The sequence below is a fragment of the Papaver somniferum genome, chromosome 1, assembly GCF_003573695.1.
Source record: "Papaver somniferum cultivar HN1 chromosome 1, ASM357369v1, whole genome shotgun sequence".
Classification (NCBI taxonomy): Eukaryota; Viridiplantae; Streptophyta; class Magnoliopsida; order Ranunculales; family Papaveraceae; genus Papaver; species Papaver somniferum.
In genome coordinates, this window is record NC_039358.1 from 54,920,374 (window position 1) to 54,992,462 (window position 72,089).

Below are 72,089 nucleotides of genomic sequence, written 5' to 3' on the forward strand. Positions count from 1 at the left end.
GATTCACTGATTTATTTAATCACTTTCTTGATTTGAATATTCTCAATCAACAATCTTCAACTTTCGATCTTCAATCTCCTTGTTTCTAGCGCCATTATGTAGTTGCAGGAAATCCTACACTACACCCCTCATATGATTTCATTGTTGATCAACTCATTTTTAGGTTTTTATTCTTAATTTTATTGATTAACTTTTGAAAATGTTCTTACAAGAAAGATAAAGAAGTCAAGAATGATCTCTGCTCTGAACTTTCTCTCTCCTATTTACTTGTTTCTTACTCAAAAAGATCTCTCTCCTTTCTTTACAATTCGAATGACTATTTATAAGGAAATCCATAATGGATGACAGCTAATCTGTCCTTTATTTTCGGATATGGTTTGCGACATTCTCGCAACCTTACAAATGTTAATTTCGCAAGCTCTCTAATTTTCGTAGGACTATCATATCTTTCTCATGATCCTTGCTGACGTCGTTTCTGAAATTGTTCTTCGACACTATTGTGTTGTACCATTGATAATTTCGCTGAGACATAATTGTTGCGAGATTCTGATCCTACAAACATTAAATCCAAAGGTAGAAACAGAACCTGGATCATGAACTAACACTTTTCCACAAGAGGTATCCATGGAAAAAGTGTTCCGATTATTTTTATCTCCTAGTGAAGCGTCGGTTGAGACATTAAGGTCCATATAGTCAGATCGCTACAAACACAGACTGATGAGGTCTTTAACGTGCTTGCCTTCTCTGATACCAATTGAAAAAGCGGGGGTCTAACAACACCACCCAATATTTCGCTTAGCAATCTGTATGGACTAACTCCGAAATACTTTGCTAGAGAATCAACTAGACAATCAGACTCAATCTAGATAAAAAGTATCTCAAGGAGTTATTATCTCAATCTCTCGATTTGATTTCTACTCAAGCTAAAATCAATAGCGAGTCTTTATCAAAGAGAGGTAACTTGGACGGTACCAAAGACCAATGTCCAAGGATCAATCAACTACAATCAACAACTAAAAGTTGGATTACAGAAGTTGATGATCACGAACGCACAACCTATATTATTTCTATTATATAAAATATAATGCGGAAAAGAAATAACACAGACACCAGAAGTTTTGTTAGGGAGGAACCGCAAATGCAGAAAAACCCCGGGACCTTGTCCAGATTGAATACACACTGTATTAAGCCGCTACAGACACTAGACTACTCCAAGCTAACTTCGGACTGATCTATAGTTGAACCCCTACCAATATCCCACTGATACAAGGTATAGTTGTACTCCTACGCCTCTGATCCCAGCAGGACACTGCGTACTTGATTCCCTTTGTTGGTCTCACCCACAACAAAGAGTTGCTGCAACCCAAAATCACAGACTTGATAACAAACGAATCTGTCCCACACAGAAAAGTCTATCGAAAGGATAAATATGTCTCCCACAGATAAACCCTAGGTTTTGTTCCGTCTTTGGATATAAAATCAAGGTAACGGGAACCAATTGATAATCCGGACTTATATTCCCGAAGAACAGCCTAGATTAATTAATCACCTCTCTACAATCCTTCCTGACTACACAAGCGGATTGTCGAGGAATCACAAACAGTCAGACGAAGATGTTTGTGACTTCTTTATCTTTCCTATCGGAGAACTCTCACGATATCAAGCCAATCAATCGATTGTACTCGTACGATAGAAGATGCAAGATCAGATCACACAACTACGATAAAAGTAGTATCGGTCTGGCTTCACAATCCCAATGAAGTCTTTAAGTCGTTAACTCGAGTTTAGAGAAGAAACTCAAGAGTTAATGGAGATCGACTCTAGGGAGAGCACTAGTAGCACATAGACGTGTGGGGATTAGTTTTGCTCAGTGCTAGATGTCTCCTTTATATAGCCTTCAAATCAGGGTTTTGCCTTAGGCACAAAGCAAACTCTATTCACCGTTAGATGAAAACCTAATTTAGATTCAAGCCAATATCTCTCAACCGTTCGATCGAAATACATAGCTTGTCACACACACTTGGGTACACGTTTACTGGGTTTGAGAAAAACCATGCCCAAACGAGTACACGTATGTCGGTTCAACATGATAACCCAAAAGGTCAACAATATGAGCATCTCATATTAATCATGTTCTTCTTCACCATAACTAGTTCAATTGACTCAAATGAACTAGTTAAGAGTTGTTCAATTGCTATGAGATCTTATGTAACTACACAAGACACAATTGAAACAAAGATGATTCGATTCGATTAGAATCGGCTCATGAACATTATAGCCACGGTTTGCATAAAACATTCCTTAATAATTAATGTTTCATGTTCAGAGCACATCTTTAGATCATAACCTCTTAAGTTCACAAACAAGTTCGCGGACTTAAGCTAATTGGTTGAGTTTTCCAAACTCAGCAGAAATTCTCGGGTCGAGAACTTCCGCCAGTTCGCGGACTGAGTTCGCAAACGAGTTTTGGAAATCCCGGCAGAAATTCTCGGTCGAGAACTTCCGTCAGTTCGCGGACTGAGTCTGCGGACTGGGTTCGCGGACTTGGCAAGCCAATTCCATAATCCTACCGATTTCTCTTGATCAACAAAGTTCGAAAACTTCGGTTCAAGGAATACATGGTTATGTAATCTAAACTCTCATTTCAATCATTGAAATATTCTCAGAGGGCGATGTTCAGTCGTGAAGAACAACAGACCTTTCTCGTCAGAGCAATTTCCAAAGTGATTGAAACTTTCATGACTTTCGTCACTAGGTGAAGATAAACCTGATCAAAGCGAAACGCTTTACCAACACATAATTTCGAGTAAAAGATAAGCAATGAATACTCAGCTCGAAATATCAAGTGTATATGATCCAGTCTATATAGCATACGACTTTTGTCTCATAAGAAGTAAGAGAAGAATAGATAGACTTTCGAGTGATAGATAAGTTCAAGTCTTCACATACCTTTTTGTTGATGAAGTTCCACGGTTCCTTGGTGTAGATCTTCGTCGTTGTCGTTGAATCACCATGAAATACTTGAGCTCAACTACACTTTTCCTATCCTAGTCCGAGACTTAGGTAATAGGCTAGAAATCAAGACTTTATAGTTTTGATCACTAACATTGACAAACATGCTTGATATAGCAACGCATGAGAGGTTGACCGAGATATGCTCTAACAATATCCCATAGTAAGAAAATACTTAGCGCTCATAGGAGATTTAACATACATGTATCCCCTTTCAAATTCCACAACCACACACCCCACAAAGATATAGCAATTAAGCACAATTTCATTTAAGAACTCTCCCCCATTAGATGTGTTAGAGCACTGCTCGGTCGAACTCGCATGCGTTGCTATCTCAAGCATGTTTGTCGATATTAGTGATCAAAACTATAAGTCTTGATTTCTAGTCTACTATAGCTAAGTCTCAGACTAGTATATAAGTGTAGTTGAGCTCAAGAACTCCATGGCAATCATCATACAAGACGAAGAATTACTCAAGGAACTGGCGGAACTTCATCGACTAAAAGGTATGTGCATACTTGAACTTATCTATCACTCAAAAGTATATCTATTATATCTCCTATTTTGAGACAAAAATCGTTTTGCTATATAGACTTTGATTATACACATTTGCTATTCCGAGTTGAGTTTATCTCGCTTATCTATTTCTCGAAATACGTGTTGGTAAGCTTTCGCTTTGTCCAAGTTCATCTTTACCTAGTGACGAAAGTCATGTTATGTTTCAATCACTTTGAAAATGGCTTTGACGAAAAATGGTTTGTGAATAACAACTATATAACATCATCTAAGAATGTTTCAATGATTGAAATGAGAGTTTAAATTATATAACCAATGTTGGATATAAGCATTATGTGGCATCACATATATGTATAAGTCCTTACTCCTTGAACCAAAGTATGCGTACTTTGTTGATCAGGAAAACCGGAACAAGAGTTGTGAACTCAGTCCGCGAAACCAGTCCACGTATAGGCGGAGGTTCTCATCCCGAGAATATCTGCTGGAGTTTGTGAACTCCTTCCGGGAACTTAAGTTCGCGAAATAAGTCCGCGTACTTGAGTTGGTTATATCTAAAGACGATTGTTTGTGAACTTATATTTATATTAACTAGGGAATGCAATTTGCGAATCGTGGATATAAAGTTCATGAATCGATTCGAGTGAATCAAATCGTTTTTGTTCAATTATGTCTTGTATACTTCTATAAGATTTATACAATTGAACAACTCTATAAATTGTTTATTTGAGTCATTTGAACTAGTTATGGTGAAGAAGAAGTTTTCATCTAACGATGAATATTGAATGCTTTGTTACTAATCTAACGTTGACTGCAAACCCTGATTTGAAAGACTATATAAGGGAGAACTCTAGCAACTGGGAAACCTAACCCCATACCTCCTGCGTGATACTAGTTGTATAAGCTAGAGTCGATTCTCTTTTAACCGTAGGTTTCTTCTCGAGACCCTGTAGGTTAACGACTTGAAGACTTCATTGGGATTATGAAGCCAGACCGATACTACTTTCTTGTTGTTGTGTGATCTGATCTTGTTGAGTACAATCGTAACAATTGGCTTGAGATTAATATCTATGATAGGCAAGATATAAAAGTAGTCACAAACATCTTCGTCTCATCGTTTGTGATTCCACAATATCTTCTTTCGCCGCGTCGATTAAGATTATTGTGAAGTGATTGATAATACTATGCTGTTATTTGGGAATATAAGTATGGGTTATCAATTGGTTCCTGTTCACCTTGATTTATCAAAAGACGGAACAAAACTTGTAGATATTTCTGTGGGAGACATATTTATCTATTATCGTAGACTTTTCTGTGTGATACAGATTTATTTATTAAAGTCTTCGACTTTGGGTCGTAGTAACTCTTAGTTGTGGGTGGGATCATCTAAGGGAATCAAGTGCGTAGTATCCTGTTGGGATCAGAGACGTAAGGAGCGCAACTGTACCTTGGATCAATGTGTGATTGATTTAGGTTCAACTACAGTCCAGACCGAAGTTAGCTTGTAGTAGGCTAGTGTCTGTAGCGGCTTAATACAATATATTCAATCTGGACTAGGTCCCGGGGTTTTTCTGCATTTGCGGTTTCCTCGTTAACAAAATTATGGTGTCTGTGTTATTTCTATTCCGCATTATATTTTGTTATATAATTGAAATATCACAGGTTTTGCGTTTGAATCAATCAATTGGAAATCCAACCTTTGGTTGTTGATTGAAATTGATTGATACTTGAACATTGATCTTTGGTACCATTCAAGTGATTTCTCTTGTATTCAATTAGACTCGCAGATTTCTATTTGCTTGAGTAAGTATTGAATCAAGAAAGAGAGATATTATAACTCTTTTATATACTTTATTAAGATTGAGTCGTGTTGATTCTCTTAAAGTATATTGGAGTTTGTTCATACAGATTGCTAAGTGAAATATTGGGTGTGGTTGTTGTACCCACGCTTTTTCTAAATGGCATTCCAGGGAGAACAACATGAATGACCTTGCTTTATAAAAAGAAGGATTTTGTTGGACATTAGCAAATCACATGGATTTGTATCCGAAAATTGACTTAAAATAAACTCTACACCAATTAAGGACAAAAAATAATTTTGATTGATATGAAACATAAGAAAACCTTTCGGAGTGTGTCAAGCAGTAAAATCACAGAAGTGTGATCACGAATAGATCAATATTGCGAGAAAATTCTCAAAGAGATTGTTTTATTTTCCGTTTACAAAAAACAAAATAGATTTAACTTCTGAGCATACATGAAATATCAGCTCGATTCACGAAAACGTAAAGGCACGTATATTTCATAAGACTTTTGCAACATACTGCAAGTTCATCTTCCAACAACTCTAGAATTTAATAAAAAAATATAAAAAAATGAAAGATGAAAATCGTTGGAAATAACTTGTTTAATCACAGATTTTGCTATACCAAACCCTAGTTATCCTTCAAAAATAAGAATAAATTCTTACAAGAAGTTTCCTAGTACTTAAAATATTTGAAGGATTCTTTATCCTCTCCAAACTCTTTATCAACAACATGCACAGGAACATACGGTTCATGAATGAATATGTTAGTTCCAGCAAACCTGGTAGGTTGTTGATTAACAAGAGATTCTTATAGTTTGAGAAATTTCTATAGAATCTTCTTCAGTCCCTGCACCTATTTCTTGGTTTTCTTAAGTTCATCAAGAATATTTTCAAACCTTTTCTAATTGGAATGATCCTCTCTAGGTTTCTTCTGATTCTTCATTTTCCTCTTCAGAGATTAGACAAAAGGAAAAGGTGTCTCTTCTTCCTTTTTAGTTGGATAAGTATCAACAACCATTGGAGCATAGTATCCACGAGAATATGTTTTGCTTGGAGCCTCCATGATTCGTAAGAACAAAATGGATTTGGGAAACACAAATATATGGCTCAACAGGCAAAGCTTCTTGTGAAAGAGATACGAGTCTTAAAGTAGAAGATATTTACCATGCAAGATTCGGAACCATAAAAGTTCACGTACTAGAATACATAAAATCTAAAATGGAATAAAAAGTCATTTTTATCCTTCTTTAGATTTAGTAGATCGAAATTACAATACCATTACTTGAGACATACATTAAGACGCACATATAAGAGATGGAGATCCAAGTAATAATATTCAATTTTGATCCAAAGCCCTGATGTGCATAGTTCTTATCTCTTTTAAGGGCACATAAGATAAGATGCACCTTTCAACACAATTAGATTGTTTTGATGTGAGCATTATATTTCTCACCGCTAGATTCCTGCGCAGAATTAATATCTTTCAATACAGAATGTTTAGTTCAGATTCTCCTCTTTAACTGATATTTTACCTTTTCCTTAGAATCAATCAATATTTTAGAAGAAGAAGAGTTAACTTTGAATACCTCGGGATTGGACTTTTGAACAAGTTTAACCATATTTTCCTAACGACTAGCCCTCAATTGCAGTTTGTTGACATACCTTAGTTTATGTTTGTACTTGAAGCATTGTGTGAGTCTGTGACCTTCACTGGTATAATAGGGGCATCTCGGTTTGGAGATAGATTCAGGAACAACTTTAGCAGCTAAACATAGGGTACCTGAAACATTAATAAATTTTTCATTAATATACAAAAAATCCATTACATCCTCCAATGATTTCGATGAGGAATCATCAATTAAATTATCAGGATTGACAAGAGTATTGCTACATCCATCAAATTTGACAGTTTCTCCCAAAAGTGCTACATTTGAACCATCTTCCTTTTCGGAATCATAATGATCAAATATTTCATCAATTGTTGTAGCAAGACTTTTGTTGCCAGTGTATTTCTTACGATTTGGACACTCATTAGAAAAGTGACCGAACCTTTTACACTTGAAGCATTATGGCATATCCTCATCGTCAGTATTATTAAAATCTATGTTTCTGACAGAAATACGATTCTGTGGCTTAGCTGGCGTTTGAGGTTTATGTCTGCAGAATCGTTTATTTCTCTTCCTAAGAAGTTCTCTAAACTGTCTTGTGATCAATGATACTGAGTTATCAAGATCTTCATCTGAAAAATCAGGATCAACAAGATCGTCTCCAGAGTTGTCAACACTTTCACTTTTAGGAATTTTAGTGTTTTTCAGTGCCTTAACACAATATCCTTGTTGGATTTGGATTGCAGTTCATGATTAAAGTATTCAACCTTTCAACAAGATTATTCTTGGAAAGAGTTTCAAGGTTATTCCCTTCCATGATGGCATGTTTGTTATACTCGTATCTTGCTGGTAAAGATCGCAGAATTTTCATCACAATGTCCTTTTGGGGAATGGTCTTTCCTAACGCATAAGATGCATTAACAATTCCAGACACCTTTTGATTAAATTCATCAAACGAATCTTCATCAGACATACGAATATTTTCTCAGTAAGAATTTAGGTTTTGAAGCCTAGCTTCTTTCTCTGAGGTATCTCCTTCAAATACGGTTTCTAAGATATCCCGAGCATCTTAGACTTAGTACACGAAGTCACATAGTGATGAAGATCTGGGCTTATGGCATAGATAATAGCGTTTAACCCGTTAGAGTTATGTTTTGCAGAACTTATCTAGGATTCACTATATTGTCCTAATGGCTTCGCAACAGTGTTTCCGTCTCTACTAATTGTAGGTGCATCGTATCCAATAACTACAAGTTTCCATGTCTCAAAGTCACGGGCTTGTAAAAAGGAACGCGTAGAAATTTTCCACCATAAGTAATTTGAGCCATTAAATGCTGGCGGCATGTTTATCGAGATTTCACCCTTGTCCATCTAGTCATACTGCTTCAAACACAGACGTATTAGGTCTTAGCGTGTTTGCATGCTCTGATACCAATTGAAAATGTGGGGGGTACCAAAATACACCACTAATTTTTTCTTAGGAAATCTGTATGGAAAAATTTAATACAACTCCGAGAGTTAAACTCATTCAAGGAATAATATCTATAGTTATATATCTTTCTCTATCTTGCATTAGAACGTTTACAGAATCAAATCTGTGAACCTAATCACAAATAGATTACTTAGATGGTATCAAAGACCAATGCCCAAGAATCAATCATATCGTATCCAATAAGCTAGGTCGGATGTATCTATTATGATTGACCAACGCACAACCTGTGATATTTCAATTATAAAAATAAACAATATAATGCGGAAAAATAATTAACATAGACACCATAAGTTTTGATAACGAGGAAACCGCAAATGCACAAAAACCCCAGGACCTAGTCCAGATTGAACACAAAACTGTATTAAGCCGCTACAGACACTAGCCTACTACCAGTTAACTTCATACTGGAATGTAGATGAGCCCCAAAAGGTATCCCACCAATTAAGGTACAATCACGCTCCTTACGCCTCTTGAATCCCAATAGGACTCCGCGCAATTGATTCTCCTAGCTGACGTCACACCAACTAAGAGTTGCTTCAACTCAATTGAAGACTTTAAACCAAATCTTCCCCCCCACAAATTAAGCCTATATATCAAATAGTATGATCAAAGGTGTGAAATCGATAGCAACAGGCAAAGTCTAAATAACCTCAAAATCCAGACTTATGCAACCCGAAGTGCAACCTAGATTATTATTCACCTCACACAAATTAAGCCTATATATGGTTTCCGTTTATAATCAAATAGTATGATAAAAGGTGTGGAAATCGATGGCAATAGACGAAGTCTAGCTAACCTCAAAATCCGGACTTATGCAACCCGAAGTGCTGTCTAGATTATTATTCACCTCACAAGTATAAAACCTGTGGAATCAACAAAGTTTGAGACGAAGAGAACTTTGATGATTTCTATCAATATTGATCAAGTGATAAATCAATAATCGATTAAGATCAGGATACACGAGTTATCATGTCACGAATCCCTCTGAAGAGTTTGTAGTTGCTAAACCCTAAAAGGGTTAGGAAGAGGACGACTCTAGATACAACTAGGACACATTAAAAATTAGTGTCAAGCTTTAAAGACCCCAGTTGCTTGAAGTCCCTTTTTATGGACATTCAAAGCATATGTTGTTTTAGGTTTAAGCTAAGATAGCTATGGAACCAAGCAAACAATATCCACCGTCGGATGAATCTTTGAATCTGATTCACATACACAAGATATACACTCTGGTTAGGTAAAACCATAACCGAACCGTGTACAAAGACTATGTTCAACATGGTTAGTCGAAACTAGCCGGGTTAAACTTAAAAGCTTAATATTCGTTTTCATGAACACATAAGATACAAACTCTGAGTCACAAACATGTGATCAAAATAAGTCTAGTGTTTTTAGATAATTAATCAAATGCTGATTATCTCATAGAAATAATTTAAACGCACTTCAAAATATAATTGACATGGTTAGTAGGTGTAAAAAGTACACATATTATTGCAGATCGTGAATCGATTTCAGTCACAATACGTGTACCGGTTTGTAAACTTTTAACCAAACCGAATTCCGGAGTTAACAGAACCTTTTAAGTTTGTGTACTGGTTTGGAAACCTTAAGAATGTCACCGGTTCCGGAGTTCACATAACTAAATCAGTTCGCGTACCTATTTAGAAACACAGTCGAGTTCAAGAACGTAGAACTGTTTCAGTTTAATTAATCGCCCAATAGTAACAACTATCACCACTAGAAATGCATAAAACATATGATCTGTTTTTATCTCCTCTTCTTATTCGTGAAACTTGAAGATATTTTTGTCCATTACTAACTCTTATCTCACACAAGAGAAGCTTCTCATTCTCTTCTCGTTAATTTCTTATCTGTGGAAACATTACAACCACAAACCACTGAGCAGTCTCCATCAAATATGTATCCAAGATTTGAGACCCCCTATTTTTCGTTCCTCAATTCTTGTTACTTTTGTATTTCCAAGAATCTCCATCGATATAAAAGGTGTCCTCTCTAAATAGATTGGTATCAGAATGCATTCACTTTTGATCTCCATCTATCTCCTCAACTAAGCAAGTTATTATCGCAGTAAAATGTTTATTATCTAAGATTCAAATATGAGTGGTAAATTTCTTAATCTTTATTATATGATGATGTACACGCTCGAGAATTTTAAGTAGATTTGTTATCATCTAACATGAATTGGCCTGGGAGACTTAATAGTTAAATATGTATCTCCAAAATTTCACTAATGAATTGGTCGGGCAACTAAATAATTAACTGGCAAAATTTTCGATTTGTATTAGTTATTATCTTCTTTTTGTATTTTTTATTTGTCTGACAGGATACTGGTTACTGTTGTGCTTCCCCTTGTTTGAGGGTGAAAACGATTTCTGTTGATTTTGGTAATTTCGGGTGTGTGGGTGAGAAACGAGTTTACCCCCTAAACAATGTACTGCAAGGGAGTACTTTGGATTCGAGAGATCAATCTGTACAAATTCGTCCTAAACCAAGAAATGGCCGTTCCGGACTTGCTTTGGTCACAAAGTGAAGGAGAAGGGTTGGTTTTGGGGAGGGAAGCGAAGAGAGTGTTGAGACCAGAATAGTTGATTCTGGAAGAGTAGTTGTTTCACGACTTGTGTAGGATCAGAATCTCGCAGCAATAATGCCTCAGCGAAATTATTAACAACACAACACAACACAACAGTGTCGCAGAACAACTTCAGAAATGAAATAATAAACGACGTCAGCTAAATCATGAGAAAAATGTGATGGTCCTGCGAAAATTAGAGAGTTTGCGAGATTAACATTTGTAAGGTTGCGAGAATGTCGCAAACCATATCCGAAAATAAAGGACAAATTAGTTGTCATCCACTATGTATTTCCCTATAAATAGTCATTCAGTTGTAAAGAAGAGGGAGAGAGAGATCTTTTTTGAGTGAGAAGCAAGTAAATAGGAGAGAGAAAATTTAGAGCAGAGGTTATTTTTGATTCCTTTATCTTTTCTTGTAAGATTGTTTAAAGATTCATCAATAAAATTAAGATTGTTAATCCAAAAATGAGTTGAATGTTAATGAAATCTTATGAGGGGTGTAGTGTAGGATTTCCTGCAACTACATAATGGCGCTAGAAACAGGGAAAGATTGAAGATTGAAGATTAAAATTGAAGATTAATATTGAGATTTGTGAAGATTTGGAGTAATTGGTTAAGAATTTTACATAATCTCTTGCAATTCATTAACATTGAAGAAATGGCTAGAAGAATAAATACATCAGAACAACCAACTAATGTTAGAAGAAGCAAGAGACTTGTTGGAAGGGAAAGAAGTGAAATGAGAGAATCTGCTAGAATGAGAAATAATGGAGAAAATCAAATTCAACCACCAGTTCAACAAACACTAGTACAAGGAAGGAATATAGATTATGATAGGGTGATTATACACACTTGGCAATCAAATTCAGCAGAAGAAGTAGAAGAAGAGCAGCAAACCAGGAACCATAGACAGATAGAGAGAAATCAAGAAGCATATGAAGGAATAATTCATAGAGATGAGGAAATTGAAGCGTTAGAAGCGTTGAGACGAAGAATACATGAAGAAAGAAGAGCTGAGACAGAAGAACGTGCAAATCTAACAAGGCAAAATCACGAATTGAGGATGGAAATATGAGACTACAGATTAGAAGATCGAGAAGTGCTACAAGATCATATTCAAGATCGACTAGAAGAGAAATGAGGCGAAACTCACCCACAGTTAATGCTGCAAATAATATTCGAGAAGAAATACCAAATCCTAATGAAGAACATCGCGAAGATATAGAAATGACTGATGATCGTTATGTTCCACAAAATGAAACTTTTGATGATAGGAAAAATGATAGAAATCAAGAGAATAAACAACGTCAGGGACGAAATAATCAAGATGGCGAAGAGAATCGAGAGGAATGAAGGAGAATTTTACATGAGAGAGAAGCTCAAAGAAATCAATAAACGATAGAAGAATAAATTGAAAGACATTATGCTGAACAAGCACGTTTAACTCGCGAACGTGAAAGATTGAGAGCGGAAATGGAAGAACAAGAGTTGCAGGAGGCGATTCGCTAGAATAACCAAGACAATCGAGAAAGAAGGCGTACACAAAACAGGAATAACAGTAATCTCAATGAAGAGTATGATAGAGTACAGAAGAGTGCTGAAAGACAACGAATGGAATTGATAAGAAATGAACAAAATCATGGAGGGGAAAATGAGACACATCATCATATGAGAATTCAAGATAGAGATGAGGAAGATAATCGCAGGAGAAGACGAGATGAGGATGATGAAGAAGAAATGCATAATTTCGCAAGAGAAGAAAGACATGAACGTAGAAGAAGGGAAGCGAAATTAAAGAGACCAATGTATCAAAACTCAGACGTAAATGGACAAATCTTAAAAGAATTGGAAGAAATGAGAGGAATGCTGAACAATAGAGGAGAAGTAGGCAGAAGACAATTAGATGAAATTATAGAGGAAGATGCGAAAACTCCATTTACAAGAGAAGTACATCTAGGAGGAATACCCCCGAAATGCAATTTGCCTGCATTAATCAACATTTTTGATGGAACAACTTGTGCAATTCAACACATTAAAGCCTATGTGAGGTGCATGCTACAATGGGAAAATCATGATGCCGTATTGTGCAAGTATTTTGCATCCATCCTAACAGGGGAGGCGTTAAAATGGTTCGAAGGTTTACCAAAGAATACAATAACATCCTTCAATCATTTGCAGACTACATTCCTAGGGGCATATATAAGTAACAATTCTTCGCGACCTGGTATTGAAGACGTGTTTGGATTAAAACAAAGGATTGGCGAAAGTTTGAAGCACCTAACTAAAAGATGGAGGACTATGTGTAGCGAAATGGCTGGCCGTGTGGATGAGAGATATCTTATCTTATCATTTATCAATGCTATGTTCGCAACCAATCTATTATATATCCAAATTTTCAGAGTCAATAATACAATTACAATGACTGAACTGCGAGAACTTCAGGAAGAGTATATTGATCTAGAGGAAAGGCAAAATGAAATTGAATCACACCCAGTTGCGAACACCAATTCACAAGCAGCGAATGCAAGCTTATTACCTAAACTAATAAACACAGTGGCGAGCACTTCGCAAGTACCACAAGAAAAGGTTACGGGAAACAACAATCAACAGAAACTAGTGGCTATGGGAAACCGAGAGCAATAGGAGTATGAAAGAGAAATAAATTTCTACAATCATGGTGGAAATAATAAGATTCAAAGACTTGATCAGCCGCAAGAAACTTATGGAGGTCAAAGAAAAAATTATAATAGAGGACAAGGAGGTCACAAAGTAGTATGGGAAGAAATCAAAAGGCCGCCTCTGAACGCAAGTGTGGAGAAAATATGGGAAGCTATAATTTTGATGGAGAATATACCAACACCATGGAACATGGGAATGGAACCACCTCAAAGCCGCAGAAGTCATGAGTTCTGTTCTTATCATCATTTTCATGGACATACTACAAATGATTGCAGAAATATAAAGATAATTATTCTGAGAATGATAGATCAAGGAAAACTAAACCACTTTCTGGTAGGGCACCCACAATCTCAAACATTACTACCACCACCACCAGAGCATCACAGAGTAAACACTGTGAAAGAGAAGGAAACGTTCTTCGTAGAAGTTGGGGCAAAAACAAAAAATCTATTCTGTCACTCTATCGTACATTCATACAAGACAATTGAAGATTTTCATGACAATGTTTTGAGTAGAGTGTTCGCAAGAGACAGTGATGAAAAAGAAATTATGAACATTGCGAAAATCTCGCCACTAGAGGAGTGGCAGAAGCAGACTATTTCTTTTACCGCAGAAGAAGTCCCTGAAGGTGGAGAAGTACATGAACAATCCATTGGTGGTAAAATTAGAAATTAATCCAAAACCGAAAGAAGATGAAGCTGAAGACTCATGGGAAATTAATAGGATTCTAATCGATACCAGAAGCTCTGTGAACATCTTATTCTATCACACTTATAAAACTATGGGAGGAAGAGATGATGATCTTATACCATCTACATATAAGATATATGGTTTTAATGGTACTTCCAACAAGCCTAAAGGGGAGGTTACTTTGTGAATTCCATTGAAGGGAATATCTTCTGAAATCGTGTTCTGTGGTGTTGACGTAGAGTCACCCTACAATGCATTAATTGGCCGACCTTGGCTACATGGGATTCTACGTGTAGATTCAACTTTCCACCAATGCATCAAATTCCCTCACCCCAGCGGTGTAGGAATCATAAAAGGATATTGGGTTGAAGGAAAGAAATGTTACGAAACTGAGGTAGAATCCTGCGAAGGAAGAGCAAACAAGAAGGAATGTTGGCGACGCAAAATCAAAGAGACACAAAGAGGTGAGAGATTGATGGTGGATGCAATTGAACGAAAAGAAGAAGAAATGTTGCGAAACTAATGCTAGCTCAGAATAAGAAATGGTGAACATACCACTACCAAGGAAGCAGTGGCAGAAAATAACAAAGAAGCAGAGAATGGCAAAGGTAATAAAAATAAGAAGTGTATGAATGATTGATTTGTTGCGACACTCTCGCAACAAATAAAATTCTCAAAAGTACATTTTACTGGATGATAAAAAAGAGATTGCGAAATGCAAATACGATGTGATGATGTGCGAGAATCTCGCAGAGATAATGAATTCTACAAAAGACAATCAGAGAACAATGACAAAAGAGAAAGGGGCGAACCTTTATGGCGTACACCCTAGTTCGCGAATACAATTTCGCAAAAGGCAAATGTAAGACCTAAAGTATGTCATATAAGGGGGTACCTGTTGCATGGCTCAGGGAAAGGCTACACCGCCCCCAGAACCTGAGTCATGGAGATTTGGGGTCAATAAAGCCCATCCGGGAGAGGCACCTTGGATTCTCAACATATGGCTTAAGTTGGGAGACTAAGATACTAAGGACTCTCTCAAGGAGTGCAGAATCTGACCAAGGCGCCGAGGTACACAGTTGAGTCAAGACTGTCAGGGGCGTCTGGAGCGTACCTTTCCATTCTTGAAAAGTCTTGGATTATACTGCGCTCCGCCCGAAGAAAACCCCACTTAGGGTGCAGTCTCGTAACCATAAGCCCTATAGGTAAAAGGGATAAGAGGCTGCGAAAACAACTGGTTGTTGTTAAGACCGGATGGGAGGAGCCAACCTTGTATGGTAGAGGTACGCCTCCTTGAAGGGGCAACCAGGGGGAAGATAAGGGCGGCACCCTCCATTAGGGAGCTGATAAGTGTCTTAAGACGCAAATGTCATGAGGCTTTTTATTCGCAAGGGTATTAAGGCTTGTCATATTTGTGCGACAATCCTGAAGAGGCAATAATACAAAAGAAAAATATAAGACGAGATCAATGGGTTTTCGCATGAAAGTGCGAAGACGTCCCGCGATTTCGTCGTAAGACGGCAATGTAATGAGGCTTTATTTTCGCAAGAATATTTAGGCCTGTCATATTGTAGCAACATTCCTGAAGAGGCAATAATACAAAAGAAAAAGTTAAGGCAAGAGCAATGGGTTTTTGCATGAAAATGCAAGGACGTCCTGCGATTTTGTCGCAATGACAAGAGGTGGCATAATAAGACCTTTAACTAAGAAGGCAAAATAAGACCACACAGGAATGTGATTTTGAAAAGAATCAAAATTCACTTCGCATATGATTGCGAAATTATACATAAACAATTGCGAAGTTGAGGCACAAAATAAGAAAAATATGCAAAATCTCTCATTTGGATACAAATAACAGAGGCAAGTATGGGAATGAATGAAATTAGAAAATGTTATTTGTCTCCACATGATAGATTTACGAAAATCCAAAAATTAATGATTATGTTGATTAACCGTATTGCAAGGAAGAATTGTTTTAATAAATGCAGGTCGAAATGAAAGAAACTCATATATTAAGGAATATGGGGAACCAAAAGAATTCGCAAATATACAAAAATAAGGAATAAATGTACAAGTATTACAGAAGATCAAAGAAAGAAACAAAGAGTACTTCTTAGTTGTCCTTCATCATCTCCATCAGACTTGTTCTCTTCTTCGTCTGCATCAGAACCTTTATCTCCATCAGAACCTTCATCACCATCATATTCTTCATCATCAACTTCGCTATCAGAGATGTTCAGACTAGGAATGTTCTTTGGGATCTCCTCCAAGAGACAAGGATAATCAGAGTGCGGAATATTATGGTCATCACAAACCATTTGAATAGTTTGATTGCGAAAGTGCAGAGCATCGTTCTTAAAGTTCGCAACAGTGATCTTGATTTGATTCTTTAATCTAGAATATTTGTCGTTGCGAGAAGAAAGATTCTTTGCGAGTTCCTCTTTTTCAGCTTCAAGTTCCTCAACTATTTGGCGATATCTACTTTCAGATCCTGCGAAACATATAGCAATTAATCAGTAACTTGATAAAAACTCGTGAAAAACCAAAGATTAATAATGGAAAACAGTTAATGACCTTCTCTCTCAGAAATCATATCTCTAATCAAGGATGTATGTTCAACTTGGAGACTAACATTTACACCTAAATCTTTTCTGGCGTTATCCAAGATTGTCGCGGCCCAAGCGAACTCATCATCACTATGTATGAGAAGACGAGAACGAACTTGGTTTTGTCTTTCTCTAAGCACAGCATTTTGACGATTGGCTTCATCTCGTTCAAGTTGAACCTCAAGAAGAGTCTCTTGGAATTTCGCCAAAGCCTTAACACCTTGATCAGAGATACGATCTTTATCATCTATAAGTTTTCTAATCTTGGTTCTTAATTCATTGATCTTCTCTCTAGAATTGAGATAAAAACGTTTAAATTGGTTGGATAAACCTAAACTAGATCTATGATCAATCTCTAAGAGGTGAAATTTGGATTTAAGTTCATTCAAAGGCAGAGATGAAATTTTATCATTAGAGAAACTATTCAAAGATTTATTAGGATGTTCCAGAAGAGTTTCATTATCTAAGGCATCGGGAAATGAACGAAGAAGAATGACTTCATCAGAAAGACCATAAATGTCTACAAAAAGTATTAATCAAATAAGATAAGACAATAGGATGAATGAATGAAAAGAAAGGAGAAAAATTGCATACCATAGAGCTGATCATTAGCTTTTTGAAGAGTAGAGATTTTGTTCCTTTGCGAAGAAGTGTCGGTTTCCAGTTGTTTGTTCTTCTCGCGAAGACCTTTGACTTCAGCTTCTAATTGTTCGTTCTTCTCACGAAGACCCTTAGCTTCAATTTCCAGTTCCTCATTCTTTGTACGAAATTGAAGATTCTTCTTTTCAAGAATTTCGCGTCTCCTCTCCAGATCTGAGGCAACAGCGAAAGAAGCTTTTCCAGCCTACGAGAAAATACAATAAATGCTAAAATGAAAAGAAATTTTGAGTCACAATAATGAAGAAGTAAAAATACGAAGGCATACCAAACTATTGAGAGAATTTAGGAAGCTAGGAGTCACTGATCTGGAGACCCCACGAAGAGAACTATCACCATCCAACAAAGGAGTATCGCAAATAGTTGCGAGAGCTTTGCATATACTGGTGAGGCAATTATCTCCCATCCCTTGCCAAGAATCAGAGAAGATACCAGATAATTGTGCCATAGAGGATTCAGGTGGAGAATCTTTATTCGCAGCAGAGTCGTCATCATCATCTTTGTTGTCTTCATCATCTTCAGAACCATCAGGGAAATGAACATCTGAAGGAGGAGGAGAATTCCCTCTATTTCTTTTCTTTGAAGAGGATGCAGATGATTTTCCTTTGCGAAGAATATCTTTACCCTTATCACCAGCCGTCGCAGCTTTGGTGGGTTCTTCTACTTCAGCAATAATCTTCACACACAAATGAAGATAAGAAATAGAGGCAACAATATATTGTTTAAAATCATAAAAGAATATTTCTTACCTATCTGTGTATGAGCGAAGAGCTAACAAGGTACTGGCTTTCCCAGTCCTATGGTAGCCATCTCTCAGTTTCTGGATCTGTAGAATGTCGCAAGAATCAGCGAACAAAAGAATAAAGAAAAATAAAGAAATGTAAAGTGGGCGAAACTGGAAGAAACATACCTCTTTCTTCTTCTCGGGCCAAGAAAATACCCAAGGTTGATAAGTAGTGAGATTCTCAGGAAGAACATTTGAGCCAGCAATGTAAGGTCCTTTCAGCATCAAGGGAAAAACGCACCATTTATCATCTTTGTATTGGCGAGGGGTTGTGTTCTTACCAGAGTGTCAATCAATGTCATGCATGAGCATTTTATCTTTAGCAATAACATCCTTCCTTTTCAAGCGAATACCCCAGCGAGTATTCTCTTTCTTCATGGATATTAATTCATAATTTTTGAAGAAATTCGCTACTGTATACTTCTCAGTGACTATTTCTAGATCTACGAATTTAGGATCCCTAAATTCTTTGGAATAAAGAGATCCTTTACCAACACCACGATTAGCGAACTCCAGCATCAGACGGATGCAATACCCACTCAATTGGAAGATAGCTCGCGAAAACCCCGAGTGAGCAAGAATTTTATAAAACAGAGGAATATCTGGGTCATAAAGAGGAATGGGGAGACCTGCGAGAATTTGACCCAGCGAAACTATGATTGATTGATCATCACAATGTTGATCAGAGAAAAGTTTGATAGAAAGAATTGACTTGGCACTTTCACCAAGAATGGTAGAAAGTGTGAAACCCTTCTCAGCAAGATCTTTTTGAACATCCTTTAAGGTTTTCTCATGTTTTTGACCGCTTGGAGGCATATCTGAATATAAAGTATGGGAATGGATGAAAAGTAAGAAGATTGAAGAAGGAAGAATTACAGTAGCAGAACTTACGGAAGAACAATAAAGTTGCAGAGATGAGAGAGTAAAAAGAGAAGAGAAAGTAAAAAGAAAATGGAAAGAAGAGGAAGAAGAATATATAGAGAATATTTTTTTTACTCGAAGATATAAACACCATTAATGCGAAAAGACGTGAGCGGTTGAAAAGCAGTGGTTACAGATGAAGAATATGAAGAGATGGACAGCTGCGGCATTTCTCACATCATTCTCTACTTCGCAGAAAGATATGAGAAGAGGCAAGATGTAGGATCAGAATCTCGCAGCAATAATGCCTCAGCGAAATTATTAACAACACAACACAACATTGTCGCAGAACAACTTCAGAAATGACATAATAAACGACATCAGCTAAATCATGAGAAAAATGTGATGGTCCTGCAAAAATTAGGGAGTTTGTGAGATTAACATTTGTAAGGTTGCGAGAATGTTGCAAACTATATCTGAAAATAAAGGACAGATTAGCTGTCATCCACTATGTATTTCCCTATAAGTAGTCATTCAGTTGTAAAGAAGAGGGAGAGAGAGATATTTTTTGAGTGAGAAGCAAGTAAATAGAGAGAGAAAATTTAGAGCAGAGGTTATTTTTGATTCTTTTATCTTTTCTTGTAAGATTGTTTAAAGATTCATCAATAAAATTAAGATTGTTAATCCAAAAATGAGTTTAATGTTAATGAAATCTTATGAGGGGTGTAGTGTAGGATTTCCTGCAACTACAACTTGTATCAGAAAGTGGGAAGCTAACAGATGGAAAGCTAGCAAATATTTTCTGAGTGTTGTATGCTCCTGACCTGAACTTGTTGTTCAGTGGAAATAGGTAATGCCTATTTATACAAGTCGAAGTGTAACGTACTCTGGTCTCATTAAGAAATAGAAAACGGGTGAGTAAATGGGAGGAGGTGGTAACCGGTAACGCCTGGAATTGATGTTCCATAAAATAAAGAGTTTCACCATTAATCCCCGTATTTACTAACTTCCGCATCCTTATGACACTGTCTTATAACGGTCGTAGTGTACGCCGCACGCTGTAAACCGCCAAACCAATACCCAATGAGCATCCCCCAGTTTGTGACATGTGTTGATGTCTCGAGTGTTTTCGTGGAAAACATGTAGCATGTTGTTGTTGTCTGGAAAGTTGAGCTTGGGATACTTGCCGGCTCGGTGGTGACCTTCGACGGTCGAGATTTTGCATTTTAAGAGGAAAGGTAGCCGTTGATTATTGCAACCCTTCGTTTGGTATCCAGTGGCATGAAAGCATGATCAGTATGGCTTTAATATGGCCTAGTTTAGGCGCGGCCAAAAGTTAGGGTTTTGGATTTGTTTAGGCGCGACCAAACTAGGGCCAAAGGTTGTCATGCGTTAGCTGGTAACCTTGGACGGGTAAGATCTGCATCTTAGATGAAAAAGTGGCCGTTGATTGTTGCAGGCCTTCGTTTTGGTAGACGCATAGGGAAGGCCGGTATGGTATGGCGCAGCAAGGTGGCTGGCATGCCATTGGCACATGTGGAATGGCCGGCATGCCTTGGCGTGGCCAAAATTAGGGTTTGGGCCAAAGGTTACCATGCGTTGTTTGGCGACCTTGGACGGCTAAGATTTGCATATAAGATGGAAGGGTGGCAGTTGATTTTTGCACGCCTTCGTTTTAGCAGCCGTGAAGGGAAGGCCCGCATGGTATGGCGCGGCAAGGTGGTTGGCATGCCATTGACACATGTGGCATGGCATGCCATGGCGCGGTTTGGCGTGGCCAAAACTAGGGTTTTAGGCCAAAGGTTACCATGCGTTGTTTGGCGACCTTGGACGGCTAAGATTTGCATCTAAGATGGAAGGGTGGTCGTTGATCGTCGCACACTTTCATTTTGGTAGCAGCATAGGGAAGGCCGACATGGTATGGCGCGACAAGGTGGTTGGAATGCCATTGGCACATGTGGCATGGCATGCCTTGGCGCGGTTTGGCGTGGACAAAACTAGGGTTTTGGGGCAAAGGTTACCATGCGTTGTTTGGCGACCTTGGACGACTAAGATTTGCATCTAATATGGAAGGGTGGTTGTTGATCGTCGCACGCCTTCGTTTTGGTAGCCGCATACGGAAGGTCGACATGGTATGGCGCGGCAAGGTGGTTGGCATGCCATTGGCACATGTGGCATGGCATGCCTTGGCGCGGTTTGGCGTGGCCAAAACTAGGGTTTTGGGCCAAAGGTTACCATGTGTTTGTTTGGCGACCTTGGACGGCTAAGATTTTCATCTAAGATGGAAGGGTGGTCGTTGATCGTCGCACGCCTTCGTTTTGGTAGCCGCATAGGGAAGGCCGGCATGGTATGGCGCGACAAGGTGGTTGTCATGCCATTGGCACATGTGGCATGGCATGCCTTGGCGCGGTTTGGCGTGGTCAAAACTAGGGTTTTGGGCCAAAGGTTACCATGCGTTGTTTGGCGACCTTGGACGACTAAGATTTGCATCTAAGATGGAAGGGTGGTTGTTGATTGTTGCACGCCTTCGTTTTAGCAGCCGTGAAGGGAAGGTCGGCATGGTATGGCGCAGCAAGGTGGTTGGCATGCCATTGGCACATGTGGCATGGCATGCCTTGGCGCAGTTTGGCGTGGCCAAAACTAGGGTTTTGGGCCAAAGGTTACCATGCGTTGTTTGGAGACCTTGGACGACTAAGATTTGCATCTAAGATGGAAGGGTGGTCGTTGATCGTCGCACGCCTTCGTTTTGGTAGCCGCATAGGGAAGGCCAGCATGGTATGGCGCGACAAGGTGGTTGGCATGATATTGGCACATGTGGCATGGCATGCCTTGGCGCGGTTTGGCGTGGCCAAAAATAGGGTTTTGGGGAAAAGGTTACCATGCGTTGTTTGGCGACCTTGGACGGCTAAGATTTGCATCTAAGAAGGAAGGGTGGTCGTTGATCGTCGCACGCCTTCATTTTGGTAGTCGCATAGGGAAGGCCGGAATGGTATGGCGCGACAAGGTGGTTGGCATGCCATTGGCACATGTGGTATGACATGCCTTGGCGCGGTTTTGCGTGGCTAAAACTAGGGTTTTAGGCCAAAGGTTACCATGCGTTGTTTGGCTACCTTGGACGGCTAAGATTTGCATCTAAGATGGAAGGGTGGCCGTTGATTGTCGCACGCCTTCGTTTTGGTAGCCGCATAGGGAAGGCCGGCATGGTATGGCACGACAAGGTGGTTGTGGTTGGCATGCTATTGGCACATGTGGCATGGAATGCCTTGGCGCCGTTTGGCGTATCCAAAGCTAGGGTTTTGGGCCAAAGGTTACCATGCGTTTGTTTGGCGACCTTGGATGGCTAAGATTTTCATCTAAGATGGAAGGGTGGTCGTTGATCGTCGCACGCCTTCGTTTTGGTAGCCGCATACACTAGTGGAAAATGGATTTTTAACCACTTCCTAGTCTTTAAAGAAACAACTTCCTTGGGCTGGTAGTACTTATATGAGCTGTGAGACACAGTAGTTTTTTAGATAAAAATTAAACAAGTTTCAGTCACACTCGTTATATTGGTTGGTATTTTTGTAATAAAGTGGGCTCGCTTATCGAGTATAAGAACCACTGTGAGAGCAACTACTTTTTATATCCCCGGTTCTAGACGACAATACCCATACATACCTTTTCATTTTTATGTTTCTTAACTCCTTCACAGAGCACGAGATCCCCTTCTTCCTAAGATAATATCCCCTTCTTGTTCATCCACAGATATGTCCTCAAATCATAAACTCCCTTCTTGTTCATCGACAACTCGATCTTAACAAGTTTTTTTACAAGATTTATTATTATTTTCTTCCATTAATCAAATTCAACAAAAACTCCAAAAACCCTAGATTCAAAATACAATTTGTTTCTCAATAATTAGAAATCAAAGTTAGAAACTTTAAGACGAACCTCACTCTCACATCAAAGATCGAAACTCACTGTCCCAAATTCGTAACCCCTATCTCAAAATCAAAACGCATGTATCAATAGAAATCTAAAGAAAAATTTGTAACTGTAGATTAGTTTTCTGCTCCTGAAATCATCAGGTATTATCAATCATGTCCTTGTTTGCTAAATATGATAGACTTTTAATATCATTAATGATTTAATTTCTCTTTCATCTTCTCTCCATTTTGCAGAAAGGTGTTTCCTTATATATTTTTTGCCTGCAAAATCAAGTCTTCAAGTGGGTTGAAGATCTCTTCTCCTAGTGTAAGAAATAAAACCCCTAAATATGAAATTGAATCTTCTCTTATTGCTATTATTATTGTGAGATCCTGAGGTTTAAATGTGAATTATTGCCGAGATAAGGAGGCTTGTGTTAACTTAAATGAAATGTTCAATACTTATTGGACCATATAATGTGCAGCTCGAGTTATCACGGACAGAGAAACTGGGAGGTCAATGGGCTTTGGATTTGTCAGCTACAATTATGAAGAAAATGCTAGTCAAGCTCTTACTATGGACGATCAGGTATAAATGTGAATGAAATCATCTGCAATGATTCAATTAGATATGGTTCATCTCTAATGATGCTTAAAGGACATTGTTGTTTGTTCAGGATCTAGGTGGAAGACAAATCCGTGTAAGCTATGCTAATGAGAGACCTCCCCGGAACTTTTGTGGCGGTGGCTGATAGACACATTTTTGTGTCTACTTTGTCCTCAATGTCTGTATTGTTGGAACTCTATTTTTGTACTAATATTGTGTTTTTATGTATTTTTAGGAAATAAACATTTTTGGAAAATTCGGCTCGAAAAGTTGATTTTGGCACCCGGAGGACAAGTGTTATTCGGACTCTCACTTTTGGATAAGGGGTAAACTAATTACTAAGGCGCACCCCCAAGGCATCTGCTATTCGCACCCCAGTTCAGGATAGGGGGCATATCATCTTCAACCTTTTTGAATTTCAAATTTTGGAGGGAAAAATGGTAACAAAATTAGGGTTGAAGATTTGAAGGTGTTCCAGTGAGATTCTATCGCTGAAATTAAATGGTTTTGTTCCTAGGGCCTAGATAGAGCTGGTATGGGTGTTGGATTTGGTCAAAATTGGTTAGATAACCGGTGGGAATCAAATCAAGGAAAATATTCTAAAATAGGAAAATATTCTATTCTTGGAATTTTTTGATGGAAGAGACGTGCATGGGTTGATTCTACATGCTGGAAACAATCCCTACAGCTCATGGATGACGCGTGAGAAGAGATAAAACAGGGAACAATCCGTAACAAATCAGAGAATTAAAGAAAAAATATTTCGGAATATTTTCTTTAATGGCCGGATATTCTTGGAATTATTAAGAGGATTTTGAGTGACCTTTTGTGTATAAATAGGTCCCTAATGTCGAGAAGGAAGGGCTAGGAAGTTTGGGGAGAGTTTGGAAGAGAATAGAGACGTAAAATCGAAGAACTAGGCGCTGTGAAGAAGAAGTTCCTGCTGCTGCTGGAACTGAAGAACACGAAGAACATTGGACGAGGCAGGAAAGTCGTTAAAAACTATCGCTTTATTGCGACACTTTTCCACTCCTTTCCGCGACTGAGTCATTGTACCAACAGCACTATCTCTGTGTGGTTGATTCTGGACGCCTTCTGTGGGTCGCAAAATCCTGTTTTATACTATTTACTTCTCTTTCTCTTCATTGTAAAACACTTTTGAGCATCAATGAAATCTTTTGAGAGGTTTTTCATCATGAGTAGCTAAACCCAATCCCAGGGGTGACAAAGGAAGCCATTCTCACAATAATTATGTGGTAATCTCTATTTTATTAATTTATGCAATATTTTTATATGATTAATTGCATTGATAAAAATTGGTTTAAATGGTTTTTATTAATCAACTGTGTTTTCCCTTGATAATGCATGCTTAGTTTTAGACTCTTGATGCATTATACTTGTGATTAACAGTTGATATTTTGGAAAATATGCTTTTGGAAATATTTAGAATCAACCCAATTATTTAAATTGCATAATAAAAAATATTAGATCACATAAGTTTTGATTGAATGGTGGAATCTTAACCCCTATTTCTCCCTAAAATTTTACATCACTTTGCTATTTTCCTAAATTCTATTTAAATATAGAAATTTTGTTACCTTCACAAATCTGAAAAGAACCCACTTTTACCACTATCTCTACAACCATTTGAAAATACATCAAATTTTTGGCGCCGCCGACGCGGATTTGTGCTTAGGTAGAATTTTTAGGTTTTCATTATTTTTTTTTATTATTCTTTTTTGTTCCTCTTAACGTTTCTTTTTTTGTGTCTTTGAGTTGCAGGTTGGAAGATTGGACAATAAGGACTTGGAGAAAAGATCAAAGCTAAAAGAAAAGAAGAAAAAAAAAAGAAGACGAATAGAGTTTTTAGGATTTAGTTTTATTATTATTATTTTTTTTTTTAATTTTAAATATTTTTTGTAGATATTTTTTTTTTAGAATTGTATTAGGAAAAGTTGTGTAATATTTTTGCACTTTGGACTTGGACTGTGACATTGGACACTTTAATTTTTTTTTAAACCCTACGGAAGGGTAAGTTAAATATAAAAACTGTGTGCAGGGAAGGACGGCGATTACGATATCGTCTTGGCCCCTCGGGTTCGCACACTGACACCGGAGTCGTGGCCCGAGTCGACTTCAACGGTTAATCCCCCGTCTGGTACGGGAGGTAAGTCCATCGAAACACTAGCGAATCTCCTGTAAGCGAGTTACTGTATTCCTTAAGGTGATTCATTGATTGAGGACGAATTTGGACTGTTTTTAAATTCCTAGTAAAGGGCAAGGACTGGCCATACAAGATAAGGGTTCGGAAAACGAAACCAAACGCGAACCTAAGCCTAAAATTTTGAATAGAACGAGACCTATAGGGTAACGATCTTAATAGGACAGTCATTCGAAAAATATTGGTTACTCTTTTGAGCATACTTCGAAGTTCAGGATGGTTTCTGTGAGTTGAATGCGTGATTGCGCCGCCTTGTGATAGCGATGAGGCCTTGGGTATCAAAGCTCCACTGAGCTTCCCTCGCCTCTATTCAACTCACTTTGACTCGTACTGATTCCAGAATTTGCTCAGATTGTAACGAATTCCTTTTCGAAGGATTAGAAGCTGGTCTAGAAAAAATCTAAGTGGAGCCATCATGCTTTTTGTTCGCTAGAAATTTTTAGGTTTGATTTGGTGGAGTCGGCCTGCTGTGTGTTTGTTTAGAACCTCCCTTCCTTAGGATTTTCGTTTGTGTATGCCAAGAGCGCTCGATTCCTTTACAGAGAGTGCTTGGAAAAGAGATAATTTTGGCCGTTTGATTAGTAACGAGCCTAAAATATCTTCTTGTGGAAGCGGGGAGCTCGAAGACTCTTCTTTTGAGAGCCCCGTTTTTGGAAACTTCAGTTTTGAGAACCTATCTCTTCGTGACGAAAGTACCCCTAGTACTTCTGTTGTGCCACTGATGGCAACTTTGAAAGATTACATGTTCCCAACTAGGTCCAACCGAGCCTCTTGCATTAAATTGCCAGCCACTACGACTAATTTCGAGATAAAACCTAGTATTCTACAGATGATCCCTATATTCTTAGGAAAGGATGATGAGAACCCTTATTTTCATATTAAGGACTTTGAGGAAATTTGTGGAACAATTAGGATAAAGGACCTTACCGATGAAGTCTTGAAACTTAAGATGTTTCCCTTTTCTTTGAGAGACAAAGCCAAGACCTAGCTGAACAACCTACCGTCTGAATCCATAGAAACACGGCAGGAACTTATCGCTGCCTTCTATATGAAGTTCTACCCTAAGCATAAAACTGCAGCTGTTAGGCAGAACATTAGTACTAGTGTGCAACAAGAGGGAGAGTCTCTTTATAGATTTTTAGAGAGATTCAATGATCTTCTATCCCAGTGTCTTCACCATGGATTTGATAAGATGAAACTTGTAGAGAATATTTATAATGGTTTGGACTATTCGACCAAAGCTATGGTCGAATCTATGTGCGCTGGTGAGTTCACTAGTAAAAATGTTGAAGATGCTTTTACCTTCTTAGGAGCTATCGCTGAAAAATCCCAACAATGGGAGTCTTGTGTTGAACCCCCTAAAAGACTCTTGGTCAATAGAAGTAGCACCAATATGGTAGATACGAGTTTTGCGTCAGATGCTAAGTTTGTTGCTTTATCTAGAAGGTTAGAAGCATTGGAAATGGGTCAATCTAAAAATAAGTCCCTTGTTGAACCTAATAGAGCCTCTCAAGTCTCTAGTTGTGGAATAGAGCCCGATAACTCAGTAGAAGTCCCTAACTTGGGACTCAAGCCTAGTGCATCTGAGGTATCGCTCGAGTCTATTCAGACTCCACAACCTGATCCGCCTGATACTGTTCAGGAGGAAATCCATATATTAGAAACCCTTTTTTCGGATGAATCTATTTTTCAAGACACTCTTATGAAGCCCAACTGGAGGCTCTGGATAGATCCGGTTGTCTTTCAAGAAACCTTAGATGAGGATGTGCTCCTTCTGTTCATTTTTCTGAACCAGTGCAGTTGTCTCATATTGGTGTTAGCTCTATTTGGTATTATGGACCCACAACTTTTTCGGCTATTGGTATATGACTTTGGAAGGTGAAGATCCTTTTTGAGGTATTTGATGTTTGGATGAAGACTTTAAACTTAGCACTTCTTGGGAGGTAACCCAATCTCATGCAACACGGTAATATCTTTCCTCAACCCTTTTTGCTTCAAGTGGTAACAATTTCTCCTCGTTCATGCTGTTAATTTTATCATTGGAAACATTGAGGACAATGTTAGATTTAAGTTTGGGGGTATGGGAAAATCTTTTAGTTGCAATAAATAAATACGCTCCAGAGCCTAGAGATTTATGCGTATTCAGGATAGCACTAACTAATCTAAGTGGATGGAAGCATCTTGGTTGTAGGAGTTGAGGAACCAATCTGATTAGATGGAAACATCTATAGTCTATTCATAAAAACACAGAGCTCAGGTGTTAGAAATAACATGATAGTTGCACCATATCTCGTTGAGTCCTTTTCATATCTGTTTTTATTTTATTTTTTCATTTTAAACTATGTTTCTCTAAGTGATTAGGTGGGGCACACGATTCAAGTTGTTACCACTTCTAGGGTGAATTAGAGTGACTGAGTTACTAAAAAAAAAAGACTGGACCAGTTAGACCAATCGGAATAAGTATTAACACTTGGATAGCAATATGCTTGTGTTCTCCCTGTTTCCGTTGCCTAAGCAAGCGTGGAATGCAGGACCCGTGGGAACTATCGTGTAATCTGCTGACAAGAAGCATGCGCTTGGATCAAAAAGATTTATTCATGCCGTTAAGTTAGAAAAAAAAATGGTTATTGTTCTGTGTAGTCAACTGTTGGTTCCCTTGTATTTGCCAGTTTGTTGATCTAGATTTAAGTTATTGACCACTGGTTCCCTTGTATATTCCAGTTGTGTCTATATTAGTCAGACCGGTATCTCAGTCCATTAGGATAGGTTCATTCTGGCAGTGGCCTTCAGACAGATATGTGAAACATCGATCATTTGGTTAACATCAAAACCATCTACATTTTTCTATTTCCATCTCTTTTTTATATTCATATGATTAGTTTGACTCCGAATATGATGTCCATAGTGCAACTATCTGAGTAGATCTCTGTCACTTTATATGAATTTTAGTATGCTTTAGTGTAAACTCGTGTACAACAATTGGAATTTCGCATCAGGGTACTTCCTCTTGTAGTCAGTGATTGTAAGCCAACCAAGGAGATTCTTTAGTGCCTTCCAAAGTTCGACATAGATAGCTAGGGTCTGGAGTAATGTTTTTGTGGGTACAACTCTGTTACTAGTGTGCAACAAGAGGGAGAGTCTCTTTATAGATTTTTAGAGAGATTCAATGATCTTCTATCCCAGTGTCCTCACCATGGATTTGATAAGATGAAACTTGTAGAGATTATTTATAATGGTTTGGACTATTTGACCAAAGCTATGGTCGAATCTATGTGCGTTGGTGAGTTCACTAGTAAAAATGCTGAAGATGCTTTTACCTTCTTAGGAGCTATCGCTGAAAAATCCCAACAGTGGGAGTCTTGTGTTGAACCCCCTAAAAGACTCTTGGTCAATAGAAGTAGCACCAATATGGTAGATACGAGTTTTGCGTCAGATGCTAAGTTTGCTGCTTTATCTAGAAGGTTAGAAGCATTGGAAATGGGTCAATCTAAAAATAAGTCCCTTGTTGAACCTAATAAAGCCTCTCAAGTCTCTAGTTGTGGAATAGAGCACGATAACTCATTCTGGGAAGGTCAGGTTAGTGAAGAGCAAGCTCATGCTGTCTATAACAATGCTAGGTTTGAAAACCGTCAGAAGTTTGACCCCTACTCAGAGACCTACAACCCTGGTTGGAGAAACCATCCTAATTTCTCTTGGTTTAAGGGCCAGAATCAAGGCCAGTCTAGTAATTCTCAGCCTCCCCCAGGTTTTGGTTATACTAAGAACTCTTCAGGTCAGACCCAGAACCCATCTGAGAATAGAATAACTAGCTTAGAGGAAACCCTTAGTATATTAAGGAAGAGCCAGGAGATGCTATCACAAAGCCAGGAAATGTTAGTAAAAAGCCAGGGTAATTTTCAAGAGGAAACCAAACAGAATTTTAAGAATAGTGCCCAGTCTTTTGCTAAATTAGAGCTTAAATTCGGCCAAATAGATAAGTTTATCAATGAGAGAGAAGAAGGAAGGTTCCCTAGTCACACTGATCCTAACCCTAGAGGAGAGAAATCGTACAATCATGTGAACTCTGTTACAACCCTTAGGAGTGGAAAGAAAGTTGATAATAAGGTCGACATACCTGAAAGTGAACATGCTGTAGTTCACCCTTATGAGCCAGAAAATGAGGAGACTGATAGAGTCTCCAAAGAGACCAATGAGGGTCCTGATGATCCCGGCTTTGTTCCCAGAGCCCCGTTCCCCCAGCTGCTAGTTCCGACTAAGAGGGAGTCCAACTTTAATGATATATTGGAGGTTTTTAAGCAGGTTAATATCAACCTTTTATTATTAGATGCAATTAGGCAGATTACCTCTTATGCCAAGTTCCTTAAGGACTTGTGTACGCGAAAGCGTAAGCTCAGTGTCCAGAAGAAAGCCTTCATAGTTAGTCATGTGAGTTCTATTATTCATAATACCACTACTCCTAAGTATAAAGACCCAGGGTCCCCTACCATTGCTTGTACAATAGGTAAGTACCGTGTTGAGAAAGCGTTGCTTGACTTAGGAGCCAGTGTAAACTTACTGCCATACTATGTGTACCTTAAGCTAGGACTTGGTGAGATGAAACCTACACAGATGACACTTCAGTTAGCTGATAGGTCCGTTAAAATTCCTCGTGGTGTGATCGAAGATGTTCTCATAGAGGTCGACAAGTTTATATATCCGGTGGATTTTGTTATCCTAGACACCCAACCTGTCCCTGACCCAGAGAACCAAATACCAGTGATTTTAGGTCGCCCGTTTTTAGCTACATCCAATGCGATCATTAACTGTCAAAATGGTATTATGAATTTTTCTTTTGGTAATATGACTATTGAGCTGAACATTTTTAATATTAGTAAGCTACCCTCTGAACTAGATGACTCGAATATAGAAGAGGTGAACATGATAGGAACATTAGTCGAGGAGTCATTACCAAACACTTTGTCGGAAGATCCATTAGAGAGTTGTCTTGCCCGTTTTAGCATGGATTTCGACGATGATAGCAACATTGAACAAGTAAATGCTCTGTTGGATTCCATTCCTATGTTAGATATCGATAGATGGAAATCTAGTTTTGAACCATTACTAGCTACCGAATCTACCTTAATCCCTTATTTCGAAGAGCCTAAAGATCCTCCTAAGTTGGACCCCAATTATGCATTTGTATGCGCATCTGAGATTTTGCCTATAACTTCCGATTTGGATAGTGATCATGAGATTAGGCCCGTAACCGTGCTTCAACACAATAAGGAAACTCTAGGGATGACCATAGAGGATATGAAACATATAAGTCCTATAGCTAGTATACCTCAAAAGAATTTAGAGGATGAACCACCTGATTTTAACTCAGAGAAAGCAATTGACCTTTTTCAGGAACCGGATGGTCTAGAAATTAGGAATATTGTGACTAGTTTATCTAGAGACACCCAAAACTCTAAGTTTGGGGGTAGTGAACTAGAAGAAGCTCTAGAGTATTTTAAATACTCTCCGGATCCGGAAATTAAATCCATAGTTAAAGGTCTTACGGAGAATAGTGATTACCTTAAATTTGGGGGTAGAGATTGTCAATTATCCCCAGTAGAAGTCCCTAACTTGGGACTCAAGCCTAGTGCATCTGAGGTATCCCTTGAGTCTATTCAGACTCCACAACCTGATCCGCCTGATACTGTTCAGGAGGAAATCCATATATTAGAAACCCGTTTTTTGGATGAATCTATTTTTCAAGACACTCTTATGAAGCCCAACTGGAGGCTCTGGATAGATCCGGTTGTCTTTCAAGAAACCTTAGATGAGGATGTGCTCCTTCTGTTCATTTTTCTGAACCAGTGCAGTTGTCTCATATTGGTGTTAGCTCTATTTGGTATTATGGACCCACAACTTTTTCGGCTATTGGTATATGACTTTGGAAGGTGAAGATCCTTTTTGAGGTATTTGATGTTTGGATGAAGACTTTAAACTTAGCACTTCTTGGGAGGTAACCCAATCTCATGCAACACGGTAATATCTTTCCTCAACCCTTTTTGCTTCAAGTGGTAACAATTTCTCCTCGTTCATGCTGTTAATTTTATCATTGGAAACATTGAGGACAATGTTAGATTTAAGTTTGGGGGTATGGGAAAATCTTTTAGTTGCAATAAATAAATACGCTCCATAGCCTAGAGATTTATTTGTATTCAGGATGGCACTAACTAATCTAAGTGGATGGAAGCATCTTGGTTGTAGGAGTTGAGGAACCAATCTGATTAGATGGAAACATCTATAGAGTCTATTCATAAAAACACAGAGCTCAGGTGTTAGAAATAACATGATAGTTGCACCATATCTCGTTGAGTCCTTTTCATTTCTTTTTTTTTATTTTATTTTTTCATTTTAAACTATGTTTCTCTAAGTGATTAGGTGGGGAACACGATTCAAGTTGTTACCACTGCTAGGGTGAATTAGAGTGACTGAGTTACTAAAAAAAAAAAGACTGGACCAGTTAGACCAATTGGAATAAGTATTAAAAATTGGATAGCAATATGCGTGTGTTCTCCCTGTTTCCGTCGCCTAAGCAAGCGTGGAATGCAGGACCCGTGGGAACTATCGTGTAATCTGCTGACAAGAAGCATGCGCTTGGATCAAAAGGATCTATTCATGCCGTTAAGTTAGAAAAAAAAATGGTTATTGTTCTGTGTAGTCAACTGTTGGTTCCCTTGTATTTGACAGTTTGTTGATCTAGATTTAAGTTATTGACCACTGGTTCCCTTGTATATGCTAGTTGTGTTGATATTAGTCAGACCGGTATCTCAGTCCATTAGGATAGGTTCATTCTGGAAGTGGCCTTCAGACAGATATGTGAAACATCGATCATTTGGTTAACATCAAAACCATCTACAATTTTCTATTTCCATCTCTTTTTTCTATCCATATGATTAGTTTGACTCCGAATATGATGTCCATAGTGCAACTATCTGAGTAGAGCTCTGTCACTTTATATGAATTTTAGTATGCTTGAGTGTAAACTCGTGTACAACAATTGGAATTTCGCTTCAGGGTACTTCCTCCTGTATTCAGTGATTGTAAGCCAACCAAGGAGATTCTTTAGTGCCTTCCAAGGTTCGACATAGATAGCTAGGGTATGGAGTAATGGTTTTGTGGGTACAAGAAGGAAACTTTATTCTGTGCAAACTCTCGAAACTCCGTCCATATGAAAAGAGGTATTGACCTTCTTCTTTTTTCTGTCGCTCGCCCGGATCTGTGCTTTCGTCTGCAGTGTCTCTCCAGTGGATTCCAAAATTTACCAAACTCCATTGCATTCTCGGGACGGATGGATGTGGTTGCGTTGTCGGTCCATCCTTGATTTTAGGTTGTTCAGTCCTGGACCTTCTGATCGCGATGACAGTATGTTGTGGATTCTTGTATGGTCGAAATCTTCCGGAGCCACTGGATGAAATAAATGAGTTGTGAGACGTTTCGTTGCCGACGTGCTGCTATCAGGTCTTCAAGGATTTTGTTTCAAGAGACATCCTTCGAACCATCTTCTGAATCTTGGACTATCGTATGGAATGAGATGCGGTGAGCAGTCCCTGATTATATTTCTTTTAGATCCGATGGCACGGCCGAACATGTGAATGTATCTCTGTGGCGTGCTTTTGGAGTCTTCGATGCACATGTACGGCTTTGTGTTGAGAAATTCCTGTGGCTCGTAAAACTTCGACAGTGATGATGTTGAAATCAGAAATAACCTGGTTGAGGGGAGTGAAAGCGTCTCATGCTAGTAGTCCCCATGTGTAGCCTACTTTCATTGCATCATCTTGACTCCACGTCCACGGGGTTTGATACAAGCTTATTGTATTCTTTTGGATGCGACGGTGGGATGCTCAGAATATTACATGGACGAAATATTCATGATAGCGAAGAGGTAGAAATGAGAGAGTTATGTTGTTTATCGTAGCTTCCTCTATTTTTTCAAGAAAATATTTCGGCCGCGTCTCTGGAGTTATCTCATGAGTTTTTTATGGTCGCCGAGTGCGATGAGCAGTCCCCAGTCGCATTTTTCTTTAGTTTCTGAAGTTGTGTTCCTCCAAGCAGGCTTGGGATCCTCCGCGGACTCACGAAGTGTTGAAGGCGTCTTATAGACAGAGAGGTGATGATATTCTTGAGCTACACCCTTGAAGAGTAGATGGCCTTGTTGTAGCTATGGTCTTTTGGTTGACGGTGTGATAGTGAATGGATTTCGTGTATATCCTCAGTCCCCAAGTATGGTTTACATGTTTTCATCTTTGTAGCGATTGCTGTTGTGGTGAAGCTCTGGCTGGTATCAACAAATGAGTGGTAACAGTTCTTGGTAGCAGATGTAATCAGAAGAGACTACATTGTCGTGGTAACAAAGTAGGTTGGCTGGAACTGTATGGGCATCCATGGAAGTAAAAGGATTGACTGGATGCGTAAGCGAGCAAACTGTCCATGATCATGAGTTTTGGCGGGATGGATCAAAAGGCGGTCATGACTACAAAGATTGGCTGGCTGCGATCATGATCCTTGACATGGGGAGCGTGGATGTACGACCCTTTGCAGGAAGGAGTGGCGGCCCCGGTACGATCCTTGGCAGGAGGAAGCGGCGTTGAGGCGGCTTCGGCTCTTGGAGAGGATGTAGAAACTTAAGAAGACAAACGCTGAAGCTTCGGCTTCGATCCTGGAGCATCTTATGGAGAGAATGCTGAAGCGGAGCGGCTGCTGAAGTGAACGTTGAAGCGGAGCCGCTGCTGGAGGACGTTGAAGCGGAGAGGCTGCGTCAATCAGTGTGTTGTCAAACTGGACACCCTTCAAGAGAACAGTGGTTAGGAGTCCCCACTTCCATCTATCGTGCTTTCCAAGAGAGTTAGGGGTTTGGGAACAGCTTCTTGGCTGGAAATAGATGTTTTTTTGAACGACTTCTTGGCTGGAAATAGATGTTTTCCTGACACAGCGCGGTTGAGGGCTGCAAATATGTCTTGACGTTGCGCCTTGGTAAAATATAAAATCTCTCATAAATGTTCCACCATAGACTGCACAATTTTGTGGGCGAAGTCCCCCGAAATCATGCATCTCCTGACGGGAAGAGAGTATTTGTGAACTCAGGGGGTTGTTGATCTCCTTGCCTCGATTTTGGAGAATTCGTTCCTGATCTCTACGTGTGATAAAATTGGATTGCTGATTCCCTTCTACTGAGCGTTCAAGAGCAACGCTGGAAGGATGCAAGCTGCTGGCGCTGGGAAGATTCAAGTTGTTAGCGCTGGAAGGATGCAAGCTTTCAGCGCTGGAAGAGATGCAAACTGCTGGCGCTAGAAAGATGAAAGTTGTTAGCGCTGGATGGATGTAAGCTGTTAGCGCTAGATCGGCTTGGAATATGCGCTGGATTGGCGTGGGCGCTGGCTTGGCGTAGACACTGGCTTGGCAAGGCGCTAACTTGGCATGGCGCTGGCTTGGCGTGGCGCGGTAGCAATAAAGTGGGAAAGCATATTCCAGGTATGTACTCCAGCGTTTCTCTTTCAATTTGTTTTCTTGTTTTTCTTGTGTTGGTGCAAACCTTAGCCATAGGTATGCCTTCCATAAATCTGTAGAAATATTGTTCTTCTGAACTGGTGTAAACCCTATCCGTAGGGATGCCTTTCATAAACTTGTAGAAATAATTCATCGTAAATAATTCCTCTTCGAATATCACCGTAGTAGCGTCAGCTACCTCATGAATAGTGACGGGTAATCATTATTATGCATAGTGGGTACGTAAGGGTATGTGGCTGATTCCACGAAGAACCAGGCGTTAGGGTTTTCCTCTTTCTTTCGTTTTTTAAGTCAAACAAAGCGCCTGGTTTATGGTTTGATTTTCTGGATTTTTGGGTTGATAGACAAGTGTTACCTATGAGGGTTTTGGATTATTATTCGGGATGAACTGTTTTAGGATGATGTCATTTTTGGTTATGATTGTAACTGACTCAAACATCTCAGGGAAGATATGGAACCGTGAACGTTGTGTGTCGGTAGATGACATGGGATGAAACATAACATGTCTATCGGTTTTATCATTCTCGTGAAAACTTGAAACAGTAAACCATGTATTTTGTCTAGGCAAGACTTACTCGGTTTTTTGGATCTGCTAACGAAAAATGAGTCAGGTGCAAGTCCGAGTTTTGTGCGAAGCACCGCAATTGTGGAAAGTCCCCAGTCGTCCCTGAGTCACTTGATAATCGAGTTGTCGATCCCTGGGCGGATCGTTTGCTTTTAACCTCTGGGAAGTCCCCAGTCGCCCTTTGCAGTGTCATGATTGGTAATCGGGTCGTCCGGTAACTGAGTCGTCGATCCCTGAGCGGATCATATCGGGCCGTCTGGTAGCTGAGTCGTCGATCCCTGAGCGGATCGTTTGCCTCTACCGTCCTGACGTCTGGGTCGAAGTATGATATCGAGGATTGAAAATTGACATTGTAACCGAAAGATCAATCTCCCACTGTGGTCGCTAATTGTTTGAGGGTGAAAACGATTTCTGTTGATTTTGGTAATTTCGGGTGTGTGGGTGAGGAATGAGTTTACACCCCTAAACAATGTACTGCAAGGGAGTACTTTAGATTCGAGAGATCAATCTGTACAAATTCGTCCTAAACCAAGAAATGGACGTTCCATACTTGCTTCGATCACAAAGTGAAGGAGAAGGGTTGGTTTTGGGGAGGGAAGCGAAGAGAGTGTTGAGACCAGAATAGTTGATTCTGGAAGAGTAGTTGTTTCACGTGTTTCAGAAAGTGGGAAGCTAACATATGGAAAGCTAGCAAATATTTTCTGAGTGTTGTATGCTCCTGACCTGAACCTGTTGTTCGGTGGAAATAGGTAATGCCTATTTATATAAGTCGAAGTGAAATGTACTCTGGTCCCATTAAGAAATGGAAAACGGGTGAGTAAATGGGAGGAGGTGGTAACCGGTAACGCCTGGAATTGATGTTCCATAAAAGAAAGCGTTTCACCATTACTTCCTGTATTTACTAACCGCCTCATCCTTATGACACTGTCTTATAACGGGCGTAGTGTACGCCGCACATTGTAAACCGCCAAACCAATACCCAATGAGCATCCCCCAGTTTGTGACATGTGTTGATGTCTCGAGTGTTTTCGTGGAAAACATGCAGCATGTTGTTGTTGTCTGGCAAGTTGAGCTTGAGAGACTTGCCGGCTCGGTGGTGACCTTCGACGGTCGAGATTTTGTATCTTAAGAGGAAAGGTAGCCGTTGATTATTGCGACCCTTCGTTTGGTAGCCAGTGGCATGAAAGCATGATCAGTATGACTTCAATATGGCCTAGTTTAGGCGCGACCAAAAGTTAGGGTTTTGGCTTTGTTTAGGCGCGACCAAACTAGGGCCAAAGGTTGCCATGCGTTAGCTGGTAACCTTGGACGGATAAGATTTGCATCTTAGATGAAAAAGTGGTCGTTGATTGTTGCAGACCTTCGTTTTGGTAGCCGCATAAGGAAGGTCGGCATGGTATGGCGCGGCAAGGTGGCTGGCATGCAATTGGCACATGTGGCATGGACGGCTTGCCTTGGCGTGGTTTGGCGTGGCCAAAAATAGGGTTTGGGACAAAGGTTACCATGCGTTGTTTGGCGACCTTGGACAGCTAAGATTTGCATCTAAGATGGAAGGGTGGTCGTTGATTGTTGCACGCCTTCGTTTTAGCAGCCGTGAAGGGAAGGCCGGCATGGTATGGCGCGGCAAGGTGGTGGCATGCCTTGGCACGGTTTGGCGTGGCCAAAACTAGGATTTTGGGCCAAAGTTTACCATGCGTTGTTTGGCGACCTTGGAGGGCTAAGATTTGCATCTAAGATGGTAGAGTGGTCGTTGATCGTCGCACGCCTTCGTTTTGGTAGCCGCATAGGGAAGGTCGGCATGGTATGGCGCGGCAAGGTGGTTGGCATGCCATTGGCACATGTGGTATGGCATGCCTTGGCGCGGTTTGGCGTGGCCAAAACTAGGATTTTGGGCCAAAGGTTACCATGCTTTGTTTGGCGACCTTGGACGGCTAAGATTTGCATCTAAGATGGAAGGGTGGCCGTTGATCGTCGCACGCCTTCATTTTGGTAGCCACATAGGGAAGGCTGACATGGTATGGCACGGCAAGGTGGTTTTGGTTGGCATTCCATTGGCACATGTGGCATGGCATGCCTTGGCGCCGTTTGGCGTGGCCAAAACTAGGGTTTTGGGGCAAAGGTTACCATGCGTTTGTTTGGCGACCTTGGACGGCCAAGATTTGCATCTAAGATAGAAGGGTGGTCGTTGATCGCCGCACGCCTTCGTTTTGGTAGCTGCATAGGGAAGGCCGGCATGGTATGGCGCGACAAGGTGGTTGGCATGCCATTGGCACATGTGGCATGGCATGCCTTGTCGCGGTTTGGCGTGGTCAAAACTAGGGTTTTGGACCAAAGGTTACCATGCTTTGTTTGGCGACTTTGGACGACTAAGATTTGCATTTAAGATGGAAGGGTGGTCATTGATTATTGCACGCCTTCGTTTTAGCAGTCGTGAAGGGAAGGCCGGCATGGCATGGAAAGGTAGCTGGCTAGGCATGGTTGGCATACCTTGGCGCGAAGACGTGGCTGGCATGGTTGGCATGCCTTGGCGCATAGACGCGGCTGGCATGGTTGGCATGCCTTGGCGCGAAGACGTGGCTGGTATGGCATGCCATTGGCACAGTGGTGCGGCTAGCATGGTTGGCATGCCTTGACGCGGAGACGTGGCTGGCATGGCATGCCATTGGCACAGTGGTGCGGCTGGCATGGTTGGCATGCGTTAGCGCGGAGACGTGGCTGGCATGGCTTGCCATTGGCACGGTGGTGTGGCTGGCACGGTTGGCATGGCTTGGCACGGAGACGTGGCTGGCATGGTTTGCCATTGGCACGGTGGCGTGAGAATTAGGGTTTGGTATGTACAAAGATGATATCGGTCAATACTAAGGGTTATGCCGTGGAACATGACACATGTATAAAAAAAAGGTACCCTGGTAATTCTTACGTAAGCATGCTGATTGATTCAATAAACGCGCTAGTGGTCATAGTGACGTCATGTCAAATGTATGGTTTTACGATTTTAACCCTAAACTAAAAACCACCAGCACACCCCTATAAAACTCAAGTGTGTAACAGCATGCCTGCATTTGTCTTAATTTTTGTGTTTACAAGTGTTTGTCTCACTAAATCACTTCTTTAGTTTAATCAATTTTTGATTATACAATCTCGAGCATATGATTATGAAATTCTAATGTCAGAAGATTATATACATTGCAAAGTAAAGATCTCAGATTTTTTCTTAAATTTCTTTACGAACATATATTCATTTATCTAGATCATAAATGTTACAGATAAATGAGATCACTCTAAATAATTTTGAGAAAAATTTCCATAAGCGAGTTATTTTCCATTTCGAAAGACATAACAAAATGAAGAACAACTAATCAGAATAATTTGATCTTCATGTCACCTAAATAAATAAAAAAACAGAAGAAAGAAAAAAATTGAAATGGAAAAAAGAGGAGCAATCGTCATGGAAATCCTAAAATTTCTACTTTCCTTGACAGAAAGACAAGGTTTCAGTCAACGTATATTGACGGACAGAGTCAAATGGGTGGAAGAGAATCGGGTGGAAATCACGTTCTAGCCCCTTAAATGGTTAACCTAACCAAACCAGTCAAGGGTTAGGTAAATAAGCCATACCCATTAATCTGAATCCATACTCAACTTCCCTGAATACATTTTGTACTATTCCCTCTCCGGTTTCCCTCATTTTCGTCTTCTTTTTCGGTGAAAAACCTAGCAGAGACTATGGCGTTTGATGGATGGGTGAAGTAAACTCGGTGATAAAGTAGATGTATTGCTGCAGTTTATCTATTTCAACACCAACATTCTACGTGGTTTTTGTAGGATTCAATTTGATTTTAACTTCTGTGGGAATCGATGAGAGTAACGAAGTTTAATTCAAAGGTATCTACTGGTTTATAACTATGGTATTATTGGAAATCTTTTTTGTATCTTAACCACGGGAATATTCAATTTAGAACACACAGGTTATGGATTAACTCTTCTTTGGATTCTAATGTTTCTGATATGGGAACTAATAGTAAGTTTGTTTTATCTTCTTTTAGTTTTTTGATTTTTCCTTATAGATTTATCCCAAATTTGAAGATTTTTTTTTTCTTTTTTTTATGTTTTAGACGATTTGGTAGATAACATTTTTTCCATAGATAAAATTGTCCAAAAATTAGTTGAATTGAAGCACTAGACTGGAATTTATCCTGAATTAACGATTAACTAAATTGTGCACCGCTGTATTGAGTATGCTTTAGGCGTTTAGGATTGTCCAATAAATTTGTCATGTTTGATCTATTTGGTATCTGCATTTCAGTCCTTCAGTGGGATTATGGTTTCTAATCACAAAATTTATCTCTTTGGATTAATTTTTCATATGAAGATCACAATTGTTTGTCAGGGATTAACATGCATAACCATGAAACTGCAAAGTGTTTGTTGAATCGCATGCACAATTATTTTTTTGCTTGGATTTTTTTTGGGTTTCAGGTCTTTGATATGAATTGCACTTCATGTGTTTGTTCAGTTCCTTCAGCAAAACTAATGTTTTGCCTGTTTGTCCATGGTTTTGCATAAGAGTAGTAAATTGTATAGGAGCTCTATGTCAGACCACTTTGGTATTCATATTATATTTACTATGATCTGTATCATGTTTAAGTGTTGCATGAATTATATGAGTTCAGAAACCATCTTAAAATTAGAAATGGCCTCGAAAGCCAGAGAGGGAAAGAAATCTTGAGTGTTAAGAGAATCAGAAAATTCGTACTCCGGAAAAAAAAATAGACAACTAAAGAATGATAACATGACTTATATGATTGATTCAGTTTCGGGAAAATTGGGAAAGTGCCCCAATATGAGGTTCAATGTTGGAAATCTGCCCCAACGTTAAAAAAAAGTTGGAAAAATGCCCCATTCCGTTAACTTTGACATCCAACCCAGTTAAGTCACATGTGTAACGCCACGATCACCACCAGAACCACTACAAAAACCACCGTCGCCACCACTTGAATCTTAAACCCTAAACCCTCAACCTGAATCCTGAATTTCAAACCCTGAAACTTGAATTCTGAAGGGTTTTTTTTCGCGTGTGAGAGCTTACACATGTGACTTAACTGAGTTTTTGACGGAATGGGGCATTTTTCCAAATTTTTAAACGTTGGGGCAGATTTCCAACATCGCACCCCGTATTGGGCCATTTTCCCAATTTTCCCTTCAGTTTCTTGGAACTATTGATATTTTTCTTTTTCTTAGGTACGGTTTTAGGGTCACTTTTTCTAATTTGTTTTTGTTTGCTTAATGTAGGCTTTTGTTAAAATAATGCAGGTCAAAGTGGACGATGGCGAGAAGATGATAGGTGCACTCACTAAAGACTAATAGCAAGACATCCATCGAGAGTAGTCCCTACATTCATGTTCAGTTTCTTTATAGACGATGGTAATCACTGACTTAGGGTAACTTTTTCGTACTACGTTATTGTTTGCTTAATGCGGCTTTTGTAGAATTAGATACTAATTTTCCACTTGCAGACCCTGAACACTTTCATGGGTTCCTACCATGAACTTCAGGTATGTGTGTGTTATCTATGCCTCATATACATGCTTCAAAGGTTTCAACTGAGAGATTCTTACTATTGGTTTGATCTCATTAATCATTTTGTAAAACATATAAAGTTGAGGAAGGATTTGATTATGGTCAGTTGAAGTACGGTACCTTCATTGGTTCTTTTATATATTTTTTTTCTTAAAATCATCATGTCCCTCTCCTCTTGGATCCTCCATTCCAAAGAGGAGTTGTTCTTAGCATTCTGTGTGATTTAAGGATCAGTTTGGGGAACTCCACAAACAAGGATTTTTACAGCCCTTATGAAGTATTTTTTGACAGTAGGTTAGGATTGTATTTCTTTTTAGGATCAGAAAAGACATATTGGAGTGAATTATACATATATTGCCTCAAGGGTTTCCAGGGACAATTCATCACCGCGTCTTATATGTTTCCATCGACAAATATGTTAAAGTAAGTTTCCAACTTCGCTATCTAATCCGTTGGCATCTTCAAGTGGTAGAATACGGCTTCAGAGTGCCCCAGGTCGTTACTAGTAACTGTTAGTCCCCCTGTTTGTATATGTACTGGATGTTTGTGGGTTAATTGTTTGAGTTTTAATCATCGCTTACAGGGACTGAACTTTATCGAGAAAGATTAGTTAAGGCGCTTGCACGAGAATTACAAGCGCCCTTATTGGTGCTTGATAGTAGTGTTCTTTCCCCTTTTGTAAGCCTTCTCAGTTTTCAATTACAGTGTACCTTTTTAAGATAAATTATGTTCTTTCTTGTCGTCGTAGTCTAGCCTAAATAAATGAATGAAAATGTTGGTCACAGGATTTTAGCAAAGACGAGAGTGAGTTAGATGAGCCCACGGAAGAGTGTTCTTCACAGTCTGCTGTTGAGGAGGATAATGATGCAAGTAACGAATATGAAGTGGCAAGAAATGAGGGGAAGCAGAAAATCCTTAGGGCATTCATCCCATTCAGTTCTGAGGAATTTGCAAAAGTAAGAAAGTTTAAAGAAAAGATAAGATTAAAGGAAACTGCCAAGAGGTTAAAGATCAGAAAAATAATGTTGAAACCAATTAAATTCTTAGAAATCTTGTGGTGTTAAATCAGCATGTTATGTTGGATAGTCCAACTGAGATTCATATAATCACCAAGGAGTTGGTGAATATATGAGATAACGTTGACTTGCAAAGCTAAGACAGTATGATGTTGGATACTCCAACTAAGATATATATATATATATATATATAACACCAAGGAGTTGTATAAAGATAATATTGACTTACATGCATATTTGAGCTAAGTATGTTGCATCTGAGTCGTATTCACTTGTTAAATGCTCAATCTTTTGTAGATAGTCTGGAGAAAGTATATTAGGATCTGTGACTGTGCAGTTACCAAAGGATGCTAAAAGGCCATTTGGAAAAGTTATTCTCTATCCTCGTGGTGCTTGTGCTTCCATATTTGAGGAGGGACATCTAGAATGACGTGCGGAAAAGCAAGTTAGTATGTAATTGCAAATATGTTGCTAATCTGGATCTTTATGTTATTCTATCAGTCTTAGTATTTGTATGCCAGCTTATAAATCCGTGACAATTGCTAACTCATTGTCAAACCAATCCTACGGGAGCACTGATGTGATTTTCAATTGAGTTGTAACAAAAAGGTTCGTTGAGACTTGTGAAAGCAAAAGAATTTAGACTTAAAAATTAAAGAAAACTTAACTCAAAATTTGATTTCAAGATATGAGAAAATAACGAAGACACTGATTCCACTATTACACATGAATGAATGATGGTAAATAACCCAAAACTCTAATTATCTTCAAGTCCCTTATTTTCTTAACTCACAAATAATCAGGCAAATTCTGAAAAATTAATTGTATCCCCTAAGTATAGATTATCTAATCAAAGCATAACCTATCTAATTGAATCACAACTAATGAAGAAAATTATGCAAACAATTAAAACTCTGCAAAAGCAGTGATTGAGTGAATTATAATTAAATATTAGAGAAAATATAATGTTACCAAATTATTCATGCGTAAATAGCTTCCTCATTGCCTTGGTTGTGAGAGAATTAGCACATCATCATGTTGGAAACACGCTCGAAATTCATTATTATTGCTCAAAAATGGTTTACAAATGATAAAAAGAGAGAAATATAATGAAAACCGGGTTTGTAACAGTTATATGTGTTACAAACCAGAACGACACAGAGTATGTGTCACTGATACTGTAGCAAATAAGTCTGCCTCTGATGTACGACCCTCGTGTGAGTCGTTACCACTGTAGAAAAACGACTGTCTTTGTTGGTCTGTTCTTCGTGTTCTTCAGCTATGCAGCAGCAGAAATGGTGACTCTCTGCAACTTTCAATTTCTCGCCTCTGAGATGTTCTAAATCCTCCCAATTCTCTCTGTAATTCAGTGATACCCTAATAGGCTATTTATACTCAACAGGGACAAGAATCTTCGCTCATTACTCCGGAAAATCCTTCCAATATTCGGCAGTAAAAGAAAACATTTTGGAGATATTTTCTTTCCTTTCTTTCACAATCACGCATCTGCAGTTGTCCGACATTCCTTGTTAATCTCAGTCATGCTCCAAACACGCTTAGAATGAGTCCCTGGTGAAGGAAAACTCATGCAAGAACATTATCTTCACGTTATTTCCCGTGAATGTCTTCTCGGCCAAACAAACCTCCCTGTTTTCTTCTATCCACAATTACAACAAAGTTTCACCGGTTCTGATGGACTTATCAGTCCTGTTTAGATGTAACATGCCCATATCAATCCATTTGAGTGATTGAATCACTCCATAAGTCTCCAAGATCAAAAACAACAACTCTCGGGTTTTCTCATGCAAAACTCATAACTCCCTGATTTCTTCTAACTCGAGTTTTAGCCAAACTCCATCGAACCAAAGACCCAAAACAATCCTGTTAGGCTCAAAGGAAGACACCAAAACTGTTCCAGCTCTTTAGTCTCACTGAAACAAGCTCAAATTCGCAACCCTAGTTCTGACATTGAAACCAAAAATTTCCCGCCAAAACATAACTTTTGAAATGAAGAAGATGGTTAGCCCTTATCCAACGTCCTGGGTGCCGAATAACAAATGGGTGTTGTGGACAAATGGGTTACACATAATCGTGGGTGACACATAGCAACAGTGGGGGTCCGTATAGCAAATGTCCTTCGGGGTGCTCCTATCAACTTTTCGAGCCGAATTTTCCAACAATATTTATTTCCAAAAGATATCTACAAACACACAAAACACCATAATAAGGACGAAAATGAGTACTAATAATACGAAACATTGAGGAAAAATTAGACACATAAATGCGTCTATCAAACCCCCTACCTTAAGCAAGAGCAAAAGATCAAATATTTATGGGAAGTGAACTGCAAAAAGAGAGTGGTGTTCTCATGGAAGCTTTAGAACTGTAACGACTAACACAATTTAATTTATACGACTATAAAGCATCGTGCCCAATCTATTTTATGCTACCGTGTTGGTATGATACCAATTTATTTTGTATGATCATTTGAAACATGTTATCTATTTATTTTTATCGTGTCATTTGTTGTTTGGACAGTATTTATAGTTTTAGCTTGGTTGGATTGGATTCTATTAAGACCCATCTCCGGTCTTCGACTATACATTTGGAGGCCATGAACATTACAATTGCTGATGATACAGAACTTTGAGTTTTTATTTATAGATAGGATCGTATTTTGGGCTGCACAACCGGTAGGGTGGGTAGGATATGGTCTATACTCGCCACCCTACCCGTTTATTGGCGGTTAAGAAAATCTTTACCCGTCACTCCGCCAAATAGTGGATAGGGTAGGATACGGTTAAAAACTGGCGGGTAGGATAGGGTTGGCGGGTATGGGTAGGGTATGTGCACCCCTAATAGGAATTGCTCGAAGACCAGTAGGGTGGGATAATTTCGAGCTTTACCCGCCACCATACCCGTTTATTGGCGGTTAAGAAAATCTTCACCCGCCACCCTACCCGCCAAATAGTGGATAGGGTAGGATACGGTTAAAAAACTGGCTGATAGGATAGGATTGGCGGGTACGAGTAGGTATGTGCACCTCTAATCATATCAACTATAGAGTTTTCATTTATAGATGAGATCGGTATGTTGTTCTGGTGGGTGGAGTAGAGAAGCTTATGTTAGAGACGGAATAGATCTCTTCATGATTAATTACCCATATACAATCTGGGTCCTCATAAAAAAACCAATTTCAAAACCCATATTTGAAGGCTAATTATGGTTGGACTATTAACTATGATTAAAGGGTAAAGAAGACAAAAAGAAAAAAGAAAAAAAACTTAATAAACACAGACGGATAAGATAGGTTTGTCCGTCAATACAGGTTGACTGTAAACTAGTGAGGGTTGACTGAAATGTAGGGATTTCAACGAGGATCGCTCAAAAAGGAGGGTATAGACCACGTGATTCTCACGTGGATGTTCTTCACTTATCCTAAAAAACAAGGAAAAAAAAGTTGTACTCAAAGGACTAGATATTGTCCACAATTTTATTCTCAAATGTCAGCATCTCAAACTCAAACGCATCCGTGGATTAAATTTGGTCCACAACAATCTCCCAAAACAAAACACTCACTCACCTCGACAAAGCTCGTCGGAGAACAGTTACAAGTAATGCCGGAGCACTAAGATGAGGCAAATGCCCCTCTGTATGTAAAATCTCGACAGTATTCCGACCACCTAAATGTGTTTGCAAATACATGGCAACCTCAACTGGGACTGATACATCTTTAGCACTTTGAATAATACAACACGGAACTTTAACAAACCCTAACAGACTTCTCAAATCACTGTTAAAAACAGTGCGACATACGAATAATGATATATCCGGTCTCATGTTGAACAGTGTTCGACTAAATTCTCGTACTGCTGCTGGAACATCAGCTCCAACTGCTAATGGCGCAAACCCGCTGACCCATGCCGCATAATTGGACTCCATAGCTGCAAAAACTGTCTCGATTTCTCCTCGTTCGAATCCTCCGTGATAATCCACATCATTCAAAAACCTGTTTATCACCAATTTTATCAAAATCTGGTATTCGTAATTTGCAATTTGAAATGAAAAGTTTGAGTATGGGGGTTTAGTATTTATTTACCTCGGTGAGGCGCCAATAAGGACGAGCTTAGTGAATAGCTCAGGCCGACGAATGGACGCGATGATTCCGATCATTGCGGAGACAGAATGACCAACATAAGCACATTTCTCGATCCCAAGTGCATCGAGAATTTGAAGAACATCATCCACATACGCGTCTAAATTTGTGTATCGCCGGAAATCGAAATAATCCGGGTTAACACTTCCAGCACATACAAGATCATAGAGAACTATCCGATAATTAGGAAGAAAGTAAGGTAGAATCCGTTGCCAAGCCGATTGATCGGTACCGAACCCATGTGCGAAAACTACAACTTTTTCTCCGTTTCCGACTACTCTAACATTAAGAGCTTCTAGCAAGTTGATTCCCATGGTGTTTGGTGAGGATTTTGAGATGGAATTGAAGGATTGAGAAGAGGAAGAAGAGAAGTACTATTTATCTTCTCTTGTTTGTTTTCTCTGTGTTTGCTTTTTGTTTGGTGTACTTAATTTTGGAGTATAAAGATAGAAAAAAGTTGGATAGAAGAAGAGGTTTTATGACTTATAGGTGGGGTGTGATTTGCTCTGTTTGTGCGAGTGAAGGAAAAACATGAGATGTGTATTTATATTTTTGTTGGTGGTAATTAGTACAGTAAAATAAACTTTTGAGAAAGATCTTTAGTGTGTTTTTGATATTTGGCTTTTTTTTCTTTTTTCATTATCCACTACAACACCAGTAATAATCTCGGTGATTGTGTTCACCTATCAGCCCCACAATCACAAAATCATTTCATGTATATGCCACTAAATGGCTCGTGGTTTTAATTACGATTACAATCTTGAATTTATGATGTTAATGAGATTTGAACATTAATGCAAATTTATAACAATATTCTAGTGGGTTTGAACCATAAAATGCACTCACTTTTGAATATCCAAGAACACCAATACTCCCAACTCTCTTGAGGAAAGTTGGCTGAGTAAAGAGTTTGGTGTGTATAACCTGAGAATCTATTTAATATTAGTGCGACCTGATATCAATGACCTGAGTTCGAAATATATCGACACCAATTTCTTTATCGACACTATTAAAAAGAAAAATTAAGAATCTAAATCAATTGTAGTATGTGGCTAAACTTGTATGTAAAGGTCGGAAAGAATCTGGTTCATTTTCTCTTCTCTTTATGAATGGTAGGCCTCATCATGTGGTACAAGTAAAACTACTGTACTGGGTCCATCTTCTTCTAGTAGCCGCATCTATTAAAACTATTTTCCCCTTACAATATTGTCAACTACACAATGCCAACATGATAACGTTATTCACTTACACTTCCCAACTTGCATTAATTCTTAAGGTGTTGATGCAACGTTAATCTTTCCCTTGAAGATTTTGCAACCCTACTAAATATGCGATGTTTTGGATAAGGAATCGAGGATGAGAACTATGGCCACGATGAAATAGAGGAAATTGATGATCTGGCTAAAGATTTTTAGCTTGCCAAACTAAATGTTGGCCATTATTAACAAACTGACTAAATATTATTAGGCTACTGGTGGTTATCACCAAAACATGGCATTGTACGAAGTCAATGGTTAAGAACAAAATGTCAACCACATGAGTTAGTGTAAAAAGATGGTGATCACTTAAAAGATTGAGTTTTTTTAGTTGTCAGGGTACTTATATCTCAAATCCTGGTGCTTACATGAAAATGTCACTCTTTTTTATGTCATGTCAAAATTCTCATCCAGTCTCATCCTTCATTACAACAACAAAAATAAAAAAGTAAAAAAAATGACATACTCCTTTAAGGTCTCTTTTTTTTTTAATAAAAAAATCAGGAATTAAACCCGGAAGTTACAAAACATAACATGAAAAGGCAAATTACAAAAAACTGACTGCAGACTAATCTCGAACAGGACCAAGCGACGAATCTCTAGTAATAGAATCCCAGTTGACAGAATCACAGGTAACAGTATCACATATAACCAGTAGTCGTAACAGTAACGCCCGCTTTCATCCGGGTGAGCTTGGATCGATGAAGCATGATCCACAACTCGAGATATTTTTTTTAAACCCTTTTGAAGAACACAATTAAAAGATGGTTGAACTGAAACTATCCCCGTCAGAAAACAATGAACTCGCCGGATAAATCGTCGGAACTCCTGTATCTGCCAGAAAATTTCATCCCCGTACTTGGAACTGATGTCAAACAGATCGTGATCCAAACATAAGAAACCCATTACACAGAAGATCTCAAGATCCATAACAGAAAGTAGCACATCACACCATCTAAAACTAATCATAATAGCCGAATAAAAACTTGTAGAATAGATGGTCGGAGACCATCTACCCACAGATGTCGGAGAAGGTTCTGTTGTCGCGATTTGATTGTAGGTGAGAGCTGAAAACGGAGGTAAGTCTTGGTCTCCTTTCTTCATCAGATTACAAACCATACTTACATTCACAACCAAAGATCTCAACAAACAAATCCAAAATATCACAGAACAAACCCTAGTAAAAACATAACTGAAAGCTAATACAACAAGAACAGAAAAAATTACATCAATTAAACGAAACCTGGAGCTATAAATCGAGAAACAACCAAGCTGCAGATCATCACAGAAACAAGGCTGCTCAAATCTGCTCCAAAAGAGCCGATCTGAGTAGAGAACAGTAAAGGTGAAAGAAGTTTTCGTTTAGAGAAAAAAGTTAGGGGGGAGAGAGAGAAAAAAGTGGTAACAAGTGGTAATTACACTTATTTTGCCATGCCTTGTTGCAATTACATACAGTTGTTTTGATTTATCACAAGATACAGTACAAGTAGCAAGCAAGGATTATCCGTTTGGTGACTTGTTATCAATAGGGTTTAAGATTTGGGACCAATGGATTAGACTAGAAAACAAAACAGAGGTTGCATCAATCACAGTCACTTGTTACCACTTGTCATATCTATATTGGTTCTATGTGTTTGGTTCCCATCAATAAGATAAGACCTGCTTTCTTTTGCTAGGCGGACCTATATCATTCATGACTTACGTTTGTGGTTTGACATTTCGGCCTCATGGGAGGATCGCTAATGCCGGGAACATATATCCAAATAAAACCTCATATCAATCGGTTCGGTAGGGCAAGGTCACCCACCCTAACTCCACGTTGTGGAAAGCAAATACGATTTTTGTTAGAGGAAAGCAAATACAGGTTGTGGAAAAATAATTTTTTTGTTAAGACACGGTTAAGAGTGTGAAATTGTTAATACGATTTGGTGAGAGCGTAACTGTAGACATTTCGAAACTCACAAAATATATATATATATTTATATATAAATTTTGATTTTAAGTTGAATTTTTCAAGTTATTTGATTAATATTTGGGATTCTATCTTCATGTCTTTTTTTTTTTTGATGAGAAAAGTAAATATATTAATCAACCAATAAAGTACATCGGATTTACAATATCTTTCTTTTCAAAAATATTGGACATCACACTAGATTGAGATATCCTTAGCTGAATTTGGATAGAAATATGCTGACGATTCTTTACACGAGCTTCTTTTGCTATGTAATCCACTCCTGAGTTAAATCTTCTGTTAATATATTGCACCTTAGCTTGTGGGAGTTTTTGCAAAATATTTTGAGTCTTCATTATTGTGTTATCCGCGTTCCAATCTGGGATCTTGTCCTCCTTTCTGATTGTTTCCGCTAACATCTTGCAATCTGTAACTAAAGTGACACTAGATAAAATATTCTCACTTAACCAAGAAGACGCTTTTAATAAAGCTTTTGACTTTGCATGGAAAGTTGATAAAGCTCTATCTGCTCCAGCTGCAATGTGCATAATAGTCTCGTTGTCCGCTGAGTATAGGATAAAAGCATATCCCATAGTTGAATTTTCCTTTTTGAAAGCCGTATCTATGAACAATATCCAGTCTGAAGATAAACATGACCATTTATCCTTATAATCCATATTTGGTTGAATTCTTTTGGGCTTCTTGATATTCTCTTGTGGATATTGTCGCATGAATTTGTTTATTTGCTCAATCAGAGTATTTGGGTTTGGGTTTATTTTGTCGAACACTACTGAGTATCGGTACTTCCAGATGAACCAGGATATTGTTGCAATCTTTCCTGAATAGTTAGCGAATTCAGGTTCCGAAATCCATTTTTTAATCCAATCCACCATAGAGTCTGTATTAATTCTTGTATTAACTGCATCTAAAGAGAGACCAAACCAAACCGCTCTAGCAAAAGGAAAAGCTCGTATCAGGTGTTGTTCTGTTTCTGTCGATTGTGTATTACACATTGGGCAATCTGTGATAAAATCCTTATTATGAGCTCCTAATCTCGCATTGGTTGGAAGAGCTTCCTGAGCTAATTTCCAAATGAATAACTTTATCCTCGGAATCACATTGATTTTTCAGATTTTTTGCCAGGGGATTTCACCAGAGTTGGTATTTTCCGGATCTTGATTTATGAGGAAGGTGTAAACATTTTTCGCTGAGAATATTCCAGAGGGGTGGTGTTGCCATCTAATTTTATCTTGTTCTTGTATATTTGGCGATATGAGTAGGATTTTCTCTTTAATATTATGGGTGAATAGGATATCGAGTTTCTCTATATCCCAATATTCATCTTGTGTAATCAGTTCACTTACCTTTTGTGGGACTGGATCTGTTAAACCCGTTGGTTTCTGAAGGTTGTTTTCCGATGGTAACCAGTTATCTTCCCAAATATTTACCGAAGCTCCATTTTTAACTTGCCAAACAAAATTTCCTTTGATAAGGTTTAGACCTTTTTGTATGCTTGTCCATATCCAAGATAGGTTCGAAGTCCTAGAAGCTTCTAATGGGTGATTGTTAGGAAAATATGTGGCTTTCAATAATCTTTCCTACAATTGATCATGTTCTGATATCAGTCAGCTGGCCAGTTTCTTTAGGAGGGAAATGTTGAAAATATGTGGGTTTTTTATCCCAAGACCTCCTTGTGAGATAGTTTTGTAGATGTTTACCCAAGCTTTAAAATAACCTCCTCTTTTTTTTCGTCTTATCCTTGTTCCACCAGAAATCTCTTTGAATTTTATCTATTTAATCTAAGTTTTCCTTAGGGAGGTTAAGGATTTGCATTTGATAAGTAGGGTAACCTTGTAGAACCGATTTTATTAGCACCGTTCTTCCATCTTGTGAGAGAAGTTTAGATTTCCAACCTTGCAGAGTGTCATAGTATTTTTGGAGAAGAGGCTCAAAATTATCCTTTCTTTTTTTATCAAAAAAAAGAGGTGTACCTAAACATCGATCATTTTTTGTCATCAGAGGGACTTTTAGAATTTTGGCGATGATTTTCCCATGTTTCGGATGGATTCTTTTGCTGGAAAAAATACTGGATTTTTGAAGGTTTATCATTTGACCAGTGATTTCCCCAAATCTGGATAAAATATCAAGAAGGTTTTTTGCCTCCCCTAAATCGGCTTTCGTGAAAAGGAAGCAATCATCAGCGAAGAAAAGATGGGAGATGTTGGGGGCATTTTTGTTTATCTTCAGGCCAGAATTTTTTTCTCCAACACAACATTTTCTAGAAGTCTAGAAAGAATCTCCATACAGATAAGGAATAGGTAAGGGGAGAGAGGGTCGCCCTGTCTTAGCCCCCTAGAAGTTTTGAAAGTAGGCCCTGAAGAGCCGTTAAGAAGAATGGAAAAAGAAGTGGTGGAGATACATTGCATAATGAGATTTACTTAGTGAATATTAAAGCCTAGAGCTGAAAGAGCGGATTTTATAAAATTCCATTCCACTCTGTCAAAAGCTTTTGAAAGATCTAATTTTAGAGCGAAGTGACCCTTTTGAGCTTTTGAGGTTTTCATTGTGTGGATAAGCTCGTGAGTATGATAATATTATCAGTGATTTTTCTACCAGGTAAAAAAGCTGATTGGTTAGGGGATATTATTTTATTAAGAATTGGTTTGAGGCGATTGGATAGGATTTTAGATATTATTTTGTAAATAGTATTACTTAGGCTAATGGGTCTAAAATCCGCCGGGGTTTGAGGGGTGGAAATTTTTGGAATAAGGGTAAAAAATAGTGGTTTAAATTATGGTCTAGAGAACCAGTTTTGAAAAAATCTTGAACTGTGTTTGTAATATCTGGTCCCAAAATATCCCAATTAGCTTTAAAGAAACCCGGCTGGAAGCCATCTGGCCCCGGGGCTCCCCATTGATTCATATTGGATAAAGTGTCCCAAATCTCTTTTTTTGAAGGAATAAGAGTTAAAGAGAAGTTTTCTTCATCAGAAATACAAGGAGCTATAATGTTGGATAGATCTTCCACATAGTACTGAATCTGTGAGGTTCCTATATTGGAGAAATGGCTGAGAAGAAGGGAATAGATTTGATCTCTTTCCGAAATCCAAAGCCCTGAGGACTCTCTAAGAGAATGGATAGCATTAATTCTTTTCCTATTAGAGGCAGAAGCGTGAAAATATTCGGTGTTTTGGTCATATTCCTTGAAGAAATTATCCCTAGAGAGTTGGTGGTAATAGTCATTCTTAATCTTGTACCAATCCCCTAATTCCGCTTGTAACTTTTTAATTTTATTCAGGTAGGTAGAATAATTACCGGATTTATGGAGGAAGTCAATCCTACTATTTAGGGATTTTATATTTTTATGAATATTTCCGAAAACATCATAATTCCATTGGGAGAGGTCGGAAGAGAGGAGAAGAAGCTTAGAACAAAAGTTATTATTTTTTATCACTACTGGAATGAAGAGACCAAGAATTAGCTATCATGGCGGAAAAAGTGGGGTGAGTGAGCCAGGATCTAATGCATCTAAAAGGTTTATGTAGGATTTGTTTATCCGGGTGGGAATCAAGTAAGAGCGGAGTATGGTCTGAACCAACTCTAGGGAGATGACTCACCTTGGTATTCGGGAAATTATGTGTCCATTGAATCGACGTGAGTGCTCTGTCAATTCTTTCACATATGTTGGCCTCTCCTTGTCTGTTATTTGACCAAGTAAATGGATCTCCCTCGTAATCCGCATCTTGAAGTCCCAAAGAGTCAATTGTATGAATTATGAAAGATTTTCCGCTGGAATTGGATTTGTTTCCTCTTTGTTTCTCATCAAGATCAAGTATCACATTTAAGTCTCCAATTAGTAGCCAAGGTTTGTTGAACTGTTGAGCAGTATCAACTATGTAAGACCATTGTTCTATTTTGTCTTCCGCTTCCACTGCACCATAAACCCATGTTCATATCACCTCCTTTTCTCCAATTTTTGTATCAAAGTGGCAAACATTTAGGTTTCATGAAATCAGATTCATTTCTATATTGTTGTGCCATGCAATCGCTAACCCTTTTGCAAAACCCACGGACGGATCTATAAACCAGTCAAAAAAAAGAGATTTTTTAAAGAAAGGTTCCATTTTAGACAGATGGGCTTTGTTTTCAGCTAAAAAAACAATGTCAGACTTATAATAAGAGTTTAGGTGATTAAAATGGTCTTGTGTTATTGGAGTTACAATTCCTTGGACATTCCAAGAGAGAATCCTCATAGTTAAACCCAATACAGGAACCAAAGAAAACAGAATAAAGCCCAGAGCCTTAACTGAAAACTTAAAAGAAATGACAGAGAAGCTTGAGATCAAAAAATCAACAAACAAGGATTGGAAAAAAGATTGAAGAACACAACTGTAAACTAGACTACCAAAAACAAACAGGAAAACTGTAAAAACAAGAAATTGGGATTCAAACAAAGAAAAAGCAGTGCACAGAGAGTAAAGAGCAGAGACAGTTGAGGAAATTTAAACCAGATAATTGAAAACAGGCAGGGAACTAGAGTGGAAAGTACACAGAGAACTTAGAATGCAGATTAAAAGTAAAGTGAAGACCTAGATAATAACAGATTACAAAAGATAAGAGTTAAAACCAGATTACAAGATAAGAGGGGAAGAAAGCTACTAAAAAAATTTACTATTAAAACAGGAAAATAACTATACAGAGAAGCTAATAAAAACTTTACAGGGATTAAAACAAAAACAGCAAAAAAGATTACAGAAATTACAAGACAGCAAAAAAGACAGGAAACTGGATAACTATCAGATTAAATTTACATAGGCCCTAATGGTTTCCTGTGGCAGTATTTCCAGATATGGATATAACTCAGTAGTTGGAGTTTGTAGCCCTTTCTTTTCCTTTTGCAGCAGCTAAGCTTGTCTGTCCAATAATCCAATGATGTGGATGGTCCAAGTTGGATTCAGAAGGTTCAATCATTATGATGTCTCTATCATTAGCTGCTGCAGTGTTGCAATCAACCTCATTTAGCTTCAGTCTTTTATCTGTCCCCCTTTTATCTTCACTGGAAAACTTTTCCATAGTGTTCCAGTTGTTCCAATAATCTTGTTCAGAGGAATATAGAGGATGCTGTGATGATGAAGCACCAATACTTGTTGTTGTAACATCAGCACCAGTTGAGGAAGGAGTGTCCAAAAAGCCTAACATGTTATAAACTTGTTGAAAATCTGCTTGTCTAGGCCTTTTCTCTTCTTGAGTGACTAACTCATCATCAAGTTCTCTTTGCAGGTCAGAGAAAGTAACCACAGATGCAAGAGAGCTAGCCGAGGAAGAAGTAAGGGAGTCATCAGTCCATTCCATACCTTCTTGCACCATAGTTGGTTGTATCTCTTCATATGCATGAGCATTGTCTGGTTGGTTCTGCATTGCGGCTTCCTGTTGTTGTTATTGTTGCAAGGCAGCCATATAAGCATTTATTTCAGCTTGATGTAATTCTTCTTGCTGAATTGCAGCTTGTTGTTGTGCCATCTCATATCTTACACAATCACCAATTTTATGGCCAAACAGATCACAAAAACCACAGAAAAGTGTTGGGAAATTGTGGAATTCAAAGTTCACCCCATTGTAAAAGCCTAGAGCATTCTCAGCATTAACCGAAAAACGGATTTGAGCTCTGATATTAACAAAGGCTTTAACATTTATAGAAAATCTGCCATCACGATGGCGATGAGGAAAACCAAAAGAAGTTATATGACCATTGACAGAAAAGTACCTTCTTAAATTTTGACTAGTGACTTGCTCAGGAAGAGGTTATGAATGGTGGTAAAAAACATCTCCATGGTTGGAAACCAGTTTTTAACATCATCAGTGATTTCTAGCTTTTTTATACAAAATAAATCCCCAGAGACCCTTCTAGTATCCAAAGATAAAACACGATTCATCTCATTCTCTAATTCAAAACGAATAAGAAAAACATCAAATCTACTTTTAGAGGTTCTTCTAACTGAAATCCCTCCTTGTATTTTCCAGAGAAAGATTATAGCATTTCTAATGTCGAAATTTTTTCTATTTGCAGGTATAAGAGCAATGAACCTACCAAGGGTTGTGCTGGTCCAGAGACGCCTAGAGTTTTGAAACCTATAGGGTATAATCTGACTTAACACAAAATCATTCCCATTACTTAACACAAGAGAATTATGCAGTTGATCAGAGAGATGAGAAACATCACCATGCCAAGCACACATGATGATACGGGCAGATTGAAAACCAGCTTAAATCCACAGAATAAGATGCAAGTAGTGAAAAGCAAAAGTAAGGAAGATCAAAATAAAGATTAAGAGTACTAGACTTACAGAGCATGAGATACTTACGATGGGGTAAAAACAAAGCCATCACACATGGTTTAAATAGGGGAAAATTTGATTGAGGCGCACTGAAATCAGAGAGAAAAATCAAAAATTTCATTTCCAAGGCAGGAATTATTACAACCCAAATTTAAAAAAAAAAACCTTAGAAAAGACAAGGGTTAGAAGGAATTCTTCAAATGAGCAACAAATGTAAAAATTAGAAGAAGAAATCGCCAAATGTCAAAACCCTAATAAGAAATTCCATTAACAAAACACAGTATTCTAATTAAAGCAATTAGGGTGAACTTCACACGTTAATTCCCAACACTAGGTTAATGATTACCTGAATTAGCCATTAAAGAACTCTCTGAGATAGCACTATGAAGCGTGTTGAAGTTGATATAGCGAAAGGAAAAGATATTGTTCCAAAGGCTTAGAAAACTCCGTCTTCATGAATTAATCTGTAAATCCATATCTAATTAGTAATAAAATCGCCAACAGTAGCTAATTAGCTACTCATGCGGTTGAAAGATTCACAAAGATTTGATGAATTTGACTGGATTGATGATGAAGAAGAGAGGGGAAGGGGGGTCGAACTGGTTATTTTACGGGTTTTCCGTGGGAAAGCAAAAACCGGGTTTCTTCGAGAAATCTCATCTTCATGTCATCTGTAGCTTTTCTTTTCTACCTATGGTAGAAACCTTGTACATTCTTCTCATTTTTAATAAAACTTCTCTTTTGATCAAAAATAAAAAATACTTAGTAAAAAAGTTGTGTGGCTGATGAGGATACTGTTATCCGACTTATACAAATATATGGAACTGTTTCTATGCTTTTCAGATCCGTTTTTGCTCTCCCTTTAATAAAAATCTAAAATTAAATACATTTAGTTATTTAAAGATTGTAATTTTTATTTTTACGGATATAGAACGTGGTGATGATGAATTTGCTGATATCATCCCCAAACAACCAAATTGTATAATACTTTTGGTTTCACATTCAAGCTCGGTATAATTTGGTGCATGGCGTATATCGTTAATTCTGGGATCATAATATTCACTCTAAGCCCAAACAGGGTCACTATCCTATAGGTATAGGGTATCTAATGGTTACGGATACAGCACAAGCAAACAAGGGGCAATTAATGTGCACCCAAGCAAGGTCGATAGCTCTTTTAATTTGTATATAGTTGCTCTGAGTGGACTTCTGGCAATCACCAATAGCCGTATTCAAATTTTAACAATTTTAGAATCAAAAATAGTGTCTCATTGTCATTGTGACCGACTGTAAGTGGATTGAGAAGTAGCCATCAGCTTCAGTGAATATACTACAAATTCTCTCTTCCATGCAAAAAAAAAAAAGGAAAAGTATTGTTACCTACTAAAATATTTGGAGAGTGCTGATCAAAAATTAGAGTTAAAATTGTGGCATGAGTCATTGGCCTTATCTTTATCTAATCTTAATACTGTTTGACTTTTATCATCTCCCATCTTTTTTTAATTATCTCTTTATCATTGCTTTCATACTTTATATTTGTGGAACTTGCAAAACCATACAATCCACCTAGGTTTAGAATTTAATTGAAGTTACAGAAGATAAGATTTTCTCATGTGTGGAATTCCACGTCATGCACGCTCAGCTCTTGTTGAAATGGGGGCAGACTACTTCCTGGGATAGTTCATATCAAAGCCTATTTTGTACGTGTACTAGGTCTCAATCCGTGCACGGACAAGAATACGTGTTTCAAATGTATCCATTGATTCATACATGTCGTAATTATTTGAGAAGAATCGAACCGATCGATCCAGGTCTAAATGTTTTGAGGAGTTGGTTAATAAACATGTCCTTATCTTCGAATATTTTAATATTTTGTATGTAAGTCATACAATCCTTTGGGACAAACATAGTTAATCGTTAGAGCAAATCCTATGGGCAGTAGAACATTACTTTGTTCACTACTTTAAAAAATATCATCAAAGGTCATTTACCAAACTTGTAACAAACTAAAAACATCCAAAAATTACTTTAAAATCAATTAGATTAATCTTGCAAAATCTGTTAGCATTAGATTTTAATTTTTCTCTTTGATATAAATTGTTGGGTTCCCAATTTACTTAGATTTGTGTTTATTCATTTTCCTAAAATTTATAACAATATTTAATTCTTGGTCCATTTCTTTTCTTGTCTCTTTACCTAGTATCATGAATTATTTCTCAAGCATGCATAATTACACGAAGTTGTGGAGAAATGACAAAAACAGAAATCATGACAAAAAAAGGGTAATAAAGAGAGATGTGAAAAACTAAATCGATTACAATTAATTCACGCGTAGCGTTTCATAATCTCATGAAGTAGGGGAGAAATAATGACAGAAACAGAAACATGACTAAAAAGGGGAATAAAGATAGATTTGAGAAACTGAACCGATTACAATTAACTCAGTAGCTTTGTGTTTGGTCAATTTTTTTATAGGTTTCATTTTTCTTCCTGTCCCCTACCAAGCAAATCTTAAAATCACAACATCTTATTTTTTGGAAAAATCTGGCCTTTAAAAATTGTTTTAATTTAAAAATTTTTTTTGAAAACTAAAATCAAATTAAAACAAAACAAAGAACAATTAACCAAGGGTGACTAAATAATTTACCTATCTTATGACACCTTTTCTCACCCTACTACCACTACTTCTTCCACCACCACATTATCGTCACCACTCCACCAGTCTCACCAATACCCCCCACCGCCGATCCACCACTATCAAAACCACCATCAGTGCTTAATTTACCTGTTTTAGGACACCTTTTCTCACCCTACTACCACTACTTCTTCCACCACCACATTATCGTCACCACTCCACCAGTCTCACCAATATCCACCACCATTATCCCCATCACTACCCACCATCACAATCACCATTAATGCTTACTGACATGGTTAATATCAAATAAATTTATTATGTAATCAACAAACATATATTCATTTGATTAATTAAAGAAACATTTATTATGAAATATCAATTGAACATTTATTATTAAATTTTAATTAAACATGATCATTTATAGCAGTAGAGTTATGTTCTGCAAGTACAAATTTGATCGTTCTTTATCTAGCCTAATTTGTCCAAACTTTATTTTGTAATCTGGAAATGTAATCAATTTTATTTTAATACTAAAAACCGTGATTTATTCATATTGTCTTATATGATTTAGTATCCTCCTTAAAATATTTGTGTTTTGACCTTACCGATTGTGCTAAAAAAAGCCAATTACATCTGTCACAATACAATGTTGCCCATTTTGTAAAGACACAAAACTATTATTGTCCACTACTATTCACTAACATCCACCACGGTACGTAAAAACCAGCCACACCCACTATTTTTTCCACCACCCGTAATATTACCATCTCCACCACTCACAAATACCCGCCACTGTTTCCACCACCCACTGCTTCTTTCACTACCACCATTAAAAATTATTAATATAATTTTTAGTCGGGGTCACTGTAATAGAGTGGTAAAGTCATTGAGTGATGATACCAGTTACATGAGTTCGAAACTCGCCAGCACCAAATTCTTTACCGATCAATATATATATATATATAGTTTTTAATAAACCTATTCATTAATAAAAATATGTATTTATTAGATTCATTAAATCAACATTTATCATTAAAGATTAATTAATCATTCATCATGAACAATTAATAGGACACTAATTAATAAAGTATTTATAATACTTAGTTGAAAAAACCACGGCTGTAGATTTATCCCTCCTAGACAAATCTCGGTCGTTTTTTATCTAGCCTAACTTAGCCAAGCTTTGTTTTGTATTATATATTTTCATATCCTATATCCGTTTCTGAAAAATGTATACTATCATTTTTTTTTTTTGTTTAGTATGTGTGTTTTCATATATTATCTCCGTTTCTGAAAAAATAAAAACTATTATTTTTTTTTATTTAGTCTAAAATATAGAAGATATAGTATCTCTTTTCCACAAATGAAGAGAGTAAAAAATAAAAAGCTTATACCGTTCATCTTATAGATTGAGAGCTGTTTTTACTCCCTTTATTTTCCCCTTTATTTTCAATACAACCAGACAGATGTAACAAAATTTTGGTCTGATGTTTTTATTATCCGTGAAGCAAAACATAATATCAAGTTCCAGTACTGTCAACGAAAGAAACGTTGGTAATGTGCAACAATTCTATGAAGTGCATTTGCACCACATGGATATTAGCAGCGACTAATTGATGAATTATGAATCACATGTCAAATTGCGATGGATATTTAGCTACCGTTTTGTTTCACCTACAACAACAGACAGGAAAGTTTAACTGAAAAGTAAAAAGTTCACGGAAGATGGCCAATTAACAAAAGTTGAATTCGCGGGCTCGTGACTCTTTCGTTACTCATTAGTCTCGTACTCTCATTTGGTCATGAGTCACTTAATAACATCTTATAAAAGCCCAATTTCAAATCTGCATGACAAGATATATATAGATATATATTAGATAATTTAGGTTTTAAAAGGTTTTAAAAGATGGAGTATGGTGTACCTGTCACTCTGTGGAACATTTCTTTTGTTGCATGTAGCACGATTCTTTTGGTCGAGGCCATTAGTGTAGCCGTTGGAATTGGATTGATTCTTTATAGAAAAAACATTGACAGGTCCAAGCCTTATTGGCTTGCCACTTACTACCATGAGTGTCCTAGATTTATTTGACAATTAAATAACTTTGAGGTAGGGGTGATTAAAAAGTATGTAACCTAGGATTTCACGTGTATCCATCCACAAATTCACACTTTTAACGGTTTGGTTACAGTTGGACTTTGAAATATGTGGATTCACCCGTATCATACGATAGTAAAGAAATTAATAGAAGTATTAAGGGTAATGCATCATTTAAACTAAATCGGCGGACTTGGGATTAATTGAACTAGATGCTCCCATGGATTTAACCATTGAGGAAGCTCAAATCTGGGGAAGATCAGCATGCTCAATTAATTAATTAATTAATCAAGACTCGCTGGTTTGGTGACTTTAGTCCGTAATAAAGCGTTTAAACTAGTTTGAATTGTCAATTTGTCACTGAAGGTTCAATCAAGTATAGGATGTTTTATATACGTGCCCGTTCAAAATTTAGTTTTGAAATTTTCTTTGGCACGGATTGGTAAACATCGCCACCAACAGTAATACAAAATAATGAAATATGCAAGTTTCGAATTATGCTTAAACACGATTGCAATTCTAATCTTGGACAGAGATGTTGTTAATCAAGGAACAATAAAGGTCATTGAACAAAATGATGATAGTTGGGATTCTAGCCAAATACCTTGGAATTTTGGGGATTGTCGGGTTTAAACGATGAATTATCCTTTAATCATTGGAAAACTATGCGTTGTGCCAGAATATAGACAAAAAAGTCGTCGTTGGCAAAATCCGCGTCCGGCCTGTATCACCAGCTGATCCGCGGATGTCAAATCCGCGGATGATTGGGCCGGACACGGTTGGATTTTCCAAATCCGCAACTTTGATGGATTGGACGCAGAGGACCCCTAATTCGCATTCGTCCATCCATTGCACACCCGTAGCGTGAGGTCAAATTTGAGATTTGTGTCGGCCTTTAAAAGAGGAATGAGGGGACGGTGATAAAATCCACGGAAAATGTTTTGATCTCGCGATGCGGGATCATATTTGAACTAGCAGATTTGTAACCCTTGGATTAGTGAGATGTGACGTCACCTAACTAAGCTTTTAACCCTAGTTATATCCACCGTATGTCTGAGGTACCCGTATGTTTCAAAAATATTTGTTCCTTCGTTTGCCGTATGCGTGACACTACTCCAGCTTTCTTTGTTGTCGTCATGTGAAAACATAATTCTATTTTGCGAAACCAAACTACTCTTTCAAACCAAGGAAAATCTTGTAGGGAAGTGGAGCCAAAATGCTTGATATCAGTACTGTCGTTGCTAATGGTATTAACGATGATGTTAATGGTGCTGATACTATGAGGTTGATTGTGAACATGTCTATGAGATGATGAAGACCATACTTTTTTAACTTGAGGCTGAATTGAAGAATGGTGTCCTTGATTGCTTTATTTGGGATATAACTTCGTTACAAAGTTCAAGGTGGGAAATGGTACAGAATTTCATCCAAATCAAGGCTAGTAAAAATGTCTACTAAAAATGGGACATACTGATCATGATGAAGAACCCTAGGTTTTCTTTGTACATATATGCTATGAAGGTTGATCATTAATTTTTATTGGTTTCACCTTTGATTAATCTTTCTTCACCGTCACAAATCATAGTTCATCAAATAGTTAGGTGTAGAAATTTTAGATAGGTGCTTCGTTAGTTTGGGTTGTGGTATGATAACGACAAAGATGTGGGTGATTATCAAAGATCTTTGAGCAAATATTACAACTTACTCAGTTCTGTTAGCGAGGTTGGAGAAAAATTCGTTTGCGGTGAGGTAATTAGGGTTGGTTCATATAGCTAGGTGACGTCACATCTCATTAATCCAAAGGTTATAATCTGCTAGTTCAAAAATGATCCCGCAACTTTGATGGATTGGACGCGAGTGACCCCTAATTCGCATCCGTACATCCATTGCACACCCGTAGCGTGAGGTAATTTGAGATTTGTGTCGGCCTTCAAAAGAGGAATGAGGGGACGGTGATAAAATCCACCACTAAGTGCTTCTCCAACTAATTCTTTAGCCGTTAAAATAAAAATCCCATGGAATATGTAGGATTATGTCAATAAAGATAACAGGATACCCCTGTATTCCAGAGTAAGATCTAATGATCCTGCATAATCTTCCTATAAAAACCAAATTTCATAAAATATTTTACTATATAAAACCTTTGAACTATTTAAACATTGTTGTGGGTAACCATATTGGCCTTTCTGGGGTTTATGTTTATCGTGGAAGGTGACTTTGATCTTACTATTTTTAGTACTTAGTATAACATCATTAATGATGAACTTAAGCTTGATGCTAGATTAAAGGTTCTCCTGACTTGTGTATGGTGCATTATCAGATGGTAATATAGATACTCAATGGATTGATCTTAGAATTTTTAGCCTTAGTTACTCATTGGGACTTAAACTTCATTTTGGATAACGTTGAAAAGTCTGATGATCTTCTTGTGCCCCAATCTGTTATTGATACCAACATTGACCTGGTGGATTATCTGGGTCTTCAAGATATTTCGTATTCAGAAAACTCATTCACATGGACTAACAAAAGGCATGATCCTGATTTTATTCATGAAAGGATTGATAGATCTCTAGGTATTAACGGATGGTTTGAGTTATTCCATAACTCCCATTAGTAGCTATATAACCCTTTAATTATAATAACTTCTAGGGAAATTTTGTCAAGCCAAATAAACTCAATAAATATTAGCTTATAGATTCTGGATGTAGAGAAGTTGTCTCTAAGTATTGGTACTCAATGGTACAGGGGCTTTTAGACATAAAACATCTCTTAAATAAGTTAGACATATGCATTGAGACAATGAAATCAAAATTCTTTTGGTAATACTCAAACTAATATCAACAATTTGAAAAATCAAATAGAAATCCTCATTTCACAAGATACAGTTGACACTAATTACTGAAGAATAGCAAACAATATATAGATGAGGACTTTTGGAAACAATCAGCTAATGATGACACTATCAAAGTAGGTGATAAGAATTCTTTATATGTTTATACTAGAGCTAATTATAGGAAATGAAGAACTTCAATTAAGCTTGTGCAAGAGACTACTACTGGTATTTGGATATCTAAAAGTGATACTATAGCTGATAACTAGCTTTCTCAATTTTCTAATATTAACAAAATTCGTGATCATATTCTTGATGTTAATTGTGTGTCTTTTATTGTTGCAGTGACTACTGATGTTGATGATGCTAATTTACTCTGAATACCTGATGCTACTAAAATTAAAGAAATCGTCTCTAACTCGAAAACCTTGGACGTCACCAGACTCAGATGATTTTTTATCGAATCTCTATCAGCATATGTGGGACATTGTTGGTGAACACAATATTAGAATGAGACAGTTCTTTTTTATTAGTCAATTTATGCTTAAGGAGAACGACCATAACTTTATTTATCTTATTCCTAAAATCGCTCGTCCTAAGAATGCATATGACTTCAAACCTATTAGCTTATGCGACACTTTATATGAAATTATCGTTAAGATAATGGCTAATAACTTAGGTCTATGTTGGATAAGATCATTTCTAAATATCAAACTACTTTTATTCTGTTTAGACTTATAACCGTTAACATATACTGCTCATGAGTTGGTGGATACTATCAGGAAGCATTAAATATAAGAATGGTCTTATGGACATATAAACTGATATGCCCAATGCTTTTGATAAGATGAAATGGTTATTTCTTTTGAATCGCTTGTCTAAACTTGGTTTTCACGACGATTGGTCTCAAATGGTGAGTCTATGTATCTATATTGTTTCAACATCGATTTTGCTGAATGGTGCTCCTGGTGAGTTGTTTAGATCTATTAGAGGGTTGAGACAAGGTGATCCCTAATCCCTTTACTTGTTCATATCATGCACATATGTCTTTTTCTAAAGCTTTACTGCATATTGAACATTATAGTTTGATTAAACGTGTTAAAATTGTTGCTAGCAGTGCTACAACCATTTTTTTAACAGTTGATTGTCTTATTTTTACTAAATCTAACCTTGTAGAATATAGACATATTGACGGCATGCACCCTTGATCAATTTAGCAAAAACTCACGCCAAGCTATCAACTATGGAAAGTCAAGATTGCTTTTCGTTAATTCACTCCAAACCAACCCACAATAAGTATTACCGACACTGTTAACATCAAAAGAATGGGTTTGCAAGACAAGTACTCAGGAAACCCTCTCTTTCCGCAAAAAAACATAAGATGTAATCTTTTCTCCTCTCGTTAAAAAAATTAGTAATAAGCTTTCTTCTTGGAGAGATGAACACCTAAATCCTGCATGTAGAATTATTCTTACTCAAATGTTGTTGGGATCTTTTTTACAAACCAAATATCTTTTTGCCGTATGTATAAAAAAAAATAAAATAAAAATAAAATAAAAAAATCACTGATATGCTGGATTATGTTCAAAGGAGACTTTTATATAAAATAAGGATAAGAACACTAGAGATATTATTTAAAATGTTGGGATTGTTTTGTCAGTCCTAAGTGTAAAGGGGGTCTGAAGATTAAAAAATCAGTTATATTTTACCAACCTTTACTGTCCAAATTAGCTTGGAGAATGCTTACTGGTCTAGATGCTTTGTGGATCGAAAATTTGCAACATAAATATATCCCCGATGTTAACCCCTTATTCGATGCTCTATTTAATATATATAATGGAACTTGGATTTGGAGAGGTATTTGTGAGGTCCTTGATGTTGTAAAACAACGTTAGTTTTGGGAAATGGCTGATGACGCAAGGATTAACATTAGGAAGGATGTTTGGGTACCCTATCTAAGTATTTCTTTACCAACTACTTTTGGTTCTATACGTAACATGTTTCTGAACTGATAGTTATTGATACCAAAAATTGGAATGTGCCTCTTCTGAAAGATCTATTTAATAAATCTATAGTTGATCATGTATGCACAATTAAGATCTTATTGATTGGTAAGGATTGTATTAGATGGAAGGGTCCCAAAAATGGTAATCTCTCTATAATTTGTGTATAACATGATTTTGGGAGCTTCCCAATAAAGAAGTTATACTAGTAATCTTTATATTCCATTGTCTAGGTTGTGAAAAATAAAATTCTTATGAAAAAGCCTTCAACCATATTTGCCTACCGGAGATAGAATTAGAAGATTTGATACTAATATTGACATGTTGTCCCCTTTGTGGTTCTTAGGATGAACTATAAAACATTTGTTCATTGACTATGACTTTGCTAAAAGAATTTGGTTTCCTATCGATATTTCTTTATATAATTTCCAATCTGATATAATGGTTCATTGATCACCAATTCCATGATACTGGGTTGCAAGAGAGAATAAGGTTTGTTTATGTGCTTGTGTGGAACATATTTAGAAACTAAGACGTATAGTAATATTTGATAAAGTGAAGGTAAGGATAAATGATCTGATTCGTCATCTGAAATCCCATATTAATGTTTGGGGGATCTCTTTATCGATTGGGGAAAATTCTAATATAGTTCAGCATGATGAAATCTGGAAGCGATCATCTATGGGAGCAACAGAAGTTAACTTTGAGGTTTCTTTTATAAAAATCTAATCCCCCTATTGTACTTGGTCTAACGTGTGAAATAATGTAGATGAGTTCATAAGATCGTAATGTGGATACTCAAGTGCAATGGATTAGGAGCAAGGAGAGGTGATTGCGGTTCTAGAGGCAGTTAAATTAGCTGCAAGTATGGGAGTCCAACACTTGCACCTGGAGAGTGATAGTATTAATATAGTGAATGCAATGAACGACAAAAAGAGTAGCATTTGTCGGACTACTTACAGCGTCATCAAACAATGCTTAGTTAATCTAAGTAAATTTAGCAATTGGACATGTTTTATACTAAGAGAGAGGTTAATAGCATAGATAACTCTTTAGCAAGGCTTGTCACACAATGAATCAATGATGTTCATACTTAGCCATAAACTAAGACATCTTCTTATCTCTTGAACTGGGTTAACTTCTTCTTTCTCTTCACCTTCTACAACCACATCCCCAGCAACAACAAGATTGTTGTTTTCAATCTCCTGTTCATCTCCTTCCTACAAATACCACAATTATTACAATCACAAATCAATATAATCAAAAAACTTAAACCTAAATAAAGAACCCAACAAAAAATTTGATAAATCCACTTACCATAACCATCCTCAACTGGTTCATCCTCGTATCTGTGATTTCAAACAATCACAAATCAATATAATCAAAAAACTTAAACCTAAATAAAGAACCCAACAAATTTTTTGATAAATCCACTTACCATAACCATCCTTAACTGGTTCATCCCCGTATCTGTGAGTTCAACAAATCGGTTAAAAAAGCTCGAATTGCTAAAAATTGGAAACCTTGATTGAAAATCTTGGGGAAAATTGATTAAAAAAAATAGAGACGAGAGTTCAACAAATAAGTTCAATAAATCGAAATAACAAAATATTGGAAACCCTAATTGATTTTGGGGAAAATCGATAAAAAAAAATATTGAAGAGAGAATTATACCCCATATGACCCAAGTCTTGATAATCGTCAACCATTGATGATGATGTTTGATGGAGTGTGTGTTCTAGGTTTTAGGTATTCTTCGATCGCTTCAAACAAACAGCAGGAATCAGGAACATAAGTAATAAAGAGTAAGAGACAGAGATCAACAAGGTAATAAAGAGTAAGAGATAGGGATCAACAGAAGACTAAAGATTCAGAAACTGCAGATCTAGAGGAAAAAAAAAACGAGAGTTGGGGAAGAGAGGGTCTCTCGGCTGCTAATGGTTTTCTTAAGTGTAGAAGTTTGTCAAGGAAAGAAGATGCGATATGTATATGACTAGGGTTGAAGATAGAGAGGTTGTGGCTGAGAATGGTCAGGTACACTGGTGTGCACTTGGTTTTTGGTCAATGGGTTGAAGTAACATTTGCTGCTTATAGAGCACTTGAAAATAGGGGCGGAAAGATGGGTCAATGTGTGACCGACCACGCAGACGAGTGGCACACTCGAGATAAAAGCAGTTGCGAATCGCAACAAGACCTGAGCAGTTGCGAAATTTGCAACAGAAATAAACTGTGGCGAATATCTAACAACAATGTATTTTAGTTGCTAATTCGCAACTGCTTTAGACCTGTTGCGAATTTGAGTTGCTAATCCCTTAATTTGGTGTAGTGGATGATGTAGAGGGAAGGTTGTCGCCGATACTTCCTAGAGAGAAAGAGGAGAAGACTGAAGAGGTTAGGGAAGAATCGAGAGAAAAAAATAAAGAAAGTCGAGTTTACCGTTATACCCTTTTGTTCAAACGAATTTACACGATTTATTAGAGCCGAGTATTTTAAATGGTAGTTAGTTAGTAATTTAGGGAGTCTCCTACCAAAAATACCTCTTTTATTTATATTAGTATAAGTTAAGATAAGAAAGATAGGATATAAGATATAAAACAACCTATATATCGGACCTAAAAAACAACTGGACGGAAACTCGATTTCTGAACATACGTATTTAAACACGGAGATGTTTGAAGTGTTCAATTTGAACAATCTCTTGAATAGAACCTTGCATTGTACTTCATCTTGGACCTTGAGACAAAAATAATACTGAAACGATGGAAATAAGAGAATTTCCTGATACTATAAGGAAATATTTAGAGAATAAATATATTTCATATCCAAAATACATTTCAAAGTAAATGTGTTTCCTAATAATATTTGAATTGAAATACTATTGTTAGGAGATTAAATTACTGAACTGATATAATACATCTTTAGCGATAAAGATGCAATGAACATGAGATAATTATATGAAAGACAAAATATTTAGAATACATCAATCAATTGTTCATCAAACTGAACCATTTTGATTGTTCAAAATAAAAAGTGCCGAATCACCATGGCACGAAAAAAAAAAGAATAGTTTAATGCAACCATTAGTTGCTGAAAGAATCAAAGACATATTTTGATGATGATGAGATATGAAGATAATTGTTGGCACAAGAACTAAGTTGTTTGGCATCAATAAACAAACAACCAGAGTAAAATCCATAATACACAAAACAAATATGGAATAAATCACTTTGTTTTGGTGGTGAAAAAAAATATAACAGAGTAATATAAAATCTGATGATAAAAGATATATATTCAATATAAATGATTTGATGCACTGAACATAAGCAAGAACAAATCCATTAAATTAAATCTGTATAAAACATAAGAAACATAAGCAATTGATTATTTGGGAATTACTCATCCAAATCAATAAGAAGTGAAACAAATATGAAATACTTGGTCATGGAGAAATAGATTGTGGAAGCAAATTGAGCGGATCTCACCGCTCTGATACTATAATAAATTATGGGTATCGAGGGATCATTGATCAAAGAGAAATGAAATGAGATAGAGATTTTGACGTGGTTCGGCACTAATGGCCTACGTCCACTGATAAACCCCGCAGGGTGAAATATATTGATCATCAGATGAATTTTCTGAGATGAGAGTTACACTTACAAGAGAACTCTTACTTATAGAGTTAAACTAAACCTATGAGATAATATAAAATCTCAATATCGATAACACAATATTTTAATTGATTTAAGGAGATAATACAATATCTCAGTATTTTATTTGACTAGGAAATATATATCTAGAAAACTGATTACCTAATTATCTTCACAATCTTTGACGTGATCATAATATCTTTTACATAATTTTTTCTTCACATATGCACTATCATCACCACCTTCATTGCACATACCCGTACATGACATTCCAACATCTGTTTTTGTATTAACTAACCATCTTGTGTTTTTCAGGAATTTGTAGAAAATCAAAGAAAAAAGCCAAGATAAAGTTGGAAAAGAAAGTAATGGTGGTGTTGGTGGAGCCGCTGGAGGAGGTGGTTCCAGGCCCAAAGGTAATCATGGAGGTGGTGGTTGTAGTCTTTGGTGTTTTAAATTTGCTGCTGCTTTTGGTATTTCTTTCAAAAAAAATTTCTTCAAGTCTTTGGAAGTTTTTTTTTGTTTTGTATTATGATGTTCGCGAGCTTTAAAAGAAAACAATGTAATCAATCATCAGTTGTTTCATTACAATCAACTGACAGTATTTATCTTTAATTATTATGAGTAAAATCCTTCAGTTATTTCTTAATTATACAAGAGTCTTTATTAGTTTAACTGTTATTTGGATATGATTTTGCGAAAATATGTACAACTTCAAACAAAGATTTCAATGGTGCTTTCCTGTCTGTGTAAATATCAATACGCATACAGAGATTCTCCACACAATGTAGAGACCAAAGAAAGTTTTTCTTTAGTCTCTGTGTGTATTCAAGATTTGTTGCTCTTAGTTTTGGATGAATGCTTAAAATGGTAGAGATTAAGAGACCTGCTAAAGTCACATAGTTAAAATCTGCTCAATTATCCTCATGACCCAAGGTCATGGTGAGTCATGGTGAGTTAAATCTGCTCAATTAACTTGCAATTTAGAAAAGCTGACCTAAGGGAAGCGAAAAAACTTCTAGATATATTACAATTATTTGGGAATATCACGGGCCAAATGGTAAATCTTCAAAAATCCAGTGTCTACTTCAGCCCAGAAATACATCCAAGACATGGAAAGGTCATAACAAAAAATTTAAAGGTCCCGCTGAAGACGAAAAATGATAGATATCTGGTTACACCGCTCTTCTTCGACAATAACCGAAAAGCCAACTTTGAGCCTCTGCTACAACGTTACTATTCCACGTTACAAGGTTGGAAATCAAAATTGTTATCTCAAGCAGGGAGACTGTTTTGATAAAATTTATCCTTCAATCTTACCAAACATATCAAATGCAAGTTCTAGCTCTGCCAAAAGAAATTCTTGATCAGCTCGACCGTATTCAAAGAAACTTCTGGTGGAAAAAAGATGGGCAAAAGAGACAAGGGGGACTTATAAGGGCTTGCAAAAGCATATGCAAACCCATTTCTTAAGGTGGTCTAGGAATTAAATATCCCCATCAATTTAACTTAGCCCTGCTTACTAAACTTCCCAATTATGGGTCAAACTGGTAACAGAACAAGACCAATTATGGGTCAAACTCTTAAAAGCTAAATATTTCCCAAAAACCCATCCGCTAGAAAAATCCAGAACTTCGAATGTTTCGTGGATTTGGACAAGCATAAAAAAAGGATTAGAGTTAATAAAAGGTAACTTTATTTGGAAAGTCAAAAATGGAGCTTTGATGTTATTTTTCAATGATGTTGTAGTAAAAAGGTTCGTTGAGACTTGTAAAAGCAAAAGAATTTAGACTTAAAAATTAAAGAAAACTTAACTCAAAATTTGATTTCAAGATATGAAAAAATAACCAAGATACTGATTCCACTATTACACATGAATGAATGATGGTAAATAACCCAAAACTCTAATTATCTTTAAGTCCCTTATTTTCTTAACTCACAAATAATCAGGCAAATTCTCAAAAATTAATTGTATCCCCTAAGCATAGATTATCTAATCAAAGCATAACCTATCTAATTGAATCACAACTAATGAAGAAAATTATGCAAACAATTAAAAACTCTGTAAAAGCAGTGATTTAGCGAATTATAATTAAATATTAGAGAAAATTTAATAGTTACCAAATTATTCATGCGTAAATAGCTTCCTCATTGCCCCAAGGATTGGGTTTATCTCCTCATTATTACAAAGAAAACTAAATAGAAGAAATAAAAGAAAATTGTGAAACTGGCTACCGGCTCACCCGCCTAGTCCTTTGGTTGTGCTCTCTTGCTCTCTATTTATACACACAAACCCATTAATCAAATATATTCTTCCATAACTCCAAAATCTTCTTCTTTTTAATTAAAAATATCTTAAAGAATTTTTCTTCTTCTTTATATTCTCTAAATTTCTTTATTATACCCAAATCTTCTTTAATTCGCAGAATCAAATCCAAGAGAAAATCCTC

At 37.5% G+C, this 72,089-nt stretch overlaps 2 protein-coding genes and 1 long non-coding RNA gene across 12 annotated transcripts; 2 read left to right on the forward strand and 1 right to left on the reverse strand.

The window, feature by feature from the left end:
* The first annotated feature begins 23,334 nt into the window (after window positions 1-23,334).
* LOC113329097 lies at window positions 23,335-23,729 on the forward strand. Its single transcript, XR_003349716.1, has 3 exons — window positions 23,335-23,365; window positions 23,459-23,531; window positions 23,689-23,729. It is a non-coding gene; the product is annotated as an uncharacterized LOC113329097 (long non-coding RNA).
* Window positions 23,730-39,759: 16,030 nt separating this feature from the next.
* On the forward strand, window positions 39,760-43,249 carry LOC113287178. 10 transcript variants are annotated; one of them, XR_003329853.1, is made up of 5 exons: window positions 39,760-40,018; window positions 40,093-40,154; window positions 41,426-42,208; window positions 42,297-42,391; window positions 42,499-43,012. XR_003329853.1 is itself a non-coding variant. In XM_026535877.1 (5 exons), the coding sequence occupies exons 2-5, from the start codon at window positions 41,533-41,535 to the stop codon at window positions 43,081-43,083; spliced, it is 348 nt and encodes a 115-aa protein (XP_026391662.1). In that variant the 5' UTR covers window positions 39,760-40,018; window positions 41,426-41,532; the 3' UTR covers window positions 43,084-43,249. The 10 variants fall into 10 exon arrangements, 5 of the variants coding, with proteins under 5 accessions (XP_026391662.1, XP_026391651.1, XP_026391649.1 ...); XR_003329852.1 differs by having other exon boundaries at window positions 41,447-42,208; XM_026535877.1 differs by lacking the exon at window positions 40,093-40,154 and adding an exon at window positions 43,027-43,249 and having other exon boundaries at window positions 41,426-41,557; window positions 42,499-42,669.
* Window positions 43,250-46,189: 2,940 nt separating this feature from the next.
* On the reverse strand, window positions 46,190-47,398 carry LOC113287206 (probable strigolactone esterase DAD2). The gene is made up of 2 exons (XM_026535893.1): window positions 46,829-47,398; window positions 46,190-46,738 (listed from the first exon to the last, which is right to left on the reverse strand). The coding sequence occupies exons 1-2, from the start codon at window positions 47,197-47,199 to the stop codon at window positions 46,309-46,311; spliced, it is 801 nt and encodes a 266-aa protein (XP_026391678.1). The 5' UTR covers window positions 47,200-47,398; the 3' UTR covers window positions 46,190-46,308.
* Between the last annotated feature and the right edge of the window lie 24,691 nt (window positions 47,399-72,089).

Excerpts from the sequence above, each read along its gene's own strand:
- LOC113287178 (XM_026535866.1), top strand. The coding sequence starts at position 41,533 with ATGTTCAGTTTCTTTATAGACGATG. Across the intron at positions 41,558-42,296 it reads CAGTTTCTTTATAGACGATG|GGACTGAACTTTATCGAGAA; the intron begins GTAATCACTGAC and ends CATCGCTTACAG. Across the intron at positions 42,392-42,498 it reads GTAGTGTTCTTTCCCCTTTT|GATTTTAGCAAAGACGAGAG; the intron begins GTAAGCCTTCTC and ends TGTTGGTCACAG.
- LOC113287206 (XM_026535893.1), bottom strand. The coding sequence starts at position 47,199 with ATGGGAATCAACTTGCTAGAAGCTCTTAATGTTAGAGTAGTCGGAAAC. Across the intron at positions 46,739-46,828 it reads CTTATTGGCGCCTCACCGAG|GTTTTTGAATGATGTGGATT; the intron begins GTAAATAAATAC and ends GGTGATAAACAG.